General features: G+C 31.3%; 6 protein-coding genes, 1 long non-coding RNA gene and 2 pseudogenes across 8 annotated transcripts; 4 read left to right on the top strand and 5 right to left on the bottom strand.

Moving 5' to 3' along the window:
• Positions 1–296: 296 nt before the first annotated feature.
• LOC123205335 (WAT1-related protein At5g13670-like) lies at positions 297–1,848 on the bottom strand. Its single transcript, XM_044622286.1, has 4 exons — positions 1,733–1,848; positions 1,065–1,308; positions 579–727; positions 297–495 (listed from the first exon to the last, which is right to left on the bottom strand). The coding sequence occupies exons 1-4, from the start codon at positions 1,846–1,848 to the stop codon at positions 297–299; spliced, it is 708 nt and encodes a 235-aa protein (XP_044478221.1).
• Positions 1,849–8,109: 6,261 nt separating this feature from the next.
• Positions 8,110–9,753, bottom strand: LOC123205334 (WAT1-related protein At2g39510-like). Its single transcript, XM_044622285.1, has 7 exons — positions 9,572–9,753; positions 9,430–9,492; positions 9,219–9,335; positions 8,903–9,146; positions 8,658–8,822; positions 8,417–8,565; positions 8,110–8,332 (listed from the first exon to the last, which is right to left on the bottom strand). The coding sequence occupies exons 1-7, from the start codon at positions 9,751–9,753 to the stop codon at positions 8,110–8,112; spliced, it is 1,143 nt and encodes a 380-aa protein (XP_044478220.1).
• Positions 9,754–14,662: 4,909 nt separating this feature from the next.
• Positions 14,663–16,390, top strand: LOC123205289 (histidinol dehydrogenase, chloroplastic-like). The gene is made up of 3 exons (XM_044622215.1): positions 14,663–14,864; positions 15,366–15,456; positions 15,949–16,390. Exons 2-3 carry the CDS (start codon positions 15,384–15,386, stop codon positions 16,230–16,232), a joined length of 357 nt encoding a protein of 118 aa, XP_044478150.1. The 5' UTR covers positions 14,663–14,864; positions 15,366–15,383; the 3' UTR covers positions 16,233–16,390.
• Positions 16,391–18,317: 1,927 nt separating this feature from the next.
• On the bottom strand, positions 18,318–19,458 carry LOC123205333 (WAT1-related protein At2g39510-like). Its single transcript, XM_044622284.1, has 5 exons — positions 19,409–19,458; positions 19,094–19,337; positions 18,849–19,013; positions 18,608–18,756; positions 18,318–18,525 (listed from the first exon to the last, which is right to left on the bottom strand). Exons 1-5 carry the CDS (start codon positions 19,456–19,458, stop codon positions 18,318–18,320), a joined length of 816 nt encoding a protein of 271 aa, XP_044478219.1.
• A 2,936-nt stretch (positions 19,459–22,394) lies between these two features.
• On the top strand, positions 22,395–24,214 carry LOC123205290. 2 transcript variants are annotated; one of them, XR_006499831.1, is made up of 3 exons: positions 22,395–22,612; positions 23,329–23,487; positions 23,903–24,214. It is a non-coding gene; the product is annotated as an uncharacterized LOC123205290 (long non-coding RNA). The 2 variants fall into 2 exon arrangements; XR_006499832.1 differs by having other exon boundaries at positions 23,590–24,214.
• Positions 24,215–29,673: 5,459 nt separating this feature from the next.
• LOC123205332 lies at positions 29,674–31,806 on the bottom strand (annotated as a pseudogene).
• A 2,779-nt stretch (positions 31,807–34,585) lies between these two features.
• On the top strand, positions 34,586–38,070 carry LOC123205331 (annotated as a pseudogene).
• Positions 38,071–39,188: 1,118 nt separating this feature from the next.
• On the bottom strand, positions 39,189–40,753 carry LOC123205330 (WAT1-related protein At5g13670-like). The gene is made up of 7 exons (XM_044622282.1): positions 40,623–40,753; positions 40,483–40,545; positions 40,276–40,392; positions 39,964–40,207; positions 39,706–39,870; positions 39,465–39,613; positions 39,189–39,384 (listed from the first exon to the last, which is right to left on the bottom strand). Exons 1-7 carry the CDS (start codon positions 40,736–40,738, stop codon positions 39,189–39,191), a joined length of 1,050 nt encoding a protein of 349 aa, XP_044478217.1. The 5' UTR covers positions 40,739–40,753.
• Positions 40,754–59,357: 18,604 nt separating this feature from the next.
• Positions 59,358–60,864, top strand: LOC123205329 (WAT1-related protein At2g39510-like). Its single transcript, XM_044622281.1, has 7 exons — positions 59,358–59,539; positions 59,617–59,679; positions 59,770–59,886; positions 59,960–60,203; positions 60,284–60,448; positions 60,541–60,689; positions 60,780–60,864. The coding sequence occupies exons 1-7, from the start codon at positions 59,358–59,360 to the stop codon at positions 60,862–60,864; spliced, it is 1,005 nt and encodes a 334-aa protein (XP_044478216.1).
• Positions 60,865–68,735: the final 7,871 nt, after the last annotated feature.

Here is a 68,735-nt window from a genome sequence, read left to right as displayed (position 1 = left end):
ACCTTTTTTTCCCCCTTACTTTCCTTTTAATTTATTAATTTTTTCTTGACAAATCTATGTTTATTTGATTTTTTTTTCGGAAAATTTCACCATCTTCATCAACTTACCTTTCAATTTTTTATTTATCTTTATAAAATAAATCATTAAAAAAAAATTATTGATGAGATTTGCAATAAATAAGTTTACATATAACTATGAGAAAAGCCCTTTACGAAAGGGTTTGATTTTACATTATTAATTTATAAGGGATTAATTTGTTATTTAAACTCTTACTACGTCATACAAGAGCCACGGGTTCACTCATCAACAATCACATTGGACTGGCTTGGACTCTCTATATCACCATTGATTACAGCCGTTTGTGGACCATTTTGTGCAGCAGCGGCGACGGCGTCGTCGTCTTGAATGTTTTGTGAATTTGAATGACGTTGGTCTTTGCTTTTACCCCATAACACCATGCACAGTCCAATGATAATCACAGCTGCTCCAAGAACCCTAATCACAGTAACAATAAAAAAGTTGATTAATTTTGTTTTCACATTTTCTCTTCAATTTGATTTTGCATATATGATGCATACCTTCCTAGGAAGAGTCTCTCAGCTAGAAAAAATGAGCTGAAAATTGTGACGAGAACCATGCCCAGAGGATTAAAAGACGTTACAAAAACTGGTCCTCTTTTCTTCATTAACCAGCCCATTATGAGATAGGTTGAGCAGGACATCATTCCCTGGATATATCATAATATTAGAATAGCAATGGTAATTAAGTAAAATATTATGATATTTTGTTTTTGTTGAGGAGTTGAGTGTTTATTCTTACACCATAAATCACGGCTAAAAGTTTAGCATCTGGGTTGAAGATTGACCAGATTTTTGTGTTTCCTCTTTCGACTAGGAAGGCCAGTATGATGCCTTCGATGGAGCCTAAAATGCATACCAAAGCTGCGAGACTGAGCACTGAAGGGTAGGATCTTAATATATGTGCCTGCGCAGATTGGAATTATTTTAATTTATTTTTAGCTGAAATCGACCATGGAAAATATGTAGGTTGGAACATTTTCTTACTTGCAAAATGATGAAACAAGACCAGCAAAACAAACCAACTACGATCAGTCCGGCACCCTTCATTAGATCTGTATGTTCTACATCAGTTGCTGATTTCTTGAAAATTATGTTTATTCCATTCTTCCATGGCAAATCCAGGAGATTTCCCTTTACAAATGTCATTATAATTCCGCCCCCAATGGCCACTAGGGTTCCCACTATCTTTGCCTGGCCATGTAGCTTCCTAAGTTTCACAATTTCAAGCCTGCAAAAGAGTTAAAGCAAGGATTGAGAAATCATCACAAACATTTACAAGGATTGAGAATAGTGATTTACCTGAAAATCCAAGCCATTATAAATGTCGTGGCAGGAAGAATATTGCTCATAGAAACATTAAATGTTGCAGTAGTATATTTCATCCCAGTATAGGAGAAATTTTGGCTAAGCACTGGTCTGTAGAGATATATATAATTGAATATTACTCAATCTCTTGTGTTGTTGATTCTGGTAAAAGAAAATGATGTAGGTGGATGAGTAAAATTCTTACTCAAACAAACTAAGCAATACGATCTTAGAAAAGGTGGAGAGCGTCATCATCGGCCGGGTGTTCCTTGGAAAATAATATATATGAATAACATTGTAAATTTTGATTAGAATTCATTAAGCGAGAAAATTAGAGATAAAGATACCTTTCCATGACAATAGCAAAAGGACAAACGAGGATTGCAGCAACGACCATACGGAGTGCGACCAGAACATGTGGGCTCAGACCATTGTCCAGAGCATGGTTTACAATGATCGCCATGGTTGCAAGGTTAAATTGCTGAAAAATCATAGCCAAGTATGGCAGTGATTTCTTGAAAAAATTCATCTCTATATAAATCTTTGTACATATGGCTTGCAGTTTTAATTTATAGAGTAGAAGAAGGTGTTGTCTGATGCCACTTAGTCAAAATTTGACTGCTTAGACACATGGTCGGGCACAAGCACAAGTTACCATTTTATTTTTTTTCGCCCACTCACACAAAATTCTCTCTCGACAAAAAAAGGGCTTAACTTAACTTAACTTAACCCAAAAAAAAAAAAAAACTAGAGTAGAAGAAGGTGTTGTCTGATGCCACTTAGTCAAAATTTGACTGCTTAGACACATGGTCGGGCAAAAGCACAAGTTACCATTTTATTTTTTTTCGCCCACTCACACAAAATTCTCTCTCGGCAAAAAAAGGGCTTAACTTAACTTAACTTAACCCAAAAAAAAAAAAAAAAAACTCTATGGCTTTGTCTCTTTTATCAATATTCTTCCACTTCAATGCAAATTTGAGGGTTAGGTAAAAGTTCACAATCATCCGCTCAATGGCTACAGAAATACAAAAATTGTAGTTATATAAGTTCATAGTTTATTTTATCGTAAATTTAAAGTATTAATTCAAATTAATTCAAGTTTAGTTTAATTTAAAAATAAATAAAATTTTTTTAGCTCAGACGGTATGAATTCAAATCAAATTAATTCAGAGTAAGCTGGATATACTTGAACTAATTTTTGAGAGATCTCCATCATCCACCCATCCTTCCTTTTGTCATAAAAAGCAATATAAAAAACATAAAATTTATAAAGCAAATTCAAATCATAAACTGAGTGATGAATTCAAATTAAATTAATTCAAACTGAGTGATGTTCATTTTTTCCATTTAACCTCTCTTTTTTCTTAGATTTTCTATCAACCTCTTTTCCTTTCATAATTTAGTTTTATTTTTTCCCTATAATTAGAATATCTTGGTCTCCCATCAATATATCTTAGGAATCAAAATGTTCATCCTCATATTAAGGTAAAATTCAAATCTTGATTTGATCCTTTTCTATGTTTGCATGGTACATTACATGATGATGACTTGAGAGTGAGTCTCCTTTTTTCAATGTCCTCATTCACCTTTTCTATCCAACCTTCCTCTTCCCTTTGAATTTTCTATTGAGCTCTTTTCCTTCTATAATTTAGACTTATTTTTTTCTCTATGATTGGAATTTCTTGGTCTCTTATCATTTTATCCAACCTCTCTCTTCCCTTGAATTTTCTATTGAGCTCTTTTCCTTCTATAATTTAGACTTATTTTTTCTCTATGATTGGAATTTCTTGGTCTCTTATCATTCTATCCAATCTCCCTCTTCCCTTGAATTTTCTATTGAGCTCTTTTCCTTCAATAATTTTGGCTTATTTTTTCTCTATGATTGAAATTTTTATGCACATCCCTAAATCTTAAAAAACCGAAAAATAATTAATTAGCCTGGCAAGTTGAGATTATAAGTTAGGGTCCTGTTGTTTGTATTTGTTTTCTGATTGTTTTGAAAGCAGCCTCTCATGGTTTCTCACTTTTATGCGAAATTTTTGTTATTGCTATTAGCATTAGGAATGTTGTTTGTTGTGACATGATAGAGATCTCAACATCTCAATGCCTGATCAATAAAATCTTTTAGAGTCGAGTTGGGTTAGCCTAGCGTTGGTAGAACTTTCCCTATGTTCTTGACAGTTTGGTATCTTACCCTTATTCACACGATTTTATGGGTACTTTCTCTATTAATATTTTAGAAAACATCCAAAAATTACTCTTTAAGATTTAAACCATTGTTTTAAAATTTCAACCAGTTGGTTTAGGGTTTTAGCATAATTCAGTCGCTTTATAAATCTAATAAACCAATTATCGGGAATGAAAGGAGAATTTGGGTTTTGCATTTATCAGGGCGTAGGATATAAATACCACTGAATTGTTAAATATTATTTGATAAATAAACATTTATTATATATAAAAATTTTAATAATTTTATACTAAAGTCATCGGTTAAACAAATCAACCCAAAAATTACCCTTTAATCAAATCTAAGTCTAAAAACATCAATCCTACATAAAATTTTATAGGAATTGCTATATGACAGATGACCAGATTGAAAACATCCAAATGGGCTATAGAGTTTTGTCATTCAAAAGTAAAGCTAAAATATGGGTTGAAGAAATTTACAGGATGAATTTCTTATCTCTGATAAAATAATATAGCAATGGAAAGCAACAGGGGGGTGAGGAGGATCTATCCAGTTTCCCACTGACCCAATTTTTCTATATAATAGATGACCAGAGTTTTGTCTTTCAAAAGTAAAGCTAATATATGGGTTGAATAATCTTCTAGGATGAATTGCTAATCTCTCATAAAATTATAAAACGATGGAAAGCAACAGTAGGGGAGGGCCAGTTGCCCACTGACCCATTTTTCTTTCTCTTTGCATAAGTAGACAAAGTATCCATGACTTTCCCTTCCTAAATTAAAGGCCAAGCTTATTCCCACATGAGGCATATTAAAATTTCAAACACTCATCTTCTAATTTTTTAAAACATAAAAAACCTACCTATAAACTAAAATCTATTAAATTTTTTAGTTAAAGTCAAAGGTAAAATTACTATTTAATAATAATATTTAAAATTTATATTATTTTACCCTTTTAATTTAAAAATAAAGCTAAAATATGGGTTGAAGAAATTTACAGGATGAATTTCTTATCTCTGGATAAAATTATATAGCGATGGAAAGCAACAGGGGGGTGAGAAGGATCTATCCAGTTGGCCACTGACCCAATTTTGCTACATGATAGATGACCAGAGTTTTGTCTTTCAAAAGTTAGCTAATATATGGGTTGAAGAATCTTCTAGGATGAATTCTAATCTCTCATAAAATAGAACGATGGAAAGCGACAGGAGGGGTGACCCAATTTTCTCTCTCTTTGCATAAGTAGACCAAGTATCCATGACTTTCCCTTATTAAATTAAAGGTCAAGACTTATTCCCACTCAAGATATAGAAAAATCTCAAACTCTCACTTTATAATTTTTAAAAATTTAAATACCCACCTATGAACTAAAATCCATTAAATTTTTTAGTTAAGGTTAGAGGTAAAATTGTTATTTAATAATAATACTTAAAGTTTTTATCATTTTACCTCTTTAATTTAAAAAACTAGTAATTTTTTTAAAAATTAAGTTTTAAAAAGTGATATTTTTCCTCTACCAAGGATTTCCAATTTCATTGGTGAATTTTCTACCACCAATGGCCAATCTCTCTCCCACCCGGTGCCGTCTTTCCCCTCGGTGCTCAATATTTGATTGACGACTTCTGTATTCAACGGAATCTACACGAAAAGTTGAAACTCTTCGTCGTCCAGACGAAGTTGGCTTCATCTGGAGGACGATGATGGTTCAACAAGGAGATCAACCTCTTCTAGACTATCGTAGTCGTCCAAACAAAGTCGACTTTGATTGAACGACGAAGATCTAGACAAAGAGTTTTGACTCTTCGCCTGAATTTCATCGAATCCAGACATCATCTGTTGGATATTGAGTACCGAAGGGCGAAATTGGAAACCTTAGGTAGGAAAAAAAATATCATTTTTTAAAACTTAATTTTGAGAGAAGTTACTAGTTTTTTAAATTAAGAGGTAAAATGATATAAACTTTAAATATTATTATTAAATAATGATTTTACCCTTAACTCTAACAAAAAAATTTATCATATTTTAGTTCATGGGTGGGTATTTGAGTTTTTGAAAGTGGGAGGGTGTGAATTTTGGATTTCAATAAGAAGGCAGCCAGGAGATATTACGTATGTTTGTTACGTAACTATTTGGAAACTTGGCTGCCACCATGAATTAAGTTGATAGCTAAGTTGACAGCTAAAGCCATGTGATAATGCTACTATAACTATAATTAACCCTTCTATGAGAATATAGAAAGGTTATATGAGGGTTAAAATTGGGTTAGGTTAAAGTTCAATATCCTTTACAGTTTATTTTTAATCAATATCCTTCTACTTCAATGCAAATATGAGGGTCAGGTTAAAGTTCACAATCATCCGCTCCATAGCTATACAAATACAAAAATAATGGTTATATAAGTTTATAGTTTATTTTATTGTAAATTTTAAATATTAATTCAAACTATAAATTTAAATTAAACGTCTTTTAATTTGAGTTTGGTTTGATTTCATAAATAAATAAAATTTTTTTAACTGAGATTTGGTATAAATTCAAATTAAACTAATTCAAACTAAACTAAATATAACTTAACCAATTTTTGAGATTGAACCCTAAAATTTATAAAGCAATATAAACCGGTTCCATTAAAATTGGGGGTGAGAAATAGTCATTCAAGCTGTGCTGTGGACTTTTGCCTTTCCTTTTAATTAGCCTAAAATAAATAAAAGCTACTCTATCTTCATCTCGTTTTTAAATGGATCAACGTCGTGCATTGAAAGCTGGAGCAGCACCGGTTTGAATACATAAAGCAATCATCATATGTGGTTGTGTACTTTAGGAGTCCTTTCTTTTCAATCTTAGCTTTCTATTTAGGTTTGGAATATAAGAAAGGCATGCACATGCACATGAGTTTTACTATAAAAAAAAAACAAAATTCATTAAAATGTTATATTCAATAATTAATTAAATTATTATTTATCATAAATATTTTGAATAATCGATGTACTCTTAAGATTAAAAATTAATGTTAGATTCAAATCTTTGACAAAAACTTATTTTAAAACAATAAAATGAATGATGTTCAAACTTGGTTTAAAATTAATTTAATTTTAAATTTAATGTAAATCAATTTTACTTCAATTTTCGATTTACTTAATTTAAATTTAATCTTAAATAATTTGGATAAAATCTAATCTTATCTAAAATTGAGCTCCTATTAGACCCAGCGAACGTTTTAATTTTTTCAAATCGGTGGACCCAAGATTGGTAATGAAAATTATGATGGTTGGACGAGATGAACGATCAGTGTAAACGTGTTTGATGGGGACCAAACCTGAGGCCAATCAGCGTCGAAGATTCATGTTTGTGTTCACATTATCATGTACAAAACAAAATAGTGTTTCATATTTTATATTATATTCTCAATATATTCTAGAAAAGCCATTTTTACTTGTCTTTTCTCATTCTTTTTCAACTAGCAAGCCATTTTGGTCCTTTAATAGTGGAATATATATTGCTCATTTTTGCTCTCTCAACTTCTGACTTTGACTATTATATTAGTAATGATCGTTCAATTGAAGTAGAGAGTATAAATAAGGTTGTAAAACGCCGACCCTATTTTAATTTTATCACGCCATCAATAGAATAATAATAATAATATGTATACTTATTTTATATTCATATTTTTTTTTTTAAGCTTTTATAAATATCATGTTCATATATTGATACTTGTAGCAAAACCTATTTATTTTAAATTAAGAAAAACATAAATATCCACATGCAAAAATATTATTAATTAATTAATTAATTAATTAATTTGATGTGGGAGTGAAAAGGTTTCTCAGATGCGTCAACATGAATGTCCGATTTTGCTATGTAAAATTAATAGTGACGCAAAAATCTATTTTCAAATTGAGAATACAATATAAAATATAAAATACTATTTTGTTATGGATGTGATATTGTGTATATGAACATGAAATCAATGTATGCCTTCATTAATGAGCCAACTAAATCATTTTCAAAAACATAAAACTGAAAATTCGGTTGGATTGATTGGTCAAAATGACTTGATCGGTTTGATCTCAGTTGGATTTCAAAACAATTTATAATTTGATTCGGTTCTTAAAACCTTGCTTAACACATTTTCATCTTTGGCTGCTCAATTATATGTAGCCCGTCCGGTCGATTTTGATTTGTGTTCTACGTTTGTATACCTGATACTGTTCATCAACGGTTTTTTTTGTTTTACTTTTGTTATTCCTTACTTGCCCTTTAATTTATTAATTTTTTCTTGACAAATCTATGTTTATTTGATTTTTTTTTTTTTGGGAAAATTTCACCATGGGAAAATTTCACTATGGGGAAATTTCACCGTCTTCATCAACATACCTTTCAATTTTTAATTTATCTCTATAAAATAAATCATTAAAAAAAAATTATTGATGAGATTTGCAATAAATAAGTTCACATGTAACTATGAGAAAAGCCCCTTACGAAAGGGTTTTATTTTATATTATAAATTTATAAGGGGTTAATTTGTTATTAGAAATCTTTACTACGTCATACATGAGCCACGGGTTCCCTCATCAACAGTCACATTAGACTGGCTTGGACTCTCTATATCACCATTGATTACAGCCATTTGTAGACCGTTTTGTGCAGCAGCGGCCACGGGCTCCTCGTCTTGAATGTTTTGTGAATTTGAATGACGTTGGTCTTTGCTTTTACCCCATAACACCATGCACAGTCCAATGATAATCACAGCTGCTCCAAGAACCCTAATCACAGTAACAATAAAAAGTTGATTAATTTGGTTTTCACATTTGATCTCTTCAATTTGATTTTGCATATATGATGCATACCTTCCTAGGAAGAGTCTCTCAGCTAGAAAAATTGAGTTGAAAATTGTGACGAGAACCATGGCCAGAGGATTAAAAGACGTTACAAAAACTGGTCCTCTTTTCTTCATTAACCAGCCCAGTATGAGATAGGTTGAGCAGGACATCAATCCCTGGATATATCATAATATTAGAATAGCAATGGTAATTAAGTAAAATATTATGATATTTTCTTTTTGTTGAGGAGTTGAATGCTTATTCTTACACCATAAATCACGGCTAAAAGTTTAGCATCTGGGTTGAAGATTGACCAGATTTTCGTGTTTCCTCTTTCAACTAGGAAGGCCAGTATGATGCCTTCCACGGAGCCTAAAATGCATACCAAAGCTGCCAGACTGAGCACTGATGGGTAGGATCTTACTATATGTTCCTGCGCAGATTGGAATTATTTTAATTTATTTTTAGCTGAAATCGACCATGGAAAATATGTAGATTGGAACATTTTCTTACTTGCAAAAAGGTGAAACAAGACCAGCAAAACAAACCAACTACGATTAGTCCGCCACCCTTCATTAGATCTGTATGTTCTACATCAGTTGCCGATTTCTTGAAAATTATGGTTCTTCCATTCGTCCATGGCAAATCCAGGAGAGTTCCCTTTACAAATGTCATTATAATTCCTCCCCCAACAGCCACTAGGGTTCCCACTATCTTTGCCTGGCCATGTAGCTTCCTAAGTTTCACAATTTCAAGCCTGCAAAAAGAGTTAAAGCAAGGATTGAGAAATCATCACAAACATTAACAAGGATTGAGAATAGTGATTTACCTGAAAATCCAAGCCATTATAAATGTCATGGCAGGAAGAATATTGCTCATGGAAACATTAAATGTTGCAGTAGTATATTTCATCCCAGTATAGGAGAAATTTTGGCTAAGCACCGGTCTGTAAACTTATATATATTTGAATATTGCTCTATCTCTTGTGTTATTGATTATGGTAAAAGAAAATGATGTAGGTGGGTGAGTAAAATTCTTACTCGAACAAACTGAGCAATACGATCTTAGAAAAGGTGGAGAGCGTCATCATCGGCCGGGTGTTCCTTGGAAAATAATATATATGAATAACATTATAAAATTTCATGAAAATTCATTCAGAGAGAAAATTAGAGATAGAGATACCTTTCCATGACAATAGCAAAAGGAGAAACGAGAATTGCAGCAACGACCATACGGAGTGCGACCAGAACATGTGGGCTTAGACCATTGTCCAGAGCATGCTTTACAATGATCGCCATGCATGCAAGGTTAAATTGTTGAAAAATCATAGCCAAGTATGGCAATGATTTCTTGAAAAAATTCATCTCTATACAAAGCTTTGTACATATGGCTTGGGGTTTTAATTTATAGAGTAGAAGGAGGTGTTGTCTGATGTCACTTATTAGTCAAAATTTGACTGCCTAGACACATCGTAGGGTAAATAAAGAGGGGCTTAACTTAAACATTAAAAAAAAAAAAAATCTATGGCTTTGTCTCTTTTATCAATATCCTTCTACTTTCTAGAACCAATTAAAAGGGACGTGCCACACGTTTCCTGTTACTGACGTTTCCTTGGCTGAAGGAATCTTCAAGGGGCCTACCCCAGTTTGTCCCTTTTAAACTAAGGAAGAAAATCATTCATGGGGCGTCTTGCTCTTGGCTTTATTCACATTTTTTATTGAGTTTGATGTTCATTATGCCATCTGATACGTTGTGAAATCAGTATTTTGTGTCGCGTCTGCACTAGAGATTGTCCTTTTTCTGGCCTCTAATTGTTGAAATTTTGCATTAACTGTCTACCCTTTTTCTCGAGCTGTAAATGCTCAAGAAATTACACTCCACCATAGGCATATACCTAGGAATTCTCTTGTGCTGTAAATGCTCAAGAAATTACACCCCACCATAAGCATATGCTTAGGAAGGTTGGAAACGCAAATGCGAAAATATGGAAACGTAGGAACGGAAATATTAAAATATATTTTCTTAGAAATATAAGAAATTGAATAGTAAAAAACTTATAAATAGAAAAAATATAAAGGTTTTATTCTTTTATAAATACCAAATTTTATAAGAAAATATAGTATATATTTTTCAAAAAAATAATAAAATACAACAATTTTTTAGTTACAATGAGGTGTGCAATCAACCGACTTCATCTATCAACCAACAACCATGTATATCAAATATGTTGAAGCAAATTTTTAAAGCATTTGCGATAGTTGAAGAAGCTGAAGATAGAGAGAAAATAAGTTTTAACACGATAAAGAGGAAAGAAACTTTAGATATTAGAGAAAAGAGGAGACAAAGTCAGAATTATAACTTAAAATTTTGAAGGAAAGTGATATATGAAATCAATTTTTAATTTTTTTTCCCTAAAACATATTTCACTTGTTTTTCAAATTTTTAAAATATCCCAAAACGTATCATACTAATTAAAAATAAAAACATTTCAGAAATGCAGAAACACACCATCTGTGCTTCTGGGTTTTGCATTTATCATGGCATCAAGTTGTTAAATATTATCTTATAAATAAACATTTATTATATATAAAATTTTAATAATTTTATACTGATATCATTGGTTAATCCAATCAACCTAAAAATTGTCCTTTAATCTAATCTAAGTCTAAAAGCATTAATCCTACATAAAATTTTATAGGAATTGCTATATAACAGATGACCAGATTAAACATCCAAATGGTCTATAGAGTTTTGTCTTTCAAAAGTAAAGCTAATATATGGGCTGAAGAATCTTCTAGGATGAATTTCTAATCTCTCATAAAATTATAAAGCGATGGAAAGCGGGCCAGTGCCTCTTTGCAAAAGTAAACAAAATATCCATGACCTTCCCTTATTAATTGAATAAGAAGGCAGCTGGGAGATATTACGTATGTTCGTCACCAATCAGTTTGGAAACTTGGCTGCCACTATGAATTAAGTTGATAGCTAAAGCCATGTGATGATGCTACTATAACTATAATTAATCTTTCTATGAGAATATTGGAGGTTAATTCTGTACGTGCCTTTCCTTTTAATTAGGCTAAAATAAATAAAAGCTCTGTATCTTCATCTTGTTTTTATTTACTTGTGTTCATTAAGATTTAGGGGTGTACATAATTTAGTTCAAACCGTAAAATCAAATCAAATCACTAAAAATTATGAATTAGTTTGGTTTGATTTGCAATATGGTTTGGTTTGGGTTAAAATTTTTTAAACTGTTTTTTTTTTTTTTTTTTTCAGTTTGGATTGCGGTTTGGACAATTTTAATGTTTTAAAAAAACTATAATTCAGCTAATTTTATTAAATTATATAAATAAATGAATTATTTTAAAAAATTCAAACTATGGTAGTCAAATCATGTATCCTATTGTATATCAAAAACCTAATTTACCATATCTTATGATATGCTTTCTAAAAATTAAAATATTAATAAAATAATAAAATATCATAATTGACATATCATCATTTTGAAAAATATCACAAATACCTTTAACATTTAAAATTTTTTTCATATACGCCCCTAATACACTATTATTTTCTCTGAAAAAAGTATCAATTCGTATTGATAATATATATTATATCGTATTAATTCGATATATTTTATGATTTATATCATTTTTCATCTGTATTATATCATATAATATGATACAATAAATACCATGTATTGTAACACCCCTCCCTAGAAGTACTACCCACCGAAGGAGAAATGTTACGAATTAATATTCGGAGCATCTATTTTTTTCTTTTTAAAATACTTTAAAATAAACGCATTACTAAAAGTGTTTACAAAGTATTCCAAGAAAACTGAAAATCTGGAATCAAACAAAAAATGTATATACTCATATGAAAATTCATCTGAAAGTGTCTGAAAACAGGGAGTAATCATATACGACTATACAATCATCTCAAAAAGGTCAAAAGTCGATAAAACATGCCACTGTATGCATGTAATATAAACCAGAGATAACCTGCTCCAGCCAGATCTACCTACGCTGACTTGATCCTGTCTCGTAGCTACCTCGATCACTTGTACCTGCAATCATGAAAGAAAATGAAGTGAGAGATAAGAATACTCAGTAAGGGGAAAAAATCAAGTAAACTATCTCTTTTCTTGTTCTAACTCACTCTCGGGACTCAACCTCACATCATAACATCTATAAGAGAATGAAGAGGTAATCTAGTTCATTCTTTACTATTTGGGTCATACTTTGTCCCATATGGTGTCTATTTAATACTTTCTAGAAGCGAACCATAAGGATTTGACACTTTTCTAAGCTCGAGCTCTCTTCCTTTTTCTCACTACACTATTTCTGAATCTGATTTGAGTTTTACTATGAGCATGCTCTACTGCGAGCGGATCCTACTGTGGGTCTATGTCCTACTACGGACGTGCCCTATTACGGGCAGTGTAGTGTAAAGTGCCTCCTCATAGTTCATAGCATGCATGCGTGTCTTATATTTTACTAATCTTGCTTCCATCTAAATCTATTCATAACTCACCAGACCATACTCTTGAGACGACCCTTGAATCTTAAGCCCCAAATTCCTTTTCTTCTTCTTTTCTTTTTCTCTCCTTTCTTTCCTTTCTTTTCTTTTCTTTTCTTTTCTTTCTTTCCAAAAACTGCGAAATATTGTTCACAGAATAGTCATTTGGCAGGGCAACCTTCTTTTTCATACAATTTAACAGCCCAAACGGTTTCTAATTCATACAAGCTATATATCGTTGAAAAGAGGATTCAAAGATCTTTCCAACAAGCTATAATAACACTCATAATACAATAGATAAGACAGTCAAACGTGGGATGAATTCAGTGGCAAAAATTGTCTTCTCTGTTTATTTGGTAAAACAATCGTTGTGGTTCATATAATATTTAATAATCCAAATGATCCGCAATTCATACAAGCTATATATCCATGAAAAGAGTATTCAAATATCTTTTCAACAAGATATAATAGCACTCATAACTCATTAGATAAGACAGTCAAAATGTGAGATGAAATTAGTGGCAAAAATTGTCTCCTCTGTTTATTTGGTAAAACAGTCCTTGTAGTTCATACAATATTTATCAGTCCAAATGATTTCTAATTCATACAAGATATATATCATTGAAAAGAGGATTCAAAGAGCTTTCTAACAAGCTATAATAGCACTTAAGATTCATAATATAAGACAACCAAAACATGGGACGAATGCAGTGGCAAAACTATAAATATTGTTCAACTCTCTGCCATCAACAAAATCACACACATAGACACCCCAAATGGCAAAATAATATTTTTCAACTTCAAAATCATCATTTATAACATAGATCCAAGGAACAAAAAGCCTAAAACATGCAACATATCAATGATGATACCCCTTACCTTATTTCAAGCCAATTTTTTGCAAGTTGACTTCATTTTCCTTGTCTTGCTTCCTTTATCACCAAAATCACCTTAAATCAACACCAAAATATACTAACATATTCATATAACATGCATCCAATACATATATAAACATAGGTAAAGGGAAAAGGAAGAGATCTTTTGGTTACCAAGCTTCCAAAGTGCTTCTTTGTTTCATTTTCTTATTTTGTCTTCCAAAACCCTCTCAAGTTCTTCCTTTATCTTCACAAAACAAAAGCAATTAGCATGGAGAATGGTAGTTGCTGGGATGGACAGAAAGATGAGGGAAAAGTCTTGAAGTTTCTTTGTTTTGTCTTTTTTTTCCTCTTTATATACATCTTTATCTCTTTTTCTTTTTGTGTATTTATATATATATATACATATATATATATATATTTAAAATGAGAAATATCTCAAAACAGGATCAAAAGACATAAATACCCCTGAAACATATATGAGGGTATTACATGTATCATAATATACTAATAATTGTGGTTTAAATCATAATCCAAATCAGATTAAATCATATTTTTCTAATTTTGTTTGGTTTGGTTTGACATGAAACTTATAATGGTTTGATTTAATTTAAAAAATTTTTAAATCATTTTTTCAATTTGATCTAAAAAGATTTTCAAATCATATCAAACTAAATTATGCACATCTCAATTAAGATTCCAAAACCGATATGAGATCTCCATCAAAGTCGTGTATTGAATATATTCAGCAACTTTATGGGCTTGCTTGGAAGGTAGGCCGCCCATTCCGACGGGCCGTGGGGTACTTAACATCCCTTGTTGTGTATTTAACACACAGGAAAAAGCAAAACAGTCTTCTTCGTTTTCCCTCCCCTCTAATCGGAGCCGTCAGGCGAGGGCCTAAGCTTCGTCTTCCTTTTCTCTCATAAGCAAATTTAAAAAAAATATATATATATTTAAATAATTTGATTTGAAGGTTGACTGTGACTGATGACGGACACTCAGCTTCCAAGAGGAGAGTTTGCTTCAAAAGCTCTTAGCCACAGTTACACAGTGTTTGCTCGTGATTAGTGGAGGTTAAACCTCTTATTTCTTTCTCCGCTTTCTTAATTCCAATCCTGAATGAATTTATTTTTACTATTTTGGTAGTACTTTTAAGTTCTATGATATGATTACAGGTTAAGTGAGTGCTGGTTTAGGTATACATTTCATGCACCTAATATTTACTTTTCCAGATTTTCACTCTGGCTAGCCTCTCCAATTTTGATTTCTTGCAACAAGTCCACACATTTTTGGGCTTTTCAGCTACACTAATGCTGTGTTTTTGAGGATCCGTGACAGAAGCCTTAGTTACTATAATATAAACTGTTTGAAATTTGTGCTTGGAAAATCTTGAAACGATAATGATATCCAGATTTTTTATGAAAGATGTGATATCGATTTTATTTTTTCTTCATCTTTTTGGTATATCTATGCACGTCTCTTGTATTACTTTTTGTTGTTCAAGTTTACATTTCATTGTATTAGAAGTCTTGAGTTTTGCTTTGTGAAACAAATTTCATCATTGGTTGATTTAGGTAGTCTCTTTTTCAAACATGTATGCACCTGAGCATCTGATAGTCAATGTCAAAGATGCTGAAAAACGGGAATGCTTCGTTGAGAATGCAGGTATTATTTTCTCTTCTTGTTCTATGAAGTGTTCTAGCTTGATAATTCTCTTTATATTTGTGTATTTTGATATCCCTTAGCTTTAGGGGTGCAAGTCATAGTTTCTAGCGGTCCTTATCTTTCAATATTGATATATTCTGTTCTAAGTCTCTGTTAGTGGGTTTTATTACAAATACAAAAAGTTAACTTGAACAACTGTGATTAGATTTTGTAAATTGTTTTAGTAACTAAGTTGAATTCCTGGTATGTTTTATTCTTGTTGATCCCATGGGTAAACTTTATAATGCTTGGTGATTGATCACCATAAAGGCCAATAAAAGCGAAAACACACGGTTGATGGGGAAAGTACCCGGAATAGGTTGACAATTAAATACACATCCGAAGCTTAACTAAATTTGTGATTATTGGAGGGGTTAACAAGAAATGCCTAGTTTGACGACCGTTTTGTCTCAAGGCAAGATGGATTGAAACTGTATTTGATTGTTATTACAGGTTCAGTGTTCTTAGGGCCATGGACACCTGAAAGTGTGAGAGATTATGCAAGTGGGACAAACCACGTACTTCCAACATATGGATACGCACATATGTATGGTGGGTTGTCTCTTGATTCCTTCCTCAAGTTCATGACAGTACAATCCTTGACAGAGGAAGGTCTGAAAAAGCTTGGTCCATACGTTGCAACCATGGCGGAAGTAGAGGGCTTGGAAGCCCACAAGAGAGCGGTAACTCTTAGATTACAAGACATTGAAGCCAGGCAAGTTGCCAATATAAGTTAGTCTCCTTTTGTTTGTGTCTGTTTTCTGTTTTTTTGCAAAACAGTCTCTCATGTTTTCTCACTTGTATGAGAAATTTGTGTTATTGCTATTAGTGTTGGAATTTTTTTGTTGTAAAATGATATAGATCTCAAAATATGAATGCCTGATAATAAAATCTTTTAGAGTCGAGTTTAGTTAGCCTAGCCTTGGAAGAACTTTACCTACGGTCTTGACAGTTTGGTATCTTACTCTTACATGATTTTATAGCTACTTGTAACTGTTAATATTTAAAAAAACATAGTTAAAATTACTCTTTAGGGTTTATATGTTTGAATTGATCCATTGTTTTAAAATCCAAACAGATCAAATCAATTCGGTTAAAGGTTTTAGTACGATTCAACTACTATGTCAATCTGATCAATGGGGCTAAAATCAATTGCGAATGAAAGAACTCGAACTTGGGTTTTGCATTTGATAAGGTGAGTACCGCTGAGTTGAAAATATTGAGTACTTAATACATAACTATTTATTATTAAATATTATCTAAAAAATATATTTAATATATATAAAATTTTAATAATTGTACTAATGTTACCAGTTAGACCATATTAAACCCGTCACCCTAAAAATTGCCCTTTGAAAGCATCAATCTTACATAGGTTAGGAGTATGCATAATTTAATTCAAATCATAATACTAGAACAAATTATTTAAAATTTATATTTTGATTTGGTTTGAATTGATAATTTTTTTTAAAACAACTTTTTATTTAGATTGCGATTTGAACGATTTTTAAACTGAATTAAATCATAAACTGTGTTTTTTTAAAATACATTTATATAACTATATTTGACAAAATTTTTTAATAATTAATTAAGAGTACAATTTGTTTTTTCACATTTATTTTATTTTTTTACATGTATATTGTATATATATTTTATATTTATTTTACATATTTATATTATATTTTTAAAACTATAATTCAATTATTTAAAATAGGCCAAAAAAACTTGTTCCCACCCAAGGTTTCATGTAATTTCAAAGTCTTATCCTTCAATTTTCAAAAACCTAATTTTTCACTTATGAGCCTTCAATTTTCAAAAACCCAGTTTTTCACTTATGAGTTAACTTCTATTAAATTTCTCAATTATATATAAGAGTAAAGTCATAATTTCAATAATAATATTAAAAAAAGATATAATTTATTATATTTTATCCCTTAGTTTTAAAACTAATAATTTTATCATTTGTCTAAAGTTTTCTAATTTTGAAAAGTGATTTTTTTCTCTTTAAACCTAGAGTTTTTTTTGTTTACTTTCCTTTTCAACCACCATCTTCGGCATTAACAACTTCCCTTTTCTTTCCGTGTCACTAATGAACAAAGACCAACAAACCAAAATGAATCTTTGTCTTTGTCTTCGTCGAGTTGATGCCAGATGACAAGAATTGGCTTCAGACAAAGCTTTTGTCATTTGATTCATCTTCTCCTAAAGTTGAATCAATAGAGACAAAGATTTCTCTTTGATTTGTTGCCTTCATTCTTCGTCATTGTTCATCATCTTGGTTCATCGGTCTTTATTCCTTAGCGATAGAGAAAGAAGCGGTAAGTTGCCGATGTCGAAGATGGTGGCCTGAGAGGGAAGAAGAAAAAACTCTAGGTTTTGGATGGAGGGAATTACTTTTTAAAACCATAAAATTTTAGGCAGAAGTAAAGTTGCTAGTTTATACAATCTTAAAGGAAAATATAAAAAATTATATAATTTTTTAATATTATTGTTGAAATGACAACTTTATCCTTATAGTTAACTAAGAAATTTAACATAAGTTGGTTCATAAATGAGACTTTGAGTTTTGAAAAATTAATGGGTGAAACTTTGAGTTTATATCAAACTTTGGGTGGAAACAAGTCTTTTGGTCTTTAAAATATAATTCAATTAATTAATTTTATATGTGATGGGTTTAATTTGAACAACCTTGGGTGGATTCATATTACCGTGTCTTTAAAAAATTATTGATGAGATTTGCAATAAATAAGTTTACATGTATCTATGATAAAAGCCCCTAACGAAATTTCTGAGTTTTACAAGGGGTTACATGAGCCACGGGTTCACTCATTAACAATCATATTGGACTGGCTTAGAGTCTCTATATCATCATTGATTACAACCGTTTGTCGACCATTTTGGGTAGCAGCGGCGGCGGCGGCGGCGGCTGCGTCGTCTTGACTGTTTTGTGAATTTGAACAAAGTTGGTCTTTGCTTTTACCCCACAACACCATGTACAGTCCAATGATAATCACAACTGCTCCAAGAACCCTAATCACAGTAACAGAAAAAAGTTGATTAATTTTGTTTTCACATCTTCTCTTCAATTTGATTTTGCATATATGATGCAAACCTTCCTAGGAAGAGTCTCTCAGCTAGAAAAAATGAGCTGAAAATTGTGACGAGAACCATGCTCAGAGGATTAAAAGAAGTTACAAAAACTGGTCCTCTTTTCTTTATTAACCAGCCCATTATGAGATAGGTTGAGCAGGACATCATTCCCTGGATATATCATAATATTAGAATAGCAATGGTAATTAAGTAAAATATTATGATATTTTGTTTTTGTTGAGGAGTTGAGTGTTTATTCTTACACCATAAATCACGGCTAAAAGTTTAGCATCTGGGTTGAAGATTGACCAGATTTTCGTGTTTCCTCTTTCGACTAGGAAGGCCAGTATGATGCCTTCGATGGAGCCTAAAATGCATACCAAAGCTGCGAGACTGAGCACTGAAGGGTAGGATCTTAATATATGTGCCTGCGCAGATTGGAATTATTTTAATTTATTTTTAGCTGAAATCGACCATGGAAAATATGTAGATTGGAACATTTTCTTACTTGCAAAATGATGAAACAAGACCAGCAAAACAAACCAACTACGATTAGTCCGGCACCCTTCATTAGATCTGTATGTTCTACATCAGTTGCTGATTTCTTGAAAATTATGGTTCTTCCATTCTTCCATGGCAAATCCAAGGGAGTTCCCTTTACAAATGTCATTATAATTCCTCCCCCAATGGCCACTAGGGTTCCCAATATCTTTGCCTGGCCATGTAGCTTCCTAAGTTTCACAATTTCAAGCCTGCAAAAGAGTTGAAGCAAGGAATGGGAAATCATCACAAACATTCACAAGGATTGAGAATAGTGATTTACCTGAAAATCCAAGCCATTATAAATGTCATGGCTGGAACAATATTGCTCATGGAAACATTAAATGTTGCAGTAGTATATTTCATCCCAGTACAGGAGAAATTTTGGCTAAGCGCTGGCCTGTAGACATATATATAATTGAATATTACTCAATCTCTTGTGTTATTGATTATGGTAAAAGAAAATGATGTAGGTGGATGAGTAAAATTCTTACTCAAACAAACTAAGCAATACGATCTTAAAAAACGTGGAGAATGTCATTGTGGGCTGGGTGTTCCTTGGAAAATAATAAATATGAGTAACTTTGTAAAATTTGTATAGAATCCATAGAGAGAGAGAGTTAGAAATAGAGATACCTTTCTATGACAATGGACAAAGGAGAAATGAAAATGGCAGCTACTACCATCCGAAGTGCCACCAGAACATGTGGGCTCAGTCCATTGTCCAGAGCATACTTCATAATGATCCCCATGGATGCAAGGTTAAATTGCTGGAAAATCATACCCAAGTATGGCAGTGATTTCTTGAAAAAATTCATCTCTACATAAATCTTTCTACAGTTTATGCTAGCTCCATGGATATGTTAATAGTTTGCGGTGTTCATTTATATAGTAGAAAAGGTGATGGGCAACAGTGCAAACATGTACCCAAAACATTATTGCCACTGAGAGTTTTGAAAATTGGCTTCAAGATGATCGGAAATGAGGTTGAATCTGCTAGTTTTAGGTAAATTTGAAAGTCTTTCCAAGTTTGACATAATTCTGCCAATTAGCCAGATAAGAAATTCTCAGTTGTATCATTTGAATTTCGAAGACTGTCTTCACAATTATTACAGGCAATGCAGCTAAATTTGCTATGAAATTTGTCATTTTGTAAATAGGAACATTATGATTTTATTAACAAATATAAAGAGCCACGTCAAATTGTGAAATCAAAGTTGCATATTCTTCAGGTTAATGTTGTTAAAACTGAACCGGATTGGTTGGTTTGTTTGGTTATGCTGTGAACTAGTTCACACTTTGATCCGATTTATATATAAATATTGATTGATTTAAAATTCGGTATAAAAAAATACCTATTAAACTGAAAAAAAAAAGGTTTAATCTAACAAAACCGGGTTTATATAATACTATACAATTTTGCGCAAATTCATCAAATCAAAATTATGGGTGACTCAAGTTTAACTCAAATAAAAGCTTAGTTGTTCGGTTCAATTTGAGTTCGATTTAAATTTATAATTTAAATCAATGGTCCAAATTCATAATCCAGTTGAAATAGTTTACTTCTAAACCTAATGATAGAAGAATATTGGCAGCACTTAGAAAATCTTTCATATTCTTAAACATAAACTATCATGATTTTATCATTTAATTAAAAAAAAAAAATACATGGGATCTTCATGAATAAATTAAAATTTTAACAACATGGGTCAAACATGCTTCTTGAATCTTAAAAGATTATGTGCAGTGCAGGGATACTATCTCCTTGTTTGAACTTCAAAAAATATAGAGACATATTTATGACCATATATTATAATTTAGATGAGAAAATTAAATATTATATATTATTTGTAAATCATATTCAATTAATTTACACATGAAATTGGTGACAATATAGCAAGCTTGTTTGAAACTGATTGGTTAACTAAATATAATTAATGAATATTTCCATAATAAAAGAAAGGGAAATTCCATTTCTTGACCCTCTATCTTAATTATTGACTCTGAAAAACAATAACTCCAGGCTAATTTTTATTATATATTGATGGTGGATTTTAAAGATTGAACTTGTTATCCATAAATAATAGTTGAGACTAATAAGTCACATTGGACAAATGCATGTAAGGTGAAAAAAAAAGTCAGATTGAAATTGGAATCCTAGGTTCCGATTTTTACCTAAAATTGACCCATCTTAGGGAGGTTCTGGTTCAATTTTATGGAATTAATTGATTCTGATTTCAAAATCATATGCTCTCTGGTTACATAAATCCAAAATAGTGGTCATTTGGTCTATATTTATCATATAAGTTCATAATTTATTATATAGAGTAAAGTTATATGTATTTAATTTTAGATACTTATTAGATATTTAAATAATATGTTATCATATGAACGAATATTATTTTAACCTTATTTTAAAATCATCAAATTATATTATATTTATATTTAATTAAGAGTATTCAAAATTGAGTATATATAATTTCGTTGAACCAAAATTAAGAGTAACTCAAGTTTGGTTGGAAAAATGCTGAAAATGTGTTTGGGTGATTTTGAACTCCACCCGAACATGCTGGGTAAAATGTTAAGTACTTAAATTTTCGTGGGAAACTATTATTTAGCTTCATATTTTCATCAACTTTATACAAAATTTAACAAATTTTTTTATAATAAATTTTAAATATGAGAAAAAAAAATAGATTTTTTGAAGTGGTAAAGATTTCATTATAAACATGGGTGGATATGAATTTGGCTGAGTTTCAACATTATTTGACTTGAGTTTAGTTCGAATGAAAAATAGTTTAGTTCAAGTTCATTAAACCAAAGTTAAGAGTGGGTTAATCCAATCAAATTAGCTTTTGAAACTGAACGAGGTCTAACTCAATTTGAAACCACCTTCACCATTACAAAGCTATAGAAAGCAATATAAAATCGTATTATTAAAATAGGAGTGGGAAATAATGATTTATCCATAAAAAGCAGCAAAAGCAGAATTTTCTCCCTCTTCACAGACCGTACACACACGAGCCCTGCCCAGTTTCCACCTACTCAATCTCGCTTTTTGACTTTTTTTTGTTTTCTTTTTTACAAAGGAAAAATAATTATCCATGACTTTCCTAATTGAATAAGAAAGCAGTTGAGTAATGTTAAGAGATAGCATGTTTGTTATCAATCAATTTCGAAACTTGGGCAATAACTAAGTTGATAGCTAAAGCCATGTGATGATGCTACTATAAATATAATTGACCTTTTTATGAGATTGGAGGGTAATTGTTTCTGTATGTGCCTTTCCTTTTAATTAGGCTAAGATAAATAAATAGAATCCCCGTCTTCATCTTGTTTTTATTTACTTGTATTCATTTAGACTCCAAAATCGAATATATTCAGCAGCTTCATGGGCTTGGTTGGAAGGTAGGCCGCCGCGCCCATTCACTGTTTCACATTTTAGTTACTACTCGGACGGGCTTGGGGCACAGAATGTTGGCGGAAGGTATGAATTTTCTGAACTTATTGCTTGGTGGAATTTAATTCTCACAATTAAATATTCTCATTTCTTTTGCCAGTTGCTTAATATAGTCATCTGAATTGGAGTGTTATCTTGTTCAAAATACTTGACTGCAAATTGTAACACCCAAATAGAGAATTATATTTTTTTGAAGTTGGTTTTCGTACTTTACATAGGAAGCTGCACACAACCTTCTGGGTGGGATGTGACAAAAACTCCCTTTTGTCATTTTAGATGTACCTGTTGTATATTGAGAGGTTGAACTTTACCCTGTGACCATGGTTTTGCTTCTATGATTGTCTTAATTGTTAACATAAGATTATTTATGAGTTATATGAAATTATAATTGGATGAACTGTCCATTGTTTGGACATTTACCAAGTATATATTGGATCTTAGATCTTATGTGTCAATTTGAGCAGAAATGAACCACTTCAATAATCCACAGTTAAGATTTTTTTCAATTATTAAGTAACAGATTGCCTGAATCATCGGATAAGTTTCCTGTTAAACTGTATCTTGCATCGGATGCCAATCTTAAACAATCATTTGCCATTATTTGAATTCAGTATATTACATGCTTGTTTACATTTGATATCTTTAAACAGAAAATCCATTTCTATTATGTGAATGAATGAATTTGGTACGATTCATACTAATTTTCAGCTTAATCAAATTTAATGCCTTGAATTTGCGATTAGGCTGAGCATGGCCAGACAGTCAAGTCGTTCTTGTCATTGCTTGATCTAAAAGCTGTTGAAGCAGAAATCAGTAAGCAGTGTGAAGACCTTCCAAGAGGAGAGTTTGCTTCAAAATCCCTTAGCCACAGTTACACAGTGTTTGCTCGTGATATGATGGAGGTTATCCCTTTTATTTCTTTCTCCGCTTTCTTATTTCCAATCCTGAATGAATTTATTTTTACTGTTTTGTTAGTACTTTTAACTCCTATGAGTTGATTGCAGGTTAAGTGAGTTGTGGCTAGGTACAATAGCATAAATGTCATGCACCTAATATTTACCTTTCCAGATTTTCACTCTGGCTAGCCTCTCCAATTTTAATTTCTTGCAACAAGTCCACAATTTTTGGGCTTTTCAGTTACACTCATGCAGTGTTTTTGAGGATCCGTGACAGAAGCCTCAGTTACTATAATATAAAGTGTTTCAAATTTGTGCTTGGAAAATCTTGAAACGATAATGATTTTCAGAATTTGTATGAAAGATGTGATATTGATTTTATTTTTTCTTCTTCTTTTTGGTATATGACAATCCTTGATAGTGGAAGGTCTGAAAAAGTTTGGTCCATATGTTGCAACGATGGCGGAAGTGGAAGGCTTGGAAGCCCACAAGAGAGCGTTAACTCTTAGATTGCAAGACATTGGAGCCAGGCAAGTTGCAAATATAAGTTAGGCTCCTTTCGTTTGTATTTGTTTTCTGATTTTTTTTTTTCGAAAACAGCCTGTCATGTTCTCTCACTTTGCAAAATTTGTGTTATTGCTATTACTGTTGGAACTTTGTTTGTTGTAACATGATATAGATCTCAAAATCTCAATGCCTGATCAATACAATCTTTTAGAGACGAGTTTAGTTAGCCTAGCCTTGGTAGAATTTTCCCTATGTTCTTGACAGTTTGGCATCTTACTCTTATTCACAAGATTTTATAGCCACTTTCATCTATAAATATTTTAAAAAACATCCAAAAATCACTGTTTTAAACTCTAAAGCAGCTGGATTTGAGTTTTAGCATGATTCAACCACTTTATAAATTTGATATCAATAGGGATAATGGTTCCCTAATGGGTAAAACGAATTATCAAAAATGAAATGACAATTTGGGTTTTACATTTATCATGGCATAGGCCATAGATACCATTGAGTTGTTAAATATTATCTGATAAATAAATATTTATTATATATAAAATTTTAATAATTTTATACTAATGTTATCGATTAAACTAGTCAACCTAAAAATTGCCTTTTAACCTAGTCTAACTCTAAAAACATCAATCTTGCATAAAATTTTATAGGAGTTGTTATATAATAGATGACTAGACTGAAAGCATCCAAATACTCTATAAAGTTTTGTCATTCATAAGTGTATACATAGGTTGAAGAAGCTTTTGGGTTGAATTTCTAATCTTTCATAGCTTTTCAAGGTTCATATAAACATGACAACTATACATGAGATATCATCAACACTTCTCCTTGACAAAGCCTCTTCAATTAACTTCTCTAATTTTTCTTAAGCATCATCCAACTTCCTGATGCAATTCGCAACCTTTTGGTTGGACATCACTTGCATAATCAAACTTAACATCATCTTCATCTTCTTTTGCTCAATTATTTGTAGTCAACGATTTGACAACATTATAATCAAAACATACCTTCCAAAGGCCATCACTAGCTAAAATCATGAGCCCAGTATCTGTTGGAAAAGGGGACAAAACAAATTTGATATAACAGTAAAGAGAACAGGGATAATTGTAGGAACAGAGTTATTTGTGAAAATGTATTTCAGATAATTTATTGACTTCAGAGAAAGCCTTTAAATAGGCTTATAGACAACAACTTGGACTCAACTACATGGAGAAATACTAGACTAGTAAATAACAAAAATCTCACATAATTTGGACCACATTCAGCTACATAACAAACTAAAGAAATACTAGTATATGATAAATAAAATCCTAAAGATTAGTTCAAACAACGTTAACATGTAATTCTGGATCACTCTTCAACACTCCCCCTTGATTCAAAATTACGAACACCAAGAAGTGATTTGAAGTAAATAACCTTCTCCCTTGAAAGTGACTTTGTGAGTACATCTGACACTTGTTCATGTGTGCTGCAGTGCTTCAATATTATTTCATTCTTTGTAACCAAATCTTTAATGAAATGGAAGCGAATGTCAATATGCTTCATTCTCTTATAGAAAGCTGGATTTTTGGTCATCACAATTGTTGCCTTGTTGTCACAAAAAATGTCAATTGCAGCTTCTTACTTTTGATGAAGATCTGCAAGAATTCTTCTAAGCCAGACCACTTGACAGGTTGCTAAAGTTGTAACATACTCTGCTTCTGAAGAAGACAATGCTGTTGTATCTTGCTTCCGTGAACTCCATGTGATTGCTCCTGACCCAAGATTGAAGACATTTGCTAAAGTACCTTTTCTATCATCCAACGAACTTGCCTAATCGTTATTCGTAAAACCATACATGCTAAAGTTGGAAACCTGTGTATACCAAATACCATAATTCGTAGTTCCAACAATATATCCTAGAATCCTTTTTGCTGCTCCAAAATGATGTTTTATGGGATTTTGCATAAACCTGGAAATTATGCCAATAGAAAATGCAATATTTGGACTAGTATGAGTTAAATAAATTAAACCTCCTACTAGCTTTTGAAACTTTTTGCATTAGCCTCCTCTGTACCATCTTCAAGTTGTAGCTTCTCGTTCATATTCATTGATGTAGTAGCTGGTTTGCAATTGAACAAATTAAATCTCTTAAGAAGATCAATTGCATATTTCCTTTGTGAGGTAGAAATCCCATCAAGTCCTTGCTTCACCTCAAGACCAAGAAAATAATGTTATAATCCCATGTCTGACATCTCAAATTTCTTTATCATATTAGACTTGAATTCAGATATGAGAAAATCAGAAGAGCCAATATATATAATATCATCAATATAAAGGTTGACTATAATAAAATCATCTCCACCTTGCATCTTCAAATAAAGGGTAGGTTCATTTTCACTTCTTGTGAATCCATTTTGACAAAAGTAACTATAAATCTTGCTATACCATGCACGTGGAGCTTGTTTTAGCCCGTAAAGTACCTTCCTTAGCTTGTACACCTTCCCTTCCTTGCCTTCCACCACAAACCCTTTGGGTTGATTAATAAACATCTTCTTCCAAGTCTCCATTTAAAAATGTAAACTTGACATTGAATTGATAAATAGACTAATGTAATTGTGCAGCCAAAGCTAAAATAATTCTCACAGTTTCAAATCTAGCAACTGGAGAGAAAGTTTCTTCATAATTAATACCTTATTCCTACAAGTAACCTTTAGCAACGAACCAAGCTTTGTGTTTTTGTAAGGTTCCATTGGTATGGTATTTGCTTTTGAACACCCAATTGAGGCTAGTTGCATTCTTGCCTTTAGGTAGATCCACCAGCTCTCATGTTTCATTCTTTTGAATTGCCATTAACTTTTCTTTCATTGCATTTTGCCATTATTGTTTTGTTGTTGCTTCTTCAAATGTTATAGGATCTGAAATAGAAAAAGCAAATTGACAAGACTCATAAATCTCTTATAAGGATCTAACCTTTTTTGGTGGAGTTTCATTAAAGGATTCTTCTAAAGAAGATGAGCTACTGTCTTTTGAAGCTACAAGAGAAGAGTTTGAAGCTGGAGAATTAATAGGAATTGGATCAACTTCTTTAGTAGGTGACATATCACTTTTAAATGGAATCTACCCTTAAGTAGCTTCATTGTCGCTATTCCAATCCCAACTTGCATTTTCATTGAAAATTACATTTCTGCTTATAATTATTTTGCACTAAGAGGGTTATATAACCAATATGCTTTTGATTGAGTACAATACCAACAAAAATACATTTTTTAGAATTCTCTTCAAGTTTATGATGCACTTGAGAGTTTACCAAAATGTAAGAAATACAACCAAAAACTCTTAAGTGGCTTACTGATGGCTTTGTACCTCTCCAAACTTCATATGGTGTTTGATTTAAGATGACCTTTGTTGGAGAAACATTCAACAAGTAAACTGATGTTGCTATTGCTTCGGCCTAAAAAAGATTCAGTAGTCCTATAACTTGTAGTAATCTTCTAACCATTTCTACAACCGTGTGATTCTTTTGTTCAATTACACCATTTTGCTCTGGGATGCAGTCATCTCTCTATGAATGCCATTTTCTTTACAAAAAAGATTGAATTTGATAGATAAAAATTTTCCACCATGATTTGTGTGTAGCGTCTTTATACAAGCACCACTTTGCTTTTCCACAAAAGCCTTGAATTTTCTGAAATTCTTAAAAGCCTCTGACTTGTTGGTTAGAAAATACACCCAATTCATTCGACTACAATCATCAATAAAGAGCAAAAAATACTTACTCCCACCAAGTGATATAGTTTTCATAGGTCCACACAAATCAGCGTATATCAACTCAAGACATTTAGAGGCTCTCCATGATTGCCCACTAGGAAATGATTTTCTTGCTTGTTTTCCATAAATACATCCTTTACATAAATCAAGTGAACCAATTTGAGGTAGGTCATGAACCATACCTTTTTGACTCAATAACTTCAAGCCTTTGATATTAAGATGCCCATATCATAAATGCCATGATTTCGACTCGATCTTTTTGCTAACAACAAGAGCTTGATTTTCCATATTAGAAATTTTGAGTGGAAACATTTTTTTATTAGTCATAGGTAAATTCACCATAGGGTGCCCGAATTTATTTTTAATAATACACTCCCCATTGTTAAACAAAATTGCATATCCATCAGCCATTAATTGTCCTACACTCAACAAACTATGTGCAAAGTGAGGAACAAAGAAAACATCAACAAGTAATTTTACTTTACCATAGCTTGTCTCCACTGCAACTGTGCCCTTCCCTTCAACTTGCATCAACTTGTTATCTCTAAGTCTAACTTGTAGCTTCTGTGACTCATCAAGATCTTAAAACAATGATCTATTGCCAATCATATGATTCGAGCACCCACTATCAACAAGCCAAACATCACTTGGAACTTTGTTAGTATGAAAATGAGCCATAAAGAACTTACTTTCTTGATTTTCTTCTTCCACATAATTTGCTTGATTCCAACAGCTACCTTCACATGCCCAAAACTTTTCGCAATTAAAGCATTGGATAACATTCTTGTTCCATTTTGCTCTCCCATGGATCGCCTTTCTTGCCCTTGAAAATGACCTCTGCCTCGTCCTCTACCACGAAAGTCGCCTCTTCCATGTCCTCTACTAGTGGACATATCCTTTTTGTTTTCCTCCCCCTTCACTTGAAATGTCTTTTCTTCACTCTTCCCTTGTGATCTGTTTAGCCTTGCCTCATGAGCTTGCAAAGAACCCATTAGCTCATCAAAGGAAAAAATGGACAAATCCTTAGATTCCTCAATTGCAGCTACAACATGATCAAACTAAGGAGTTAAACTCCTCATAACCTTCGCAACAATAGTTTGATCAATTATTTGGTCTCCGTATGACCTCATTTGACTAATAATTGCAATAACTCTAGAAAAAAAAAATCTTGGATTGATTCATTTCCTTTCATGATTAAAGTTTCAAACTCATGTCTAAGAGTTTGGAGTTTCACAACTATTACCTTCGATGAGCCTTGAAACTCAGTTTGCAAAATTGTCCATGCTTGCTTTGAAGTGGTAACTGCTGCAATTCTTGAGAAAACAGTCTTGTGAACTCCTTGTTGGATGAAGAACAGTGCCTTTAAGTCCCTCCTTCTATTCTCCTTAAATAGATTCTCTTCATCTAGATCACCAAACCCATTCTCTACTAAGTCTCAAAGGTCTTGAGACTTAAATAGAGTCATTTTGCTACTCCAGAACTCATAACTCTCTCCTCTAAAAATGGGAATGGTAGGCTGTGAAATGCTCAGTGAATTTCCATTTGAAGCCATGGTGTTTCTATCTTTCTCTCAATACTATTAAGTTTTCCAATTGAATCTAAACCTGCTCTGATACCAAATTTGTTGGGAAAAGGGGCAAAATAAATTTGATATAATAGTAAAAAGAACAAGCATAATTGTAAGGATAGAATTATTTTTGAAAATGTATTTTTGATGATTTATTGACTTTAGAGAAAGCCTTTAAATAGGCTTATAGAGAACAACTTGGACTCAACTACATGGAGAAATACTAGACACATAAATAACAAAAATCTCACATAACCTGAACCCCATTCAGCTACATAACAAACTAAAGAAATATTAGCAGATGATAAATAAAATCCTAAAGACCAGTTCAAACAACGGTAATATGTAATTTTGGATCACTCTTCAACAATATCCATGTCTGTCATCTCAATCCTCACGTCCGGCTCTGAAGTAATGTGATCCTTCAGTTTCCTGTGTCCGAAAGCTCTTGTCATTGCCAATTACCCATCCACACGTGGAACATTCCCTGATTTCATTACCCTTGTTAGTTCATGGAAGTCGTCTTCTACCGTCATGTTATGAATTGGTTGTTACAGTATGCATTGTTTACTGGGCGCTTTAGACACAAATCCACCTCTGCTCTCAACAAGTTCTTTCTCTTTTTGGGGTTCATGATCTACTGTTATAGGTTTTGCTTCACAATTTTTACTTAAAATTGCTCGAGAGTCACCTACATTCGCCATAATTAGCTTCTCTCTGTCAATTAGTATTGTTGTAACTGCAGTTGACCTGCCTCGTGATTCGACTACTTTATCCAATATCTCATAGTCTGTGGCTTTGTATGCTCTCTTGAAATCCTTTTTTAGGACAGGTCCAAAAATCAGGCTAAGCAAAGCAAAGACAATCAGATTTCTTTTGAGTAAAATAGAATTTTCCTGAAGGCAATACCCTTTTTCGTACCTCACTTATAAAAGAGATGAGATTGCAAGTATTCTGCAACACTGCATCTCAAATGGCCGTCGAAAATTGCATATAGTCCTAGCTCATGGCCATTCATTTGCCTAGTTTCTGCCACAATGTAATCTTCCATTCCATGACCCATTTCCCTTTAACCAAATGAAACCCACAAGTAAGATGTAGTCTTGAAGGCTCCTGTTGCTCTTCTTCCTGTTCATTTTTACTGGTATCATGTTCATCAACCTCCTAAAATTATATGTTACAATTATCAACAATTTTTTTTCCTTCTCACTTCTCACTCAATAATTTACAAGATTATAATTTCTATTTTATTGAAGTGAAAGACATCCTGGAAATTTTCTATGGACACAAGGTGACGCAAGATAAACGTTGAAATGGACTGTGAAATCGTTCACGTAGACGATAAGACATTGATCTCATCATCTAGGTTGTAAAAAAAAAGAGAGCGAAAGTTTCCATTCTTATTTTCCTTTTAGTTTTGTTGAATAATATTAACAAACCTAACGTGGATGATATCATGGCCCATTCAATGCTTACCCTGTTCCACGAGGGAATATATTGTTACGACTTCAAGATAGATATCTTTCTTTATATTTTAACTATGAATCTTTAGCAGTGACTATAGTCAGGATGCATAAATTCAAAGGAATTTTGAGAAAGCTGTATACCTTAGCTTCAGAAGAATCGCCTTGTGATTGCTTTGGTTTTCTTTCTCTTACAAAAAGAAAACAGAAAATGGTGAATGAGAAATAGATCAGTTGGAAAAGAAAAATGGATAAAGAAAAGTACAACGAAAACTAATATGCTATTCGAAATTTCAGTTCAACAGCTAGAAGAAAGAGATATAATATCGGCAAACTCACTTGCATTTTGATTGACTAACAAAGTAAGAATGAAATTTGGTATATTTATAGGCATACCTTCACCTTTTGTAATAGTATCTCTTCTGGGAAATATTCTGCTCCCTACATGAAAATTAAGAAAACATCATATTCGTCATATAAATTATTGAAATTTGTGACCACTTCATCTATAAAGATGATGCATACAGATTCTGCTGTCTGATCAGTGGTCAAGAGGGACAAAGGGCAGCGTTCTTGAGTCTAGAAGCTATTTGAACTTAACCTTGAAAAATCACTTTAGAATTTATTCAAGGAATATGAATTTTAATAGAGTTTCTCTTAAGAATAAAAATTCAGATATATAAACATATTATTCTTTTTTATTACCAATTCATTAGCAAATATTAGATATTGAAATAATATTTTGACTAATGAACCAACATAAATTGATTGTGCATTGTCTTTATTATCTCTCTGGTTCGTTCATAAATTACATAGAAACTCAAGATATGGTGTCTTTTTTTTCCCCCCTTTATAAATGTTTGTGCATACCTTCAAATAGAGAGAATCTACTTTCTTCCTCAAGCTAGATGCCCTTTTCTGCAAGAGAAGATATATATCAAGTACTCTAAGCTGAGAAACATGAACTACAGAATATGATAGGCAAGAATTCACTGGACATAAGAAGATAAAAGTTACCTTCATCATTTCCGCAGGTAACTTGCACGGCTTTAATCCTTATGGTAGTGAAAGTTTATATATAGAGAGAGGAAAAGAATACAGGTGTCTCCATGTTCACACTGATGACACTTAATATTGAGACACGTCTTGGTCATATATATATCAGCTTCTGTCTGTTACTGCTTGGGTGGAGATAAGAAGTTGCCTGCACCTACCCCTTTAAATGGGGGAATATAGTCTCTTACTAAGAGACCTTTTTTCTTTCAAACTACAATAAAAATTAATCTACGGACCAAATAATTAGTGACATTTTAAGTTTTGTTGCAAAATGGTTATATTAAGGAAATTAACACCCAATTTTAGAGGAGAAATATTTAAGAACCATTTCACTTTTATTTGAATTAATTATTTCATAAGATGAAAATTTGATTTTGTTTACCAAAGTTTAACGTGTTAGTTTTAGTTTTGTTTCAAAATGATATTTTAGGAGATAAAACTTAAGCTGTTAGTGCTCAATTTTCAGTGTTTCAGTTGTGTGTGAGGGAATTATTTTGATATGAATTTTATTATTTCTAAAAAAAATTATAACTATACACTTTTGCGATTAAATTTTTTTTGGTTTATAATCGAACAAAATTTAGAAAACTATTAAGGTCAAAATATTATTTTATCACAAATTGTGGGAAATCCAAAAGCTGATACATTAACTTCTCCATTTTCCTTTAAAAAAAAAAAAGATACAGAAATTTTTACCATCAAAACACCTTGCTTATACAAAATTAATTAAATATTTATATCATAAAGTTTAGCATAATACCAAGATTACCTTATCTTTAATCTTAAAAATGTAAAATGGCTCTTCAACCTTTCAAAAGAGACGACTGGCTGTTGATCACAAAATAGTTAGTGTTTTACAAAGATTTTCTATAAAATTCATCTAAATTCAGGTAAGTGGTTCCAGTTTTATTCACTAAATATAATTAATGAATATTTCCATTAAAAAAAAGAAAGCGAATTTTCATTTCGTGACACCTATCTTAATTGTTGACTTTGAAAAACAATAACTCTGCTTTTTTTTTTTTTTCTAAATTAATTTTATTATACATTGATGGTGGATTTTAAAGATTGAACTCGTTGTCCATAATAGTTATGACTAATAAGTCACATTAGACACATGCATGTGAGATGAGAAAAAATATCAATTTGAAATTGGAATAATAGGCTTTAATTCCTACTTGGAATCAACCTATTCTAGGTAAGTTCTGATTTCAATTTTATAGAATCAATCGATTCTAATTTCAAAATCATATGCTCTATAGTTACATAAATACAAAATATTGGTTGTCAAGTCAATATTGATACTCATATAATACGTTATTATATAAATAAATGTTATCTAGTCTTTAAAATCATTAAATCATATTATATATATATATATATTCAATTAAGAGTATTTAAAATTGGGTACATACATTTTTGTTGTATCTAAGTAATATGGGTTTCTTTTTCATAACCCACAAACATGACAACTAATATATTTGTAAAAAATGATGAAAATGTATATAAGTGATTTTGAACTTCACCCAAATATGCTGGGTAAAAATGTTGAGTACATAAATTTTCGTGGGAAACTGTTATTTAGCTTGGTATTTTCATCAACTTAATAAAAAATTTAACAAATTTTTTTTATAACAAATTTAAAATATGAGTGAAAAAGTAGACTTTTCAAAGTGGTAATTGTTTCATTATAAATAGGGTACATGTGAACCGGGTTAAGCTTGAAATATTCTTTGACTTGAGTTTAATTCAAATAAAAAATGGTGTGGCTCAAGTGAGCCAAAATTAAGAGTGACTCAAGTTCGACTCAAATAATAAATGATTTAGTTCGGATTGACTCAATTTCGATTCAAATTTATAACTAAACTCAATGCTTCAAATTCATGGTTTGGTTTGACTTAAATCGATGGTTTGAATTCGTGACTCAAATTTGTGACTTGAGTTTGTGACTTATTGATTAAATAATGTTGTTTTACCCAAATAATATACAATTTCACCAGTTCGAGCCAAACTAAGCCATGAATTCTAACCACTAGTTCGAACTATGAATTTGAGTTGATCTGAATCATGTACTTGAACTGAGTTAAGCCATAAATTTTGAATTATGAATTTGAGTCAAACTCAAATCAAACATTTTTTGGCTTGAGTTCAATTCGATTTTACAAACGAATTGAATATTTTAACTTAGATTCTACTCAAACTCAAATTAAACAAATTCAAGCTGAGCATAATCAAGTCAAGCTGGTTTTTGAAATTGAATCAGCTTGGTTTGGATATAACATAAAATCATAAAGCAACAGAAAACAATATAAAAACGTATCATCCAAATTGGGGCGGGAAATAGTGATTCAGCCATAAAAAGCAACAAAAGCACAAAGTAATCTGGCCATCCTCAAGGCTGGGGGGGTCAGATGCCCACTGACCTAATTTTCTCCCCCTTTACAAAAGTAAACAAAAGAAAAATAATTGAATAAGAAAGCAGTTGATCTATGTTAGGAGATATTACGTCTGTTTGTTATCAGTCAATTTGGAAACTTGGCTGGCACTACCCTTGTACCAGAATTAAGTTTATTGCTAAAGCCATGTGATGATGCTACTATAAATATAATTAACCTTTCCTTTCTATGAGAATACTGGAGGTTAATTCTGTATGTGCTGTGGACTTTTGCCTTTCCTTTTAATTAGCCTAAAATAAATAAAAGCTACCTATCTTCATCCTGTTTCTATTTACGTGCATTAAGAATCCAAAATGGATGAGAGAACTCCATCAACGTCGTGTATTGAATATATTCAGCAGCTTTATGGGCTTGGTTGGAAGGCAGGGGATACTTGAAATGTTCTGTTGTGTATTTAACACACTGCAAAAAACAATTTTTATTCTAGGATGTACTGTATCGTGCCAAGAAAGCTGGAGGAGGACAGGTTTGAATGCGTAAAGCAATCCTCATATGTGTTTGTGTACTCAGGACTCAGGAGTAATTTCTTTTCAATGTTAGCTTTCTATTTAGGTTTGAAATATCTGCTTTATATAATTTAACAATTTTTGCTTAACAGGCCATATCTGCTATGGCTTTGGGGACAGAACTTGCCCAATGGTATGAATTTTCTGTAAATTTATTTCTTGGTGGAATTTAATTCTGATAATTAAGTATTCTCATTTCTTTTATCAGTTGCTTAAAATACTTATCTGAATTTGAGCGTAATCTTGTCTTTTAGATGAGTTGATTGATAGTTTATAAATGCAAGACATTGATAGATAAACACAATCCATGTTTTATGCTTTTTCAATATTCTGAATGCTTGTTAAAGAGATGTTTAACGTAAAAATTAACTGCTTTAAGGTTTTCGTTGTTCAAATACAGATTTAAAAAAGTAATAATTATTGAAAATTGTGTTACTTTTAATACAAAAATGTTCCTCTTCATCAATTTGCAGGTTGAGAAGATTTTTGGGCCTGGAAATCAGTATGTCACACAGCAAAAATGATTCTCCAAGTATGTATTCTTTTCCTTTACTTAAAATTAGCTTATTTTCCATTCTTGTGAAGGTAAAAGCAGAGATAAATATGCAGAATTTTTCTTTGGTCATTTTGACTTGTTTTATTTAGGTTTCTATCTGCTCAATAGAACAGTGGAGCAATGATTTCAATTGACATGCCTGTTGCTCCTTCAGAAGTTTTAGTCACTGCAGACAAATATGCTAGCCCTGTTCACATAGCTGCAGATTTGCTTTCTCAGTTAGTTACTTGATTGCAAATTGTAACACCCAAAAGGCCAAAAGACTTATGCCCCCAACCCCCCCCCCCCCCCCCCCCCCCCCCCCCCCCCCTCAAGGTATAGTGAAATTTCAAATTCCTACCCTCTATCTTTGAAAAACTTAAATACTCACCTATGCACTAAAATTTGTTAAAATTAAGGGTAAAATCATAATTTTAACAATAATATTTAAAAAAATAAAAGTTTATATCATTTTACCCCCTTAATTTGAAAAACTAATAATTTCTCCCTAAAATTAAGTTTTGAAAAGTGACATTTTTCCCCCTATCTAGGGTTTTAAATTTTGCTAGCAATTTTTTAGTGAACGACGGCCGATGTCTCTCCCTCCAGGCGTCGTCTCTTCCTCCAACACTTTCCTTGTGATCGACATTGTTTGAATTTGATAGCATCTAGACGAAATCCAAATGAGAAGTCGAAGCTCTTTGTCTGGATCTTCGTTTTCCAAACGAATTCAGCTTCGTCTAGACCACCATTGTCGTTCATTGTTTGGACATGATTTTAGATGTACCTATTGATATTGCTTCTATGATTATCTTAATTGTTAACATGATTTATGAGTTGTATAAAATTATAATTGGTTAAGCTGTCCATTGTTTGGACATATACCAAGCATATATTTGATTTTAGATCTTATGTGTCAGTATGAGCAGAAATGAACCACTTCAGTAATCCATAGTTGTGGTTTTTTTTTTTTTTCAATTATTAAGTAAACGAGAGTCTGAATCAATGGATAAGTTTCCTGTTGATCTATATCTTGCATTGGAGGCCAATCTCAAACAATCTTATGTCATTATTTGAACTCAGCAGATTTCATGCTTGTGTACATTTGATGTCCTGAAACAGAAAACCCATTTCTTTTCACGTGAATGAATGAATTTGTACGATTCATACTAGTTTTTTTCTGCTTAATCAAACTTAATGCCTTCAATTTGTGAATAGGCTGAGCATGAGCCGGACAGTCAAGTTGTTCTTGTTATTGGCGGGGATGGAATTGATCTAAGAGCTATCGAAGAGGAAATCGGAAAGCAGTGTCAAGACCCTCCAAGAGGAGAGTTTGCTTCAAAAGCTCGTAGCCACAGTTACACCGTGTTGCTCGTGATATGATGGAGGTTAACCCTCTTATTTGTTTCTCGGCTTTCTTAATTCCAAACCTAGATGAATTTATTTTTACTGTTTTGTTAGTACTTTTAACTTCTATGATATGATGACAGGTAAAGTGAGTAGTGGTTTAGGTATACAATTCATGCACCTAATATTTACCTTTCTAGATTTTCACTCTAGCTAGCCTCTCCAATTTTAATTTCTTAACCAGTCCACACATTTTTGGGCTTTTCAGTTATACTCATGCAGTGTTTTTGAGGATCTATGATGGAAGCCTTAGTTACTATAATATAAACTGTTTGAAATTTGTGCTTGGAAAATCATGAAATGATAATGACTTTCAGAATTTTTATGAAAATGTGATATCGATTTTATTTTTTCTTCATCTTTTTGGTATATATGCATGTCTCTTGTATTACTTTTTGTGTTCAAGTTTACATATCATTGTATTAGAAGTCCTGAGTATTGCTTTGTGAAAATAATTTCATCATTGGTTTATTTAGGCAGTCTCTTTTTTTAACGTGTGTTCCTGAGCATCTGATAGTTAATGTCAAAGATGCTGAAAAATGGGAATGCTTCATTGAGAATGCAGGTATTATTCTAGAATGTTTTTCTTCTTGTTCTCTGAAGTGTTCTACCTTGATAATTTTCTTTATGGTTGTGTATTTTGATATCCCCTAGCTTTAGAGGTGCAAGTCATAATGTCTGAAGGTTCTTATCTTTTAATATTGATATATTTTGTTCTAAGTCTCTGTTAGTGGGTTTTATTTCGAATACAATAAATAACCTTGAACAACTGTGGTTAGATTTAGTAAATTGTTCTAGTAACTAAGTTGAATTCTTGGTATGTTTTATTTTGCTTGATCCCATAGGTAAACTTCATAATGCCTTATAATTGGTTACCATAAAGGCCGATAAAAGCGAAAACACACCATTGATGGGAAAAGTACCAGAAATGGGTTGACAATTTAATACATATCTGAAGCTTAACTAAATTTGTGATTATTTGTGGGGTTAACAAGAAATGCTTAATTTGACGACCATTTTATCTCAAGGCAAGATGGATTGAAACTGTATTTGATTGTTATTGCAGGTTCTGTGTTCTTTGGGCCATGGACACCTGAAAGTGCGGGAGATTATGCAAGCAGGACAAACCACGTACTTCCAACATATGGATATGCACGGATGTCTGGTGGGGTGTCTCTTGATTCCTTCCTCAAGTACAACAGAAGGTCTGAAAAAGCTTGGTCCATACGTTGCAACCATGGCGGAAGTGGAAGGCTTGGAACCCCACAAGAGAGCTGTAACTCTTAGTTTACAAGACATTGAAGCCAGGCAAGTAGCCAATGTAAGTTAAGCTCCTGTTTGTGTTTGTTTTCTGATTGTTTTGAAAGTAGCCTCTCATGTTTTCTCACTTGTATGCAAAATTTGTTTTATTGCTATTATTGTTGGAATTTTGTTTGTTGTGACATGATCTAGATCTCAAAATATAAATGCCTAACCAATAAAATCTTTTAGGGCCGAGTTAGCCACTCTTATTTACATGATTTTCTAGCTAATTTTATCAATTAATATTTAATAAAACATAAAAATATTACTTTTTAAGATTAATCTGATTGAACCATGGTTTTATAATCCAAGTTGATCTAATCAGTTTGGGTTAAGGGTTTTAGTTATAATTATTAATGTTCTATAATATATAATACATATCCTATGATATGATACAATATAAATAAAAAATATATATAATATAAGATGTATTGAATTAATACGATATAGTAGATGTATCGTATGATATGATACGTATCTTACAATACGATATATATTTTTAATAAAAATACTTATTTAAAATATTATTTAATAAATTATTTAATATATATAAAAATTTAATAATTTTACTAATGTGACCAACCATATTAGTCCAATCAATTCAAAAAGGATAATACAATATACATAATTTTTATATAAACAACAATATATCATTATATGATTAAATAATATATTATTTTTTATTTTTAATTATCTAAACATATGATTATATATCATTATTTATATATAAAGTTATACTTATAATACTGCTCATTTAAAAATTACCCTCTAAAAACATCAATCCTACATGAGATTTGATAGGAGCTTCTATATAATAAATGACTAGACTGAAAGCATCCTTATGGTCTACAGAGTTTTGTCATCAACCATGGTTTTTTTTTTTTTCTTAATTTCCTTTTAATTTCTTTATTTTTTCTTGACAAATCTATGTTTATTTGATTTATTTTTTCTCGGAAAATTTCACTATCTTCATCAACATACCTTTCAATTTTTTCTTTATCTTTATAAAATAAATCATTAAAAAAAAAATTGTTGATGAGATTTGCAATAAACAAGTTTACATGTATTTATGAGAAAAGCCCCTAACTAAGGGGCTGTATTTTACATTCATACAAAGAAATATTTCATACATGAGCCACGGGTTCACTAATTAACAATCACATTGGACTGGCTTGGAGTCTCTATATCACCATTGATTACAGCCGTTTGTCGATGATTTTGTGGAGCGGCGGCGGCGGCATCATCGTATTGAATGTTTTGTGAATTTGAACGACGTTGGTCTTTGCTTTTACCCCATAACACCATGTACAGTCCAATGATAATCACAACTGCTCCAAGAACCCTAATCACAGTAACAGCAAAAAGTTGATTAAGTTTGTTTTCACATTTTCTCTTCAATTTGATTTTGCATATGATGCATACCTTCCTAGGAAGAGTCTCTCAGCTAGAAAAAATGAGCTGAAAATTGCGACGAGAACCAACCCCAGAGGATTAAAAGAAGTTACAAAAACTGGTCCTCTTTTCTTCGTTAACCAGCCCATTATGAGATAGGTTGAGCAAGACACCATTCCCTGGATATATCACGAAAGTAGAACATCACTGGTAATTAAGTAAAATTTTATGATATTTTGATTTTCTTGAGGAGCTCAGTGTTTATTCTTACACCAAAAATTACAGCTAAAAGTTTACCATCTGGGTTGAATATGGACCAGATTTTTGTGTTTCCTTGTTCAACTAGGAAGGCTAGTATGATGCCTTCCATGGAGCTTAATATGCATAGCAAAGCCGCCAAACTGAGCACTGATGGGTAGGATCTTAATATATGTGCCTGCAAAAATAATGCAGATTGGAATTATACTAATTGATTTTTGTTTTTAGCTGAAATTGACTGAAAAATATGCAGATTGGAATATTTTCTTACTTGCAAAATGATGAAACAAGACCAGCAAAACAAACCAACTACGATCAGTACAGCACCCTTCATTAGATCTGTATGTTGTACATCAATTGCAGATTTCATAAAAATTATGGTTCTTCCATTCGTCCATGGCAAGTCCAGGAGAGTTCCTTTTACAAATGTCATTATCATTGCTCCCCCGACTGCCACTAGGGTTCCCAGTATCTTTGCCTGGCTATGCAGCTTCCTAAGTTTAACAATCTCAAGCCTACCAAAACATTCACAAAGATTAGAAATCATCACAAACATTCACAAGGACTGAGAATAGTCAATTACCTAAAAATCCAAGCCATTATAAATGCCATGGCAGGAAGAATATTGCTCATGGCAACAGTAAATGTTGCAGTAGTGTATTTCATCCCAGTATAGAACAAATTTTGGCAAAACACAGGCCTGTAGACATATATATAATTGCATATTACTCTCCAGTGTTGTTGCGTATGGTAAAAGAAAATAATGTAGGTGGGTGAGTGAAATTCTTACTCGAACAAACTAAGCAATACGATCTTAGAAAAAGTGGAGAATGTCATCGTGGGCCGGGTGTTCCTGGGAAAATAATATATATGAATAACACTGTAAAATTTGATTAGAATTCACACAGAGAGAGTTAGAGTTAGAGATACCTTTCTATGACAATGGCAAAAGAAGAAATGAAAGTGGCAGCAACTATCATCCGGAGTGCCACCAGAACACGTGGGCTCAGACCATTGTCCAGAGCATGTTTTGCAATGATCGCCATGGATGCAAGGTTAAATTGCAGAAAAATCATTGCCAAGTATGGCAGTGATTTCTTGAAAAAATTCATCTCTATATAAATCTTTCGACAGTTTGTTGATGAGGAAATTGAAATTTTTATCCTCATTTAGACCCATGTATACATTTATACTATACTTTTTACACTCTAAACATTTTTACCACTTTATATGATAAGATACCTAAATTACTCTTATCTTCAACCTTAAGAAACCAAAACAAAGTTTACAGTATTACTTACTTTTAATACACTATAGAGAGAGAATATGTATAGATAGTTAGTATCAGTATTTGAAACAAGATTTATATATATGTATTAGATAAGATCAAATGTATTTAAAATTGTTGAGTTTAAATTTTTTAGATTAAATGTACAAAAATTGTAAACTCAGTTAATCTTATTTGTCGAAATTTTGGTTGGCGTCAATCTCATATTAAAACAGCACATAAAAAGATAATCTAAGAAACCACCTATAAAAACATGCACTGAAGTACTTAGTGTTAAATATGCAAAGAATACACCAATATATATATCCCAAAAATCAAGACAAAAATGAATTGGATATTCATGTGAGCTTGTAGGGAATAATTTTAAAATTTTTAGAAGCTTGTAGGGAATAACTTGACTTGTAGAAAAAAGATAATGCAATGATTTGTGCAATGAAATTCACGTGAAGTAAAATTTCATCTTTAGCATATATATATATATATAGCATAAATATATTCATCTTTAGAATATCTATTTTAAACATATCATAAAAAAGAGATATAAAGTTAGCACAAATTTATATGAAAAAAATTCAGTAAGCAACAATCGGCCGACGAAATTTGTTAGATTTGCAGAGGTGAAATAATGACAAGACAATAGGTGAGGTTTTCCTATAAAATAGAAACATAAATGTATTGTATCGTACCAAAATTAATTTAATTTGAATTTCACGTAAATCAATTCAATTTAATTATATTAGAATTCAATTAAGTAAATGAAAATATTGTTTAATATTGTAATTTTAATGATATTGTTAATTAGCCTATTGTTGCAATTTTAAAAATGAAAAAAATATCAGGAAATTAATTTTGGCTTGGGAAGGTTATTTTGGAAGGGGGGTTGGCGGGCAAATTTGGGGGTTGGTTAGGGGTTGGCCCAACCCCTAACAAAAAATATGAGGGGTTGGCGTAACCCCACCTTAAATATGAGGGGTTGGCATGTACTAAATATGAGGGGTTGCCGCCTACCCGTATGTATAAAAAATGAAGGGGTTGGCATCGCCAGCTTTTTGGGCCAACCCCTTTATTTTTTATTTAAATAAATTTTTTATTTCGGTTTTATTTAATTTTTATTTAAATAAATATATATTTTTTGTTTGAAATATTTCTTGTTAAAATAAATATTATTTTTGTTAGTTATTCAATATCTACTTGGCATATGAAGTGTGGTATATAAATAAATATATATATTTTTATTTGGTTAGAGTAAATATTATTTTGTTAGAATAAATATTATTTTCTTGAAATAAATATTATTTCGTTAAATAATAAATTTATTTAAGTATCCAGAAGATAAAGAAATACAGACAACATTTTTATTCGAATGTTATATTAGTTGATGTCACCCATGTTATTTTAATAATGATAATCTAGTTTGTTTGATTGATCTTTAATTAATATTTAATTAATTACATTAATGGATTAATATATTTTTTAGACATTTGCAATCAACTACCTAGAGGGCGCATACAGATTCCATGATGCTTATAGATTCTAAGTGCACATGTCGCTTCGGACGAAGATGGACATGGTGACTATACTTAGGAAAAAACTAACATTTACTCAGAAAGCTATTTTTCGGATAACCTGTTTTGGACATTTTTTAGATTTGGCAGAGCCATGGTTTAGTATCGTTTTCATACAATTGATGTTATTTCGGATGATTAACCACGGGAACTCAAAAAAAAAAATGTTGTTCAGAATAAATGGTGTTCAGTTTCGATTCAGCCCTGTAGAGTTTACGCTAGTTAGTGGTCTGATTTTTGGGGAGGAATTGATATGTCCAATTATGTTGATTGCATAGGGACGTCTCGATTGAGAGAGGAATACTTTCCTCACATTCACAGGTTGTTATCCCATGAGGAGATCGAGTAAGCAGTTGACGATCAAATATGGGGAGACAATGACAACGACACAGTGAAGTTCGCGGTACTGTACTTTGCATTTATGGGATTATTAGGGGCGGACAACAGAACAAGAATACCTGATCATTTTTTGCATTTAGCGGACAATCTAGCGAACAAGAACACCCGTTCTTCATCGAAAATTTTTCAAACCATAATTTTTGTATTTTTTGACCATCAATTTAACATTAAACAACATTATAACAACTATAAACGATGAAAACAATATGAAATAACAACATTAAACAGTTTAACAACATGAAATCACAACAAAATTAAATTTCACATGAAGTCATGAACATGAATCTATCATACATTATTTGATTTTTAATTATTCATAAAGAAAACATATAACATATGAACTTGAATCAAGATTGACCTAAATGTAGATGATTTTGTTGTAAAATCTTTACAACAAATGTTAATTCTCTAAATAAATCTACCAATTTTCGTCTTTCCTCCCTTGTGTCCAATTTGAATCATTTATAATGACTTGCTTAAGAGTTTTATTGTTCAATCATATGAGTTCTCTGTTGAAGAAGTGTTTTTCCTATGCTGCAGAGATTTCTTCCTTATTGAAAGGCTGAAGAAAAAAATTCTCTCTTTCTGCATGCGAGAGTTATATCAACGAGGGTATTTTAGGGAAATGAAATACTGTTGTAGTATCTTTATTTAGGCTTTGAGATAGATACTATATATGTATACATGGTTAAAAAAAGGGGAAAAATTTCAATTTCCCTTGTTTATGCCACATGAATACGTTAATTATTTGCGGTGTTCATTTATATAGTAGAAAAGGTGATGGGCAACAGTGGAAACATATTGAATTGGTCGATTACCCAAAACAATATTGCCACTGAAAGCTTTGAAAGATGGCTTCAAGATGATCAGAAATGACATTGAATCTGCTAGTTTTAGATCCAAGATGTGGGTGATTCACTTTAACCTCAAAAGCTGGTGTTTCCAAGTCTGAAATAATTCTGCAGATTGCCCAGATAAGAAATTCTGAGTTGTATCATTACAGGACTGCACAATTATTACAGGCCTTGCAGGTAAATTTGCCATGAAATTTTGTCATTTTATAAATGGGAACATTATGATTTTATTAACAAAAATAAAGATTCACGTCAAGTTGTGAAACCAAAGTTGCAAATTGTTGAGATCGGTGTTATTAAAATTGGACTGGATTGATCGGTTTAATCAGTTAAACTTTAAACTAATTCTTAATTTGATTCAATTTATATATAAATATTAATTGATTTAAAATTCGATTAAACCCAAAAAAACCCGTTGAACCAAAAAAACCAGTTTAAAACTACCAAACCAGATTTACATAATATTACATAATTCTTCTTGGGTTTGTCAAATCAAAATTAAAGATGTCACAAGTTTAAGTCAAATAAAAAAATTATTCGATTGCCTTAGTTTGAATTTAACTTGAATTTATAGTTTGAACCAATGGTTTGAATTTGTGACTTAAATTGACTCAAATTTATGGTTCAAATTAATAGTTTGAACTTGTGACTCAAGTTTGCGGATTAAGTTCGTGGCTTATTGACAAAATAACATCGTTTTATCTAAATAATATACAAAATCATCAATTTAAACCGAACCAAACAATAAATTTAAACTATGAATTTGAGTTTATCCAAATCATGAATTCAAAGACCACAAATTTAAACTACTAATTTTGAACTGAATTCGAGTTAAACTAAATCGAACACCTCTAAATTTAAATTTGGTTCAATTTAAAAATTAAATCAAATCCTTTTACTCAAATTCGAATAAAACAAGATTGAATCCAACTGAATCAACAAACATGGCAATTAATATATATTGGAAAATATTAAACATGTATTTGAGTGATATATTTAGAATTGTTGAAATGACAATAGGTCAATGACCCACGTGAATTGAACCCTTACTTGATTCATGCCTCTTTTCAAAATAGAATGAACCTATAATTATTATATTAAATAAAATAGAAGTTTTATCTTAATTCTCCTTCTTTATTAGTATGACATAACACAATCCTTTCACACTTCATTTTTCAGACGGTTGTATTTTGACTCCAAACCCACAAATACAGAGAGAATCATTAATAGTTTACCAATTTCAATTCAGTTTACTCAAAACTCTAAACCTAAACCTGATCATGTGAATGAGAATCATAGAAGAATATTAAAATTTTAACATGGGTCAAAAATGCTTCTTGAATCTTACAAGATTATCTTCATAGAAACTATCTCCTCGTTTGAACTTTAAAAAATATAGAGACAGATTAATGACCATATGTTACAATTTTAAAATCATATTCAACTAAATTTTGAGAAACCAATTAAATTTGTTATATAAGTTTATAATTTATCAAATAAAGTAATGTTATGTGTATTTAGTTTTAAATATCTATTAAATACTCAGATGATGTATTATTATATAAACGAATATTGTTTTATCTTTAATATCAAATCCTTTAATCACATTATGTGTATACACAATTTGGAATACTCAAAACTAAGTATATATAATTTGATTGTATGAGGTAATATTGGTTTCTTTTTCATAACCCACAAACATGACAACTAATATATTTGGAAAAATGTTGAAAGTGTATTTGAGTGATATTAGACTTCACCCAAATATGCTGGGTAAATGCTGAGTACTTAAATTTTTGTGGGAAACTATTATTTAGCTTAGTATTTTCATCAACTTTATAAAAAATTTAACAAATTTTTTTTAATAAATTTAATATATGAGTGAAAAAATAAACTTTCAAAGTGGTAAACATTTTATTATAAATTGGATGGATGTAAATCAAGTCAAGTTTGAATACTCTTTGACTCAAGTTCGATTTGAATAAAAAATAATCTTATTTAAGTTTGTTGAGCTAAAATTAAGAGTTGCTGGAGTTCACATGAATAGCAAATGATTCAGTTTAGTTTAACTTAAGTATGACTTGAATTTATAGATTGAATCAATGATTTAAATTTGTGGTTCAATTTGGTTTGAATTTATGATTTAAATCGATGATTTAAACTAATAGCTTAGATTTATGACTTATTGATAAAATAACATTGTTTTATCAAAATAATATATAAATATATAGATTTGAACCGAATTGAATCATAAATTTGAACCACCTAATATTTAAAGTGAATATAATATTCTTCTATATTACCTGCCACATCATCATTTGTAATAGAAAATTATCAAGATTTTTTAATACTTATAAGCTAAACAAACTAATATAAGTTGTAGTAGATAAATTATAAAAATGATCTTTATAAACCCTTTGAATTTATAAAGTGATAGAAATCAACATAAAAACGTATCATTAAAATTGGGATGGGAAATGGTTACCACAAAAGCAACAACAGCATATAGTATTCAGGCCATCCACTGGCGGGGTGTGTTGCCCACTAACCCAATTTTCTTCCTCTTAAGAAACCGTACACACACGAGCACTGCCCAGCTACCCACCTACTCAATCCCACGTTTTGACCTTTTTAATAAATTATCATTTTCAACAATTTCATCTCTATACTGCGGACCAGCAACAAAAGAAAAATAATTATTCATCATCGCTTTCCTGATGTTAGAAGATGGTATGTATGTTTGTTATCAATCAATTTGGAAACTTGGCGGCCACTGTCCTTGTACGAGAATTAAGTTGATAGCTAAAGCCATGTGATGATGCTACTATAGATATAATTAACCTTTCCTTTCTATGACAATATTGGAGATTCATTCTTTATGTGCTGTGGACTTTGCCTTTCCTTTTAATTAGCCTAAAATAAATATACCTAAATAAAATAAAACCTCCCTATCTTCATCTTGTTTTTATTTGCTTGTATTAAGATTCTAAAATCGTTGAGATCTCCAACAACGTCCTGTATTGAATATATTCAGCAGCTTTATGGGCTATGAGAAATGTGGTTTGGTGACCTGGGATTTTTATTGAAAATGGCTTTGGTGACATCATTATCACCATTGTTAGGGGTAAATATAAGTTGAGCTAAGTCTAAACACTTTTCAATTTGAATAAAAAATAGTTTCATTAGAGTTTGATTTGAGTTCATACCTTGAATTTATAGTTTAGCTTTAAAGTCACAATTTATCAACAAAACAATATCATTTTATTCAATAATAGGCAAAAAAAAGTGTTTGACAATTGTTTATCATAATTTCAATCGATTCATAAGTTAAGTTTAAAACAAATTGAGCTAGCTGCTCAGCATGTTAACTGGATAGAGTCAAACTCTCTCTAACTCGAGTTTAGTTTTGTTTAAAAAAAGAGCTCATTCTCATGACTTAAGTTTGACTTGAGTTCGATCAAAACAAATTTAAGTCAAATAAAACTATGCTATGATGGCTTTCAAGACCAAGTCAACTCAATTCAGGTGCAAGTTTAGTCATTGTTTGTCAATCAACTAGTGAAATTTTTTAAAAATCATTTAATCTTGAGTAAAGCAAATAATACAATATCAAGAAAATAAAAGAAAAAAATGCAATAACATATGTAATTTTTTATATTAAAAAAAACCTCTGTGAAGTGAACAAAAAAAAAAAAAAAAGACCTATCTACTTAAATAAAAATTATAATGTTATTTTTAAAAGTCTGAATATTTGGATATCCATTATTTAAATATGAAATCAAGTTAAAATGGTGCATATGAATAATTTCAATTTAACACGACTTTTTTCTTCAATATAGTTTAAAAGCAATCAATGATATCTTCATTATAAATTGTATGAAAACTTGAGTAATTTGATATATCCAAAATCTTTATTCATATTTCGAATATAACTGCAGTATTTTGTCAAAATCTCATATGTTTTATATATATAAAAATATGAATTCAAAATCTTAATTTTTATGTTGAACGTAACTTCAGCAATTTGAAGAGATAATGAAATAAACAACTATGAGACACAACTACAAGCAACTTACACTTATTAGCTAATAAGGAATACATACACGTATAATATTTAATGAAAAAAGGAAAAATAAATAAAGATATTAAAAAAAGATGCACAAATCACTGACTGATTCATGAATCTACTGAATAAATTTTATGTTGAAAATGGTGTTTATGAAACAAAATAATAAAACAACAAGAATCCAACATTTTTCACTTTGAAAAGAGGTTTTAACAAACAAAATTAGAGATTTAAAGATAAAAAATTAATTACAAATTTTAAGGGATTTTGACTTATCGCTTGAACATACATTAAACCTAAAATGAAAATAGTAGGCCAAAGGACTATTTTCCACCCAAGAATTGTTGTTTTCCCAAGTATCCCTCTTTAATTTTGAAAATCTCAAATACCCACTCATAAACAGTTAAATTTAACGGAACCCTAACCCCTTAAAATTTTATTTTTTCCTCCCTAAACTTTAAAAGCTAAAAGTTTTCCCCTAATCTAAGTTTTAAAAAATGACAGTTTCCCCCTAGGGTTTGGTTTTCAGATCTCTAAAGCCAAATTCGACACCATTGCCAGCCGTTTATCCCACCCGAAACTTCTTCTCCCTCAGATAGTCTCTCTCCACCCATTTGGACACCCAATCGATGTCAAATGAGGCTTAAAAGATGACGGGAGACGAAGAGCTTCATTGGGAGATGAAGCTCTTCGTCTTTCAGAAGAAGATCGACGTCAAACGGATGTCCAAATGGGTGGAGAGAGATCGCCAGAGGGAAAGGAAGCTTCTGGAGGGATAAACGGCTGGTAATGTTGCCAGATTTAGCATTGGAGATTTGGAAACCAAACCCTGCAGGGAAACTGTCATTTTTTAAAACTTCGGTTGGAGGAAAACTTTTAGTTTTCAAAGTTTAGGAGAGGAAAAGGAGATTATATTTTAGTTTATTTTTAATATTATAGATAAAATGACGATTTTACTCTTACTACCGTTAAATTTAACTTCTCATGGGTGGGTATTTAGGATTTTCAAAGTTAAAGGGGGGATACTTAGGAAAACATCAATCCTTAGGTGGAAATAGTCCTTTGGCCAAAATAATATTTACAAACTTAGTTGATTTCTTTTTTAAAAAATTTGAGGTGCCTACCCTCAATGAGAAGTATTATGTATGTAATTTTTATGGGTAATTTTGTGCACATATAAAGATGTGTTATCAAATGATTGAACAATTAAAAATAAAAAATAAAATAATATTCAATCACATGATGACACATGATTATTTGTACACATGTTCTATTGACCCTGAGTACATAACTGCCCCTGGTTGGAAGGTAGGCCGCCCATTCACTGTATTACATTTTAGCCGTGGGGGTACATAAAATGTTTTTGTATTTAACATACAACAAAAAACACAACAAAGAGTCTTCTTCCAAACTAGTCATCATCCAAAAATTACTCTTTAAGATTTATCTGATTGGACCATTGTTTTAAATTCCAAACCAGTTGGTCAAATCAATTCAGGTTTTAGCATGATTCAACTGTTATGTCAGTTTGATATCAATTGGTATAATGATTCCCTAATGGCTAAAACCAATTATTGGGAATGAAATGAGAACTTGGGTTTTGCATTTATTAGGGCATAAATACCATTGAGTTGTTGAATATTATCTAATAAATAAATATTTATTATATGTAAAAATTTAATAATTTTATACTAATGTCATCGATTAGACCAATTAACCCAACAATTGCCCTTTAACCTAATCTAAGTCTTAACATCAATCTTGCTTAAGATTTTATAAGAGCTTTTATATAATAGATTACTAGACTGAAAACATCCAAATGGTCTTTGATGTGGAATAGGTTGAAGATTACTCATGCGAAATCATATACTCTCTTATTCTCCAAAATTCTCACCAAAGTTTACAACTCACTTATTTGAGAGAAACATTTGCACTTACTTGTTGTATTAGCCTTATAGAGACATTCACACACTTAATTGTTTATATTTAAGCTCTTAGGCAGAATCTTGAAAAACTATTATAAAAAGACAATATTTTTACAAGTAAAACTTTAAGTGGGTTGTTTGAAGAAATAAAAGTAGAAGGCTTGAAAGAGAAAACTCTGAGCCACTATAAACTCTTGATCATTTATATCGTTTTCTCTTTACTTCAAGCTTTATGTTTGTATTGTGTGTTTTATAATTTGTTGAATATTGTTTATTCTTGACTATTTTGTTCAAATTGGTTGTTTGGTTGTCTTTGAGTATAAATTTGGTTAAAAGAATTTATTTGGTTAAATTTTTTAAGTAATCCTATTAACCCCACTCTAAGAACATTAGTCATTTGAGGTTTTCCAAAATCTTAACTGAAGACACAACTTCTAGACCATCAAGATCAACCACTGACCAAAGAAAATGATGAGTTTTCTTCACATATTGCAAAACCCTAGTAGACGAAGGTCAAGTTGCAACCGGACCAGAGAGCAAAAACAAAAGAGGAAGGCTATTTGTGTTTAATAAAATGAAAACACAACCTTATATACCTGGGTTTATTTCCCAACAAATTTACTCTTCTACCCTTGCACCTAAATGACTTAATAACCTTTCATTGCTTTGCTTATTTACATTTTATATCCTTAATGACAGTTTAAGACAACTAAAAAACTCCACATTGGCTTAAACTTGACACATGACATAGAGAAATATCCCTTATGGACTCAATAAACACTAGACACCAACTTTGAGCAAGTCTAACGCTAACTGAAACTTTCTTACAAGGGCAACCTTGGTCTTAATATCAGCTAGATTATTTTTAGTTGATATTTTCTCTACCTTAATCTATGCAATAGCCAAAATATCCCTAAAAAAATTGTAGTCTCACATCAATGTGTTTTGTTCTCTCATGAAAAAACATTGTTTTTCTATGTGAGTCATTGTACAAAACTGGAATTGCCTTAACAATCCATACTCAGTAGTTATGCCTTTAAGTTACAAAGACTCCTTCATAGCCTCTATTATAGCAATGTATTCAGCCTCTATTGTTGAAATGGTAATAATATGTTACACATTACTCTTCCAACTAACTATATTCCACCAAATGTAAACGCATAACTTGTCAAAGGTCTTATCATATCTAAATCTATAACAAAGTTAGAATCACAATAGCCTTTGATAAGAAATTGGTTAATATTATCAAGACTATACAGCAAACCAGTATCAACAATACCTATCAAGTATTTTAATAGCCATTTAGTTGCATTCCAGTGTTTTTTACATAGTTTACTCATAAATCTACTTACTAAGCTAATGACATGCAATACCAGGTCTAGTACTAATCATAACATACATAAGATTGCCAACCACATTAAAGTAAGGAATTCTTTTTATGAAATCAAATTAAGAAGTACTCAACTTATTAACAACAGATTTCAACTTAAAATAAGCACTCATTGGAATACTAACAAGTTTAGCATCTATCATTTGATATATTTATAACACCTTTTTAATATATACAACTTAAGATAATACAAGAATATTCTATTCTCTATTTCTAAATATATTCATGCCTAATATTCTTTTTGCAAGAACTAAGTCCTTCATTTCGAATTCTGTTTTAAGCATGCCTTTCAATTCATTCATACTTTTAGAAACAATCAATATGTCATTTACATATATGAGCAAATAAACAAAGCAGTCACCATTAGTTTTCACAAAATAAACACAATGATCATATGAGCTTCTTGAGAAACCATTTAACAAAACAAAGTCATCAAACCTTTTATACCATTGTCTGGGAGATTGTTTTAAACCATAAAGTGATTTATGCAACAAACACACTTTATTTTCATTTCCTTTCTCAATAAACCCCTCAGGTTGTTCCATAAAAATTTGTTCATCAAGATTTCCATGCAAGAACGTAGTAGTGACATCTATTTGCTCTAATTCTAAATCAAGCATAACAACAACAGACTACATCAATCTAATAAATTAATGTTTCATAGCAGATGAGAATATTTCATATAATCAATGTCTTCAACCTGTGAAAAACCTTTAACAACAATCTTAACTTCAAATCTAGCTTTTTTAACACCAAGAATTCTAGGTTTCCTTTTAAACTCCCATTTATATCTTATGATTCTTTTATTTTTAGGTTATTCAACTAAAGTCTAGGTCTGATTTTATGCAAAGAATTAATTTCAAATTTGCTTTTACTTTTATAGGCCTGTGCATAATTAATAGTTCATTTTCAATAATATCTTCTATAAAAAATGCATAAGAAATCAAAATCAGCTTAAGAAAATCTAATAGATGGTTTAATATTTCTTCTAACTCTATCCCTAGTCAATTGATAATCACGCAAACCAAATTCATTCTTAGACTCAATAGGGATTCTTTCTGACTCTAGTGGTGATTGCTAACCCAAGTTATGAATTTTATACTTTGGAGCATGAATTGAATCCAAACCTATGTAATATCCCTCCTCAGAAATACTACCCATCAAAAGAGAAATGTTATGAATTAATATCCGAAGCGTCTATTTTAAAAAAAAAAAAAACTTTAAAATGAATGCATCATTAAAAGTGTTTAGAAATTATTCTAAGAAAACTAAAAATCTGGAAGCAAACAAAATATGCACATATCTCATATGAAAACCCACTTGAAACATCTAAGATCATAGAGTAATCATATATATGCTACTAGATACAACTATACAACTATCTGAATAGGCCCAAAAACGAATAGTATCATATGTATGTAACAAAAACCATAAATAACTAGCCCCAGCCTAGGTCTATCTTCACTGACCTGATCTTGCCTCGCAGCTACCTTGATCACCCATACCAACAATCATGAAAGAAAAGGAAGTGAGAGATAAAAACACTCAGTAAGGGGAAAGAATTAAGTAACTTATCTTCTTTCTTGTACTAATTCACTCTCGGGACTCAACCCCACATCATAACCTCCATAAAAAATCGAGGGGATAATCTAGTTCATGTTTTATTATTTAGGTCATACTTTATCCCATCTAGTGCCTATTTGATACTTCCTAGAAGTTGACTACAAAGATTTAACACTTTTCTAAGCTCGAGCTCTCTTCCTTTCTCTTACTATACCATTTTTAAATCTGAATTATGCTTTACAGCGAGCATGCTCTACTGTGAATGGACCCTATTGTGGGTTTATGTCCTACCACAGACGTTCCCTACTGCGGGCAGTGTAATGTAAAGTGCCCTCTCAAAATTAATAGCATGTATACGTGCATTATATCTTACTAATCTTACTTCCATCTAAAACTATCCATAACTCACTAGACCATACTTTTGGGACGACCCCTGAATCTTGAGCCCCAAATTTATTTTCTTGCTTTTTTTTCTTTTCTTCTTCTTTTTTTCTCCTTTCTTTCCTTCATTTTCTTTCTTTCTTCCTTTCTTTTTTCTCCTCCTTTTCTTTCTTTCTTTCTAAAAACTGTGAAATACTGTTCATGAGACTGTTTATTTGGTAGAGCAGTTTTTTGTTCATACAATTTAGCAGTCCAAACGATCTCTAATTCAGACAAACTATATATTATTGAAAAGAGAATTCAAAGAGTTTTCCAACAAACTATAATAGCACTCATGATTCATCAAATAAGGTAGTCAAAACATGGGGCAAATTCAATGGTAAAATTGTAAATATTATCCAACTCTTTGTCATGAACAAAATCACACACATAGATACCCCAAATGACAAAACAACATTTTTCAACTTTAAAATCATCATTTATAACATAGAGCCAAGGAACCAAAAGCATAAAACATGAAAAATATCAAAGATAATACCCCTTACCTTGTTTCAAGTCAAATATTTGCACGTTGGCTCCCTCCTCTTTGCTTTGCTTCTTTTTTCACCAAAATCACCTTAAATCAACACCAAACACACTAACATATTCATATAATATGCATCCAATATATATAAACATAGGTAAAGGGAAAGGAAAAAAATCTTTGGGTTACCAAGGTTGTCAAAGTGTTTCCTCTTCTTTTCCTTCCTTAATTATCTTCCAAAACCCTTTCAAATCACCCACTTTTCCTTTACAAACACAGCAAAAACATGAAGAAAGTTGCTAGCTTCTGGAAGAGACGAGAGAAGATGGAAAAAAGGCATAAAATGTTCCTTTGTTTTTGTGTGTGTATATATATATATATATATATATATATATATATTTATACTTATACCTTTATCTTTTTGTAATTTTTGTATATAACACACACACATACATTTCAACATATACATTTAAAACTGAAAATTTCTCAAAGTAAAACCAAAAGACACAAATGCTCCTGAAACGTACTTGAGGGTATTACAACTTAGGTCAGGTTTACCACTAGACAATTTAGACTATCTAGAGCTAAACTCAAATGTCTCCACCTTAATTTGGACCTGTGACCTATCACTAAAAACAAACAAATCTTTGTATCATTTTAATTTATTAAAAACAACAACTCTGCTAATAACACATTTATACTCATCTAACAACCAGATTTTGTACCCTTTAACACCCATAGAAGATCCTAGAAAGATAGCTCTAAGTGTTTTAGGATTTAATTTTCCTTTATTTATATGAATCTAAGCTAGACAACCAAAAGGCCTAAAAAGATTTAGTTGTGGAGGTCTTTTAGACCATAATTCTTCAAGTGTCTTAAAATTCAAAGCAACACAAGGAGACCTATTAATAAGTTAATAAACAGTAAAAGTAGCCTCTGCCTAAAATCTCTTGTTGAGGTCTGAATCAACAAGCATATATATCACTTTATTTAGAATGGTTCTATTTATTCTCTAACCAAACCCATTTTACTGAGGGGTTTTAGTATAAGTTCTATGTCTTAAGATTTCATATTTTTTTTAACAAAAATCATAAAATTGATTATTACAAAATTCCAGACCATTATTAGTTTAATTTTCAACTAATAATTTCCATTCTTTAAAAAATTCAAAAGTTCGATCTTTTTGTTTTAAAAAATATGTCCACACTTTTATAGAATAGTCATCAACAAAAGTGAGAAATAGTGAGAATTTGAGAAAGAACTTGGTACCTATGGTGGTCCCTAAAGATCAACATGTATATAGTTCAACACAACCTTTCATCTATGGGTTGCAACAACAAATCATAACCTATGTGCTTTTCCTAGGACAAAATTCTCATAAAAATTTAGACTAGAAATTTTCTTAAAGTCTATCAAGTTTTTTTTTTTTTTTTTTGCATAATTCCAATATACCAACCATGCTTATGTGCCCTAATTTTTTACGCCACTATATTGTTTCATCAAAATTATCTAAAGCATTCATTGAATCCCCCACAACAATACCATCTAGTATATATAGCCCATGGACTAGTTTACCCTTCATTATCACTAGAGAACCTCTCAAGACTTTAAGGACAACACTTTCAGATTTAAAGGAATATGGAATCTAACAATATCAAAACAATTAAATTCTTCTAAGCTTAAGAACTAACTTGACATTAACTAAATTTTAATAGAACCATCCAACATTTTGAATTTTACACTGCCTATCCTAGTTACGTCACATGATTTATCATTACTCATTAAGACTTTTTTTACCATTAATATGATTAATATTAACAAACAAGTCTAATCTAGGTGTGATGTGAAATATGCAACTAGAATCCATTACCCATTCATTTTTAGACACTTTCTCACTCAACAACAAAACCTTTGCACTACTATAGCCATCAAGAATATTAACAATTTCATGGTTATCATTATATTCAGTGTGCTTCCTTTTCCTTTTAAAATACTTTCTTTTATATGACTCTCTTTATGACAATGCCAACATGTTTTTTTTGTTTTAGACTTAAATCTATATGATTTTTTATCTTTACAATGATTTCTTTTTTTGGTTATGTCTTTAACTTGGAGACCCTCATTCACTATTTTTCTTTCAAATTTCATTTCTAAATCGTTCAACTTTAAAGTATCTAAGACATCATCTAGACACAGTGATTCTTTGTCATACCTAGTGGTAGTTTTAACATCTTTAAAATACTTAGGCAAAAAATTCAAGCTTTTATAGCTTGATTTTCTTCTAAAATATTTTCTTCTATATTGACCAAGCTAACTATGATTTTCTTAAATTCATCCAGGCTGTCATCTATTGATTTAGTTGGATCCATCTTAAAACCAAACAAATTGTTTCTTAAGATAAATCTTATTTGTTAAGGATTCAATCATGTTTAAGGACTTTAATTTTAACCAGATTTTTGCAGAAGTATTTTCTTTATCTACTTGTCTAAGTACACTATCAGAAAGATGCAAAATTAAAAGATTGCATGGAGTTTCCATTACTTTAGCCTTGCCAATGACATACATGCTTTCAAGAAGGGCTCCCTCTCCACTGAGAGCCCTAACACACTTCTGGTGGACCAAGACAACATACATTTTCTTTCTCCACATGTTAAAATCTCCCTTTCCATCAAAGCACTCAATGTTGATTTTAGTTTAACCCATTCTTTATCTTGATCATGTATTTTGCTTTGTTTTATGCAAATAAAGGAACACACAAAAGACAAAAAAGACACAAGAACAAGAAAGAGCACAAAACAACCAAACCTGATAGAAGCTAAAAATCGAAACAGAGAACTAATAATAAAAAATAGCTCTAATACCACTTGTCAATGTTCAATCTTGGATCTTTACCACTGATTATTTATCAAACATGCAATTAAAATAGTGAATAATAGAGAAAAAGTTTGATTTACTTGGTTCAGGTTTCAAACTCGTAAACCTACATTCAATCCACTAAATCAAGCAAGAATGCAGTTTACAATACAATCAAACAACAAACTTTGATCCAAGAAACAATATTACCACAATCAATTTGAAATAGAGCTTAACCGAAGACACAACTTCTATACCTTATTGTGATTGACCATAGACTAAAGAAAACAAGGAGTTTTCTTGATGTATTGCAAAACCCTAGCAAAGGAAGGCCCAAATGCAACCAGACCAAAGAGCTAAAATGAAAGAGGAAGGCTGCTTGTGTTTAATGAAACAAAAACACAACCTTATATACCTACATTTATTTCCCAGCGAATTTATTGTTCTACCCTTGCACCTAAATGACTCAATAACCCTTCTAATGCTTTGCTTATTTACACTTATACCCTTAATGAAAGTTTTAGACACAAATAACAATGTAATTTGACGTATTTAAATTAAAGATAAAATAATAATTAATCACTTGATAACACATTCTATGTACCCAATTGATCTCTCAAAATTAGGTGCACATAACACTATTCAGAAATAATTTAATTGATTTCTCAAATTTTGGTTGAATATGATTTAAAATTATAATATATGGTCATCAATCTATCTCTATATTATTTTAATGTTCAAACAAGGAGATAGGATCCATGAAGATAATGTTGTAAAATTCAAGAAGCATCTTTGACCCATGTTAAATTTTTAATTTATTCATGAAGATCCATAGCTTAGGTTTAAAAATATGAAAGATTTTCTTAAGTGATGCCAATATTCTTCAGTGATTCTCAATTTTACAAAATATAATATATAGTTATATAATAATATCAATACTTCTAATCCTCTAATTAGAGCTCTTACCTAAAATGAAAAGTATGCAATTTTTTTAAACTATTTAAATAACACTATATTAGATTTTATACAAAAACTAATTGAATCTTTCTGAATAATTTTCTAAAACTATTAAATCCCACTATATTAGGGTTTTTTTCTAAAACCAACTAAATCTTTCTTAATAATTTTCTGAAACTATTAAACGCCACTATATTAGATTTTTTTTTTTTTTGTATTTCCAATTTTTTTTAATGTTTAGGGATTTTTCTGTAATTTTATAACATATTTAATAATTCAAATAAGGAATATTAAAGAATATTATATCCCAATATTGGAAAAGAATAATAAATTAAAAGGTTTAAACAAATCAATATAATTATGTACATCTAATTTTAAATACTTCAATACATATTCAATGATATGTCATTATATGGTAGATGATTTTAAATTAAAAATAAAATAATACTCAATTACGTAATAATTAATTATCCGAATACCTAATTGAATACTAAAACTACATATATATAACATTACTTTAAACAAATAATCTGGCCAACATCACCATATTGCTTGCAATTAGCATTAGGTTTAGACTTTTGAGTAAACTCAATTGTAATAGTGCACTGTAAAGTGTAAATTAGTCATCATTTTCTCTATATCTGTTGGGGTTGATACCAAAGTACAACCATCTGAAGAATGAACTTTGAAAAAATTGTATTATTATCAGACTAATCAAGAATCTAAGTAGCCCTGAAGGTACATGAATGGCAAAGTTGAGGGGTGTCCAAACAAAGTAGTATAGGTTTAAAACTTATTGGCATTAATAACAGACTCTTGACTGATCTAGTATATGAGTTGTAACACCGGTCACTAAATTAAGAGTTTTATCTCTTTTATATGATTAGTTTAACATGATTTGACCTAAATAAAAATTCCTTATTAACAAAAAAAAATCTGATATACTTTGAAATCAATAATACTTTAAAAAAAAATTGAATTCATGTTATCTCTTTCCCTGCTAGAGAGCTTGTTATTTTGAAGTTTACCTAACCCTAAATTTTGCATTGAAGAAGAACAATAATGAGGAAAGAGACAAAGCCCTCTAGTTATTATGACACCAAAACCTAAAAAGGAAGTCCATAAGAATAATATTAATGACAATAAAGTTATAATGCATATTCTTTAATTGCTTTTTATCTTCCGTTACACAACAATTTTATATGTATCAATATCCAACCAATAATAGAGAGCCAATTAGTGCTGAATTTTATGCTAAGATATGCATTGGCGGATCCAGAAATAATTAAAATTTAAGAGAGTTATAATTAAAATAAAGTAAAATAAAAAAGTCAATAAAAATAATGAAATCTAACAAGAATTAATATAAAGTTTTAAAAAGTATATTGAATTTTTTATATAATTAAATTAATAATTTTTCAAACTGAAAAGAGGCCATTTGACCAACTGATGATCTGTGATATTTGGTTTGCAATATATATTTTTGTTTTGTTATTTTGTCCGTTATTCTGTTTATTTTGTTAATAAAATCATAATGTTCCTATTTATAGAATGATAAAAATTGATGGCAAATTTGCCTGCATGGCTTGTGATATTTTGCAGAGAGTCTTCTAATGGTACAACTCAGAATTCCTTATCTGGGTAATTGGCAGAATCATTTCAAACTTGGAAACACCAGCTTTTAAGGTCAAAGTGAATCCCCCACATCATGGATTAAAAGTTAAAATTCGCAGATTCATCCTCATTTCTGATGGCCATTTTTCAAAAACCTCTGTGGCAATGTTGGTTTGGATAATCTGCCATTTCTAAGTGTTTTCACTGTTTCCTATCAGCTGAATGAAGACCGCAAAATATTAACATACCTAAGCAACATAAACGGTAGTTTGATGAATTGTAAAAAGATGAATTTTTTCTACAAATCATTGCCATACTTGGCTATGATTTTTCTGCAGTTAATCCTTTCATTCTTGTCGATCATTGTAAAGCATGCTCTGGACGAAGGTCTGAGCCCACATGTTCTGGTGGCACTCCGGATGATTGTTGCTGCAATTCTCGTATCTCCTTTTGCCATTGTCATTGAAAGGTATCTCTAACTCTAACTTTCTATCTCTGCGAATTCTGATAAAATTTTAGAATGTTAATCATATTATATTTTCCAAGGAACACCCGGCCGACGATGACATTCTCCACTTTTTCTAAGATCGTATTGCTTAGTTTGTTCGAGTAAGAATTTTACTCACCAAGCTAAATTATTTTCTTTTACTATAATCAACAACACTAGATAGTAATATTCAATTATATATATGTCTACAGGCCTGTGTTTAGCCAAAATTTGTACTACACTGGGATGAAATACACTACAGCAACATTTACTGTTGCCATGAGCAATATTCTTCCTGCCATGACTTTTATAATGGCTTGGATTTTCGGGTAATTAACTATTCTCAATCCTTGGGACGGTTTGTGATGATTTCTCAATCCTTGCTTCAACTCTTTTTTGCAGGCTTGAAATTGTCAAACTTAGAAAGCTGCATAGCCTGGCAAAGATACTGGGAACCCTAGTGACAGTTGGCGGAGCAATGATAATGACATTTGTGAAAGGAGTTCTCCTGGACTTGCCATGGACCAATGGAGGAACCATAATTTTTAAGAAATCAGCAAGTGATGTAAAACATACAGATCTAATAAAGGGTGCTGTACTGATCCTAGTTGGTTTGTTTTGCTGGGCTTGTTTCATCATTTTCCATGTAAGAAAATATTTCAATTTGCATATTTTTCACAGTGAGTTTCAGCTATAAAATCAATTAAAAGAACATTGTTTTTGCAGGCACATATATTAAGCTCCTACCCTTCAGTGCTCAGTCTGGCGGCTTTGGTATGCATATTAAGTTCCATGGAAGGCATTATACTAGCCTTCCTAGTTGAACGAGGAAACACAAAAATCTGGTCAATCTTCAACCTAGATGCCAAACTTTTAGCTGTGATTTTTGGTGTAAGAATAAATAATGAACTCCTCAAGAAAATCAATATATCATAATATTTTACTTAATTAACAATGATATATTAATTTTATGATATATGCAGGGAATTGTGTCCTGCTTAACTTATCTCATAATGGGCTGGTTGACGAAGAAAAGAGGACCAGTATTTGTAAGTGCTTTTAATCCTCTGGGCATGGTTCTCGTTGCAATTTTCAGCTCGTTTTTCCTAGCTGAGAGACTCTTTCTAGGAAGGTATGCATCAAATATGCAAAAACAAATTTTGTGATGAATCAAATTGAAGAGAAACGACTGTAATCAACTTTTTGCTGTTACTGTGAGTAGGGTTCTTGGAGCAGCTGCGATTATCATTGGACTATACATGGTCTTATGTGGCAAAAGCAAAGACCAACGTCCTTCGAATTCATAAAACATTCAAGACGCCGACACTGGCGCCGCACAAAATGGTCGACAAACGACTGTAATCAATGGTGATATAGAGATTCCAAGTCTTGAGTCCAATGTGAATGTTGATAAATTAACCCATGGTTCATATACGAAGCATTGGTTTGTATGATTATGAAGTATTTGTTTGCATGAATGTTGTTTCTAATTTAAGTTAATTTGGGAAACATATGCTTTTTGGATAAATACTTGTAGGGTGGTCAATCGGACCTATCAAACTGGGTCTAGTTTTTTCAAGCATGAGTTTGTAAAAATATTTTGAGCTCAGGCTTCAGGCCTATTTTTTGTTCATACCCACATCATTAAATTTGTTGGCCTTAGCGTTTACTTTGGGCATGTTTTATAATTTTAAAACCACGTAAAAGAACCTTTACAATTTCCTAATAGGGTTGAAAACCTAACTAATACACCTTTGTTATAATGAATTTTCAGGCCTATCAAACCTCAGGTTAAAGAACCTTTGTTTAAGCCCATTTTTGATCAATTAAGGGACAAATTTTTTTTGTCCAAACCCACTTGAGGCTTGAAGTATGTTTGACTCAAAATTGAATTTTTGGGCCAAACAACATGACCTCAGGCTTCCTTGACCCAACTGAAAGTCATAAATACTTGGTATACTATTAAGATTTTTCATACTTAACCCCTTATAAATTGAAAATATAAATTACAAACCTTTTGTTAGGGGTTTTCTTGTGGATATATGTAAACTTATTTATTGCGAATCTCATCAATGATTTCTTTGTAAAGAAAAATAAAACTAGGTTCATTAATTAGATTAACTTTATTGGAAGGGATTTAAACTAATTTGGTAAATATTTTATGGATTGTAATAGAGTTTAACAATTTTATCCTAATACATAGGAGAGCTTTTCTCGAAGTTAAACCATATTTAATTTGAGAAAGTGATGAAGATAGAGAAGTTTTGACCAAAAATCATCACTTTTTAAATTAAAACATGTTCTAAATGGGTTTAAAACTTATTACAAAGTGATTATTGGCTGTATTTTAGAGTTTGTGATTTTTAAGTTACTATAATTTAGGGTTGTATTTTCCATTTTAGGTATGGGTTTAGGAATTTTAGTTGATGAATATTGTATTTGTATGAAATTTTGTTCAATGTTATAAAAAAAGTGATTTAGAAAAAGTTACGGTATTCATTTTTTTTGGGTATAAAACAATAGATTTGGCATGAATTCATGAAAAACCCATCAATAGGTGTGTAAATCATGCCTATCTATGAGATTTTGACCAATGGTTTTAAAATCGGACTAGTTATCTCACTAATTCTTGGTTAAATTGACTGGTTCAACCTATTCCCAAATTATTACAAATTTTGCAACACCATAGATACAAGATCAACATTTCATATAAAGAAGTCTTGCATGTTGGTGCAAAGTCATTGGGGAACATTTTTAAATCAATGTTTGTGGTTGATCAGATTTATTGACTAAAGGAAATCATTTTCGACATGATAGATAGGTACAAGATCGACATTTCATACATGCAAGTGTGGCGTGCCAAGACATGTGCACTAAATGCATTACGAGGATCTCCTAAAGAATCTTGTATGCTCTTACCTGAGTATTGTCATAATTTGTAGCTCAAAAACCTAGGAACCATGACACATATTGATATCATTGCAAAAAATAGGTGCCAGTATTTTTTCATGGCTTTGGGTTGTTTGATTAAAGGGTTCTAACAATTTTGTCACCCGATCATTTACATTGATCTTTCATATTTACAAAAAAAAAAAACCTTGGTTCTCTTTTCATTGATATTATAAAAGACGACAATAATCAAATTTATCCATTAGCCTTCAATATTGGCCACAAGAAAAGAATGGATTGTGGACCCTTTTTTTGATATGCTTATGTGTGTGCATTGGCAATGTTCTGCACTTGGCCATTATTTCTGATCATCATTATTTAATCATTGAGTATGTGACAAACGTAATGTTTGAAGCTTTGACATGGTTTTTGTAATTACCAAATAAAAGATAACATACACACGTAATTCAAAAAAGCCAAATATATTGAAAGATTATTTTAGCAAGCTACTAAGACATCTCGCACAAAGGACTTTTAATCTACCATGACTAGAATTTCTTAGGTAAATTCATTTACCGCAACTTATTTGATTGATATTGGATATGAAAGATGGGCATATGCCTACTTTGGAGGATGACATTACAACATCATTATAATCAATATTGCTGAGTCTTTCAAAACTTTGACATAGACTACTCATGCTTTATCTGCCACCATCTTGGCTTAGTTTCTAAGGAACACAATGCAATATTGGTTTTACAATAGGTGAAACATGATAGATATATTTGACTAAAATTAGTTTTTTTTTTTCATTGGGTTTTATTAGTTGTTTTAATAGGTTAGAGATTTCACTCATTAACACAATGAGCGAACAACAAGATTGTTGGACATGTGCACAAATCAGCTAATTTAGTGGTCAAATCAATCAACATCCATTTATACGAAGTACATGATTCACAATAACAGGTGTTCATCATTAATATTCTCTAGTGGACATGCGACTGTGGGAATTTTCAACTCTTTCAGATTTCATGTATACACATCGCGGTTGTTGCAAGATTCAATGACCTTTTGGATTATAGAAGATGGGCCAATATATATTACTTGATGGCATATTTACTAAAGGAGTATATAGAGGATGTTAGTCCAATGGGGAATCAGTTAACTTGGCTCCCATCTAATATGTCTATAATTTATCCATTTATGATGCAACAATCATAGTTTGATCGTCTATCCGACCATGCTAGGAGGCCATCATAAAGAGAAAAAGTCCAACCATAAAATTGCAGTCAATGCCACCAACTTGGACATAATCAACTAAATTGCTTGAGTCTTGCTCCAATGTTTATGTTTCATCATCCCACATATCAAGTACTAATAGATGATGAGGTTGTCCCAACCACACTAGACAACATCTTGTAGAATAATTGATTCTAGTTTAGTTTCTATATTGACTGAAACTTCATATAATTTTCATGTTTAGTTTTTAATTTTGTGTTTGTTTTATGTTTGATTGTATAAATGTCATTATGGTTTATTTCCATATTATTGCATAAATATTTAATTATTTAGTTATGTTTTATTTTCAAGTTCTTACTAGTACAAAATCAGAATCTCTTCCAACAATGTCATCATCTCGCGAATCAGAATGTCTTTTAATGGTTTCATCATCACATGAATCAAAATCTCTCTCAAGGAAAAATTTAAGATCTTTTGTGTAGCAAAACCACTTGTTTTGTCTAACAAAGTTAATGGTACAATACAAGGGGTTTGTTACATAGAAGATTTAAACTTTTACTTTTGCATCTGATCTCCAAATCCAACAACAAATTTTCGACATGGCAAGGCATCTTGTAACTTTTACTTTTACTTATTGCTACAATTTTGGATAAATTTCGACATGGTGTCCCTTATATCTTTGGGAAAATTTTGGCATGATGTCCTATGTATTTTTGGATAAATTTCAACATGGTGTCTCCTATATTATTGATATATCTATTTTATTCACACAAGAGAAAACAATGCATAAGATAAAAAAATACACTCAAATATAAAATTTAAACCATCCATGAATAAATCTATAGTCTACTATATACTTTCAACCAATAATGTAAATAAAATACACTATATTATCATTTTAACTATACTTGTTCAACTCTGCAAAGAGAACAGATGAATTTTGTTAATAACTACATATAACCAATCATGTAACTATTTAACTTATCAACAAAAGTTCTATAATATTAAAAAAATTTAAACCCAAATAAATTATTAACAAAGGCCTTCCCACGGAATATGGTTTTGGCTATGCGTTTCCTTAGCAATTTAGAATGTTTCGATGTGAAGTTTAATCCATGATTCCAAGTAAGAAATTCAATAAAAATTAGCATAAAAACTTCACAACTTTTAGATGTTACATCTTGTTTTGACATTTCATAGACAAACTTGAATTATAATTTCGAAGGGTTCTTTGGGGGGAATATTCTTTGATTTATAATAATTGCTAACCTTCATCAAGTGTGGTAGTGCCCTATATGGTGCCATCAACTTCTTCATTTTCTCTTTACATGTGATTTATTTTGCTTAATTGTATACATATAACGTCCAATAACTAAAGATGAAGAAGTTGTAGAACCAATGTTGGTTGTCAAAATTGATCAAAAAGAGTACCTAACATCAGTATAGAGGACAAATATTAGGTAACATTATGCAAACCAAACTAAAAAGTTTAACTATGCCCTATATGGTGCCATCAACTTCTACATTTTCTCTTTACGTGTGGTTTATTTTGCGGAATTATATAACATATAATGTCCAATCACTGAAGACGAAGAAGCTGCAGAACCAATGTTGGTTGTCAAAGTTGATCAAAAAGAGTACCTAACATCAGCATAAAGGACAAATATTTGTTAACATTATGCAAACCAAACTAAAAAGTTTAACTATGCCACTTCTCAACATTGCTCCTTAGGCAAAAAAATTAATTAAGAGGTTCGGGGGAGACGTCATTAATTTGATGAATGAAAAAAGACAATCACTCAATTTTTGGACCCAATATTTTCAACTCTTTTGCATAAGTCGAGAGGTCCACACGAACTACATAAAGATTGTTGTCCAATTGTTATCCCAAAACAATTTCTGAAGTATTCCCAAGAAAGACTCAACATGTTGTGTTAGAGAAGAAGTTATATCTTCAATTAAATATAAGTACTAAAATAAGTTATAACATAAGAATAATGCATACAGTGTTATCTAGTCATTCCTTTAATGTTACCAATGACCTTCACCAGATGCCTTTACTGAGATTTTCAATTGTATCGTTAAGGTTGTTGAGAAGGACATATGTGGTGTTATTGTCTAAAGTAGTATCGTACCACACATTGAATGTTAAGTAGTATTGGCCCAATACCTTGCACATAACTAGGGTAACAACAGGCTATTTGGCCTTCACTTGATTGGTCTTTCATGTCTTCATTAAATTAGTAAACAAACTTATCAACTAGTTTTCTTTTAGAAGTACATGGCCAAATACTGACTATTTTGTAGTGTCGGAACCTTCTTAACATTTTTAGGTAAGACCTTCTCGTCTTCTAGGGTATCATCTTGTTGGGTTGTATCATCCTCTAAGGACACATCATCATCCTCAAACACATTATCCATCCAAACAAATAACATTTATGAGCATTTTATTATAACACATATAAATAAAAGAATTAGATAATTAAATAGAATATAAACCTACACTAGTCTTAGTCTCTAAACATATTAATCTTCAATTCTCATCATCTCAAATAGATGTATGATTGGATTTTTTGCATTTCCTTATGAAGTAACATAATTTGTTATTGATAAAGTTCTTGCATCTCTCTACAAACATCGTAGCCTGCTATTGATAGAGTACTTACATGTCTCCATGCATCATCAATACCTATTATTGCATGAGTTACTGTCACTCACCCTACATCATCATAGCTTGTTAGTCAAGTTTTTGTTATATCTGACTACTAATCATGAAGCCATGCTACAAGAGGATCTACTAGAGGCAGTTCTCTGATACACCGTTATGAGCAATCTCATGAAATAAATGCCTTGCAGGGGAGGCTCTTTGAGACTTACAACAATGTAAGGCATAAGAAGTAGACATTTGTAGAGGTGCATTGATAGAGCTGACACTAGAGAGCGGATGGTTGGCTAACTATTTAAGGGTTCACATTAGGAGTTAAAGGCCAGTCATTTGTGTAAGGGACATCCAAGGTATGGAAGTTTGCATAGGGAGATGTGGGTTGGCCAACCTTGTAGACGAAACCCGAGTTAAGGGAGTTAACATAAAGAGCTATAGGCTAGCCACCCATGTAGATAAAACCTGAGCTAGAAGAGTTGGCATGAGGAGATTGAGGCTCCAAACCCCTAAAGTTAAGGATTAAGAAGACTCTACTAAGGGTTTCTAGAAATGCGAAGGATGTGTTGATTGAGCATGATTATAGTTATCAAATTCGATCAACTCATCATTTGATAAGAAATCTAGTGCATCCTTTTCATAAACTCCAAAGTCTAGATGTACCACTTGATCTCTTGCTCTATTTACATTGGATGCAATACTATTGTAATTACATCTTAGAACAAAAAAAAAAAAATTGTAAGATTAAACAAATGGAAGATCGAACGAGCAAATAAAAATGTATGAATGATCAATTATCAGAGGTAAATCCCAAATTGTTTCAACGTCATTCCAAGTCGATAGTATAATGGTTTTCCATTTTAGCATACGGGGGACTCGATCATCTGCTTGGAGACTGACATAAGGTGATAGATTTCCAATCGTCTCATAAATCAAATATTACATAATAAACAACATTTATAGTTAGTATTTACAATCATGTGTATGAATTTTAACTTTATGGATTATATGATACTAACTTGGAATGCAATAAACAATCCCATAACGTTGTAGTTAGACATACGGATCGACATTTTATAAGACGAGTAATATTGTAAACAATACTTATATTTGCTATGTATGCCCTACTGCATGGAATCTATTGTCTTATTCCATAACACCAAACCCCATGGGTACCAGCTAAATGCAAAAAATGATCATATATGACATTTATATTTTCTACCCCTAATAGTCTCGAAAATGCTAAATACAATATTGCAAACTTCACAACATTTTTATCATTATCTATCCAAATTTGTGCCTTAGCTGCATTCTCGATGTCTAAATAGGTTAATGACTTATGAATACTTGGAAAGTATTCCTCCTTCAATCGAGGCTGCTTTACATAATCAATATAGTCAGACACTTTTGTGTCATGCCTGAAAATCAGACCAGTGACATGCATAAACTTAATAGGGTTGAATCGGACCTTAATACCATTTATTCTAAACCACATTTATTACACTTGGTCCCCCTGGTCAATCATACAAAATAAAACCACATGCATAAAAGTGACACTAAACCTTGGTTCATCCTAATCCAATAAGCGCCCAAAACGGTTGTCCTAAATAAAGCTCTTTGAATGATTGTGAGTTTCTCCTTAATGACGATCATGGTGTCTATCTTTATTTAAAGCGTCATGTAAACTTGAAATTCGAATGCCTTATAGAATATGTATGCCCCTCCTAGTAGTTGATCGCATATACCTGAAATAATTAACCAAATCAATGATTACATTAACATAAGATCTATAAAACGTACAATAACAATTATATTAAGCGTTGAAGAATAGGTTGGCGAGGTTGGCGACCCCACCAACCTGTTCTTCCAAATAAATCCCAAAATGTAAACTAAAATCATATTCAAAACAATAAATCAAGTCTTATTTTCCTACCAAAATCAAAATTTAACGAGCCTTAAGTAAAAATTTCTACATAACCTAACAAAAATATGTAGAAATTTCCATTTAGGTTGGGTTGTCGAGGTCGCCAATTTGTTCTTCCCTAAACTACGACAAACCAGTTTTAAAGCATGTTCACCCAACCCTTAAATGCATAAACAACAATTTATTCAACAAATCCATAAACAACACTCCATTCAACATGCCCATAAACATAAATCCATTCAACATGCTAAAAATCAGGTGAGAAACTCATCTGTCATTTTGTTATTGCATGGTCGACTATCAATCCTAGATGTTATGTTGTTGTCATCATCGTCGACTGTGATGGGTGAAGGCTTTGGTTTCATCGTCGACTTTGATTGGTGAAGCCTTTGGCATCATCGTTGACTTTGATCAATGAAAGCTTCAATCAAATCATCATAGCAACAAGATTCAACATATTGGTAATT

This window comes from Mangifera indica, unplaced genomic scaffold, assembly GCF_011075055.1.
Source record: "Mangifera indica cultivar Alphonso unplaced genomic scaffold, CATAS_Mindica_2.1 Un_0003, whole genome shotgun sequence".
Taxonomy (NCBI): Eukaryota; Viridiplantae; Streptophyta; class Magnoliopsida; order Sapindales; family Anacardiaceae; genus Mangifera; species Mangifera indica.
This window is presented reverse-complemented; position numbering and strand designations above follow the sequence as displayed.

Coding starts and splice junctions, on each gene's coding strand:
- LOC123205329 (XM_044622281.1), top strand. CDS start 59,358: ATGAATTTTTTCTACAAATCATTGCCATACTTGGCTATGATTTTTCTG. Junction 59,540..59,616: donor TTTGCCATTGTCATTGAAAG/GTATCTCTAACT, acceptor ATATTTTCCAAG/GAACACCCGGCCGACGATGA. Junction 59,680..59,769: donor GTATTGCTTAGTTTGTTCGA/GTAAGAATTTTA, acceptor ATATGTCTACAG/GCCTGTGTTTAGCCAAAATT.
- LOC123205289 (XM_044622215.1), top strand. CDS start 15,384: ATGTATGCACCTGAGCATCTGATAGTCAATGTCAAAGATGCTGAAAAA. Junction 15,457..15,948: donor ATGCTTCGTTGAGAATGCAG/GTATTATTTTCT, acceptor TTGTTATTACAG/GTTCAGTGTTCTTAGGGCCA.
- LOC123205333 (XM_044622284.1), bottom strand. CDS start 19,458: ATGAGCAATATTGTTCCAGCCATGACATTTATAATGGCTTGGATTTTC. Junction 19,338..19,408: donor ATAATGGCTTGGATTTTCAG/GTAAATCACTAT, acceptor ACTCTTTTGCAG/GCTTGAAATTGTGAAACTTA. Junction 18,526..18,607: donor GAGAGACTCTTCCTAGGAAG/GTTTGCATCATA, acceptor TACTGTGATTAG/GGTTCTTGGAGCAGTTGTGA.
- LOC123205330 (XM_044622282.1), bottom strand. CDS start 40,738: ATGGCGATCATTGCAAAACATGCTCTGGACAATGGTCTGAGCCCACGT. Junction 39,871..39,963: donor CTTGTTTCATCATTTTGCAA/GTAAGAAAATAT, acceptor TTATTTTTGCAG/GCACATATATTAAGATCCTA. Junction 39,614..39,705: donor TTTTAGCTGTAATTTTTGGT/GTAAGAATAAAC, acceptor TGATATATCCAG/GGAATGGTGTCTTGCTCAAC.
- LOC123205334 (XM_044622285.1), bottom strand. CDS start 9,753: ATGAATTTTTTCAAGAAATCATTGCCATACTTGGCTATGATTTTTCAA. Junction 9,493..9,571: donor TTTGCTATTGTCATGGAAAG/GTATCTCTATCT, acceptor TTATTTTCCAAG/GAACACCCGGCCGATGATGA. Junction 9,147..9,218: donor ATAATGGCTTGGATTTTCAG/GTAAATCACTAT, acceptor CTCTTTTTGCAG/GCTTGAAATTGTGAAACTTA.
- LOC123205335 (XM_044622286.1), bottom strand. CDS start 1,848: ATGGCGATCATTGTAAACCATGCTCTGGACAATGGTCTGAGCCCACAT. Junction 1,309..1,732: donor TTTGCTATTGTCATGGAAAG/GTATCTTTATCT, acceptor ACTCTTTTGCAG/GCTTGAAATTGTGAAACTTA. Junction 728..1,064: donor CTTGTTTCATCATTTTGCAA/GTAAGAAAATGT, acceptor TGATATATCCAG/GGAATGATGTCCTGCTCAAC.